The following is a 72,089-nucleotide window of genomic DNA, read 5'->3' on the forward strand; positions in this document are numbered from 1 at the left end:
AAAAGATGTATATATCCTCCTTAACGTAAAATTTTCTAGATTAGTACTTAATAATTTTCATTGAAAAAGAGTACATGGTCATCTTTGATTTTTAAGTTATTTGTTTGAAGCAGAATCTAGTCTAAAGTTATGCTAACAAATGAAAAATGAAATTTCTCACCCTATTTGCATATCCTCTGTTAAATCCTTTCCAATATGCCATCTAAAACATTTGGGGCCCTGATTTTGTGTTTTCATGTTAAATTGATCCTACTTATAACAAATAATAAGAAACTCGGTTATAGAATACTGTTACCTGGAGCAGTGTAGCCAATAGATCCTTCTATTCCTACTGTGCTGGTTTGACTTTGCCTAGAACGTCCTTCTGTATTTGAGAGCAGTCTTGCTAAACCAAAATCACTTAAATGTGCAACCAATTCTTTGTCAAGAAGAACATTGCTTGGCTTCAGATCACAATGAATGATTGGTTGTTCACATTGGTCATGAAGATAATGCAGTGCAGAAGCAAGATCTATTATGATGTTTAGTCTTTGAAGAAGGTTTAGATTCCACCTAGTTTCGTTCTCTTTGTTTCTGTGCAACCAGTCCTCCAAGCTCCCATTTTCCATGAATTCGAACACTAGAGCTTTGAAATCATTACCGTTGTAATCCACACTAGAGCACGCTGTGAGGATCTTAACAAGATTCCGATGCCTGATATTTTTTAATGCTTTGCATTCGGCCATAAAGCTCTTTGAAGCTCCTTTCTTTTCAAGTTTAAGGACCTTCACAGCAAAAATATTCTTCTCTTCCTCATCAACAGTTGCTTTATACACAGAGCCAAAACCACCAGATCCAATTAAATTATTTGGAGAGAATCCACAAGTTGCATCAAATAGATCCCTATATGACACCTTTGAAAGGAATTCTATGCTTGACAATTTTGAAGATGACTTTTTTCTTGGTTTTCTCCTCCGGTATTGTGCTAAAGAGAAGGAAAACAAAAGAACCAAAACTAGGACTGCGCAAATAACAATGATGGTTTTCAAAAGTCTGAACTTCCCTCTTTTTGATCCTTTCATTGAGCACGCTGGCAGTTTCAAAATTGGGGCAGCCCCACAGAGTTTACCATTGCCAGTCAAATGTACTGCACTAGCATTTTGAAAGACTCCTTTTGTGGGTACCTCACCCTCTAGATTATTACAAGAAACATTCAGATAGGGTAAGGCATGAAGGTTCTGTAACTCTCCTGGAATTTGACCTGACAAGTTATTTTGTGAAAGATCTAAGTGGACAAGACCTTTCACTGAAGAAATAGGTTGAGGAATCTTTCCATGAAAGAAATTCTTCTGCAAAGAAAGTATTTCCAAACTTGAGCATTCTCCAATGGTATTAGGAATTTCACCTGATAGATTGTTTGCAGATAAATCAAGTGCACTAAGCTTATTCAGATTACCCACTTCAACCGGTAGACTGCCAGTTAAACCGTTATGCGAAAGATTGAGTAGAATTGATAGGGAAGGAACACCAAAAACCTGAAAGGGAATTGTCCCACCGAGCTTATTGTTTGATATATCTAGCTCCAGCAAATTTTGGCAGTTTCCAATAATTGGAGGAATGCTTCCTTCTAATTTGTTGTCTGATAAGTAGAGACGAAACAACCGCGTAAGGTTACCCAAAGAGGATGGGATCTCTCCTGACAATCTGTTCTGATTCAAAGTCAATTTTTGCAACTTTGTTAACTTTCCTAAGCTTTTTGGAATACTACCTGTAAGAAGGTTTCCATCCATAAGCAAGAGATCTAAGTTCAAAAGATTTCCCAGGGATGCAGGTATGGTTCCTTGTACATTATTGGCTTCAAGATAAAGACCATTGAGCTGGGTTGACAAATTGCCTATAGTGTCAGGTAAAACCCCTCCAAAATTGTTTAAAGAGAGGATCAGAGTTCGTAGTGTGCTGCAGTTTGTTAAAGATGTCAAGAAACCCCAATCATCAGATGAGTTGCTTCCAAAATAATTTCCACCGAAATTTAGCCACCGGATATCTTGTAGATTTCCTAGATTGGTAGGAATTTGCCCCACAAAGTTGTTCAAAGCTAGATCAACAAATTGCAGCCTAGAAGCATTAAATAATGAAGCTGGAATTGTTCCCCGAAAATTGATTACCACCAATTGCTAACAGTTGGAGATTTGGGAAACTGAAGCCTATGTTTTCAGGAAGACTTCCATTAAGCAGGCGATTATCTGTAAGTGAGATGATGCTGATAGATGACAGGTTGTAAAAGGAAGGAGGGATCAAACCAGAGAGACTATTTTCTTGAGCTGCAAAAGCGTGTAAATTTGTCAAACGGCCTATCTCATCTGGAATATTTCCCACCAAATGATTGTATGCAGCAAAGAAAAATTTGAAGGACGTTGATGAAAGATTTCCAAATGAAGTTGGGATGCCTCCTGTCAAATTGTTCTTACTAACCTGAAAGACTTCAAGGTTTATCAAAGAGCCAAGCTCGGGTGGAATATTGCCAATGAATCTGTTGTTGGTGAGATCGATCATTCTCAGTTCAGAGCAATTAATCAAGCTGACTGGAATTTTGCCTCCCAACATGTTATTGGTGAGATTTAGATGCTGAAGTCGATGTAAATGGCCAACTTCTTGTGGGAGTTCGCCAAAGAAGCTGTTGTTTCGAAAGTTGATGAACCTTAGAAAGGTGAGGTTGGCAATGAAAGGTGATATTAATCCCTTCAAATCATAGCCAAGTAGATTCAAGGTCGTGACTCTTTCATGACGGTGGCTGCATGTAACTCCAGGCCAGTTGCAGAAGTGAATAGAGTCGTTCCAGGAGCTCAAGACTCCATGTGGGTCATGTGTAATAGATTCTTTAAACTTGAGCAAAGCCGTTCGATCAGTGTCGTTGCCTAATGCAGTGGTGGTGGTAGTAAGTTGCAGAAAGATGGAAGTGATGACAAAAATCTGGACAGAAATCTGGTAAAGGTTTCTATGAAGCTCCATTGATTTGTAATGAAGAGTTAATGCAAAAAGCTTTGCAAATTTTATAGCATTCAATATTTTGTTTATCATTATACAATATATAGGACAGGTTCGAGGCTGTCATAGTCATTTCACAAATTTAGAAAGACGACAAAATGATTGAGACTTGAAGGGGAGGAAATTCGATTGGAAACTATAATAAATTTATGGTACATCCCAGATTTGCCGCACAACTTTTAGCTGGGTTCTGATCACCATGCACTACGGGATGTGATTGACATGAATTATGGACTTTACTCATAATTTATTTGATTTACTTTTTAAGAGGGGATGATGATGTTTATCTAATGCCATACATATATATATATATATATATATATGTATGTATGTATATGTAATATTATAATTCAGTTGAATTTAATTTATTCGATTAGGATCTGAATCAGTGGGATTACAGTATTTAAACATTTGGAACAATAATAATTAAATGAATATAATATTATTAAGTTTGATTCCAGATTCAAATACATCTAATTGAGTTGTTCAAAGAAGATCTGTATTACAAAAAACGTGGAAAGACTAATTTTTGAACTTCATGGGATACAAAAGTATGATAACATTTTGCCAATAAAGACTAAACAACAAGCAGGCATCAGAAAACATATAATGCTTCATGCCCCATTAATAGGGCATTAAAATGTAGCCACATACCCTCAGAGTATCTATAGTGCTTCTTTGGATTGTAGTATATGTGGTATAGGGTCTAGAAGGCTTCATACTTATTTGACAATGGTCTGCTTGATATAACATGAAGTCAAAAATTAGTTTTCAATGGTTCTATGAATTGCTATATTAATTGATAATATGTAATTTATTTTAATTTTTTTAAAAATTATATAGGATAAAATTAAACTTATTTACAAGAAGGAAAAATAAAAAAGAAAAAGGAAGGATCAAAAGACATTGTCGTTCTATAAAATTATCTCTGGTTTCGTCTTCCTCTTTCTCTGCTCATGTTACCTACTTAAATATAGTTCAAAAACCAGCAAAAGATTTTTTTTTTTTTTTTTAAAAAAAGCTCTTTTTATCGGCCATGTTCCTACTACTTTGTCCTCTCATTAATTGCTTCTCTTCTGTCAATTTCCACAAGCATATTATAACGTTTTATTCAGCATTTTAGTTCTTTTGTGGCTTCGGAACATTTGGAATATTCATTAAGCAGAACATCAAAGACTGATGTCATTAGTATTTCAGAAACTCATCATTTTTTCTTGGAGTAAAAGGTAAAATTGGACTTCATTTATTTATTTATTTTGTTTATCACAAATTCACAATTTTAATTTATTCCTCACACAAATGGCTTCTCTTCTTTCAATTCCTTAAACCTATTATAATTTTGTATCGTATTTTATCTAGCGTGCTTTTTTTTTTTTTCTTTTTTTCAAACGCAAACAAGAAGAAAGAAATAGAAAAAAAGAAAAAATCTCCCACAACTCTATTTTTATTGAAGACTAATTTTCTCAAATAAAAACCCAAAAATTAAAAAAATTAAAAAACACGTAAATTGCTAAGTCATACTGTCAATTTGAGAAATAGACAATTTTAAATGTCTATTTTATTTTTTACCTATCAGCTTAATAGCTTAAATAGAAAGAGTTGTTCATTAGCTTACCAGAATGAAAAGAAAGAGCCATTTGGAGGTTTTTCTTCTTCTTTTTTTAAACTACGTCTATATTTCTAATATGGAAAAAATAATGTAGCAATTTATAGAACCATTAGAGATGCTCTTATTATTGTAATTGTCCACATGAAGTTTGTATGATTCTTATAATGTACAATGATCAAGAATTGTTAATGTTTTTGTTCAATTAAAAACAAACTATTTAAAATGATGAGAAAAGGGAGAAAAATAAATTGAAAAAAAAAAAAGGAGAAAAATTCAAGGACCGATTTATGTAACTACTATTGGCTGCATAGTACATAATTAAGAACCCAAAATTTAGTACTAGGTTTTGTAGAACAGAGTCAAAAGTAACAATTAATGGGTTATAGTTGACCTTGGTCCATTTCTGTGATGGATCCTTTTATTACCAACAAAAATATTTTTGATGAAATGTAATTTTCTATTAACAACATTAATCTTTATTCTCATTTTGGGTGATTCCACCGAGCAGGCAAGTCCTATATTCACAGTGAAACTAAACACTTCTCCTTATTTGCAACCACCCAGTTCCATCAAGCTGTAATTCCTTCTATTGATTCGGTCTTGTGGTAGTGCCTCATTTGTCTCTTTCTTCTCCCATTTCTCTTGAAAGAAGTGTTTGGTCAACAATCTGCATGAGTCTTCTTGGTAATGCAGTCTTCACAAAATTATGGAGATTGAAACTGTCTTTGAACACTTCGTCAGTGGGTCTCCTTCCTGTCAGTATCTCCATCACAAAAATTCCAAAGCTGTACAAATCACCTTCTATTGATGCCTCACCCGCCATTCAATACTCTGAAATTCACTTATTTTCATATGGTTAATGTTTAAAAGCTCAAAAATGTAAGACAAAATAAAGTAGACAAAGGTAAAATGACTATATACAATAATACAACTTAAACCCAATCCAAAAACTTTTTAGTGCTACTTGGTTTTCTTAATTTAGAATTGGAGAAAAGTTAAACAATCTAGTACCTAGAGTAGCGTAGCCAATAGATCTCTTTATTCCAATTGAGCTGGTCTGACTTTGTCTAAAACGTCCTTCGGTGTTTGAGAGCAGCCTGGTTAAACCAAAGTCATTTAATGTGTAACCATATCTTTGTCAAGATGAACATTACTTGGTTTCACATCGCAATGTATGATTGGTTGTTCACATTGTTCGCGAAGATAATCCAATGCATAAGCAACATCCTTTATGATGTTTACCCTTGGGAGAAGGTTTAAATTCCCTTTGTTTGTTAAGCTGTTGTCAATTCCAAAACCTTAAGTTACTAAGAAATGAGCCTAATAATGTACATCAAAGTTATTTTTAGTGTAAATCCATTAAGAGAGAGAAGAAATTGGGCATTATATGTGCTAGAAATTAAACTAATCTAAAAAATAATTCAACACAAATACAAACGCAAATAGGGACACTAAGGATCGAACACAAAATCTTTCGGTCATTAAGGCTCTAAAACCATGTTAAAACATCATCTATCCTTAAAGCTTAATCTACTAGGAAGTGGGCCCAACATTATATATCAAGCTTATTTTCAATGCTGATTTCATCCTCTCTATTCCTGTGCAACCATTCCTCCACGGCAACAATCTATACCAAAATACACCTGTTGAACAAGTTTGATCAGGTTTGACCAAATGGGCTGTATGTGGTTTCGAGGGTGACTTTTTCTATGGTTAAAATTTTGGTTTGACTGATGTACCATTGTGTAGAGCTTGTCGATACGATTTCATAGGATAAAAAGTTATGATTCTATAAAGTTTCAAATATCAATTTTATATCAATTTCCAAACCAGTTCAAAGTTTTTGTCTGTTAGTGACCCAAGTTTCTATATAAATGTTGGCAAGTGTGCCCAATAAGGAACAAGTCCTAAAATACCCATTTTGTCTCCCAAATCCGAGAAAATTCTCTCCAGACCCACGGATATGAACTGGATCGTTTCAAATCCGTTTTACGCTCAACCAGGTTATCACTGTTTGGTCCAAATCTAGCCACCATCTTGATGCACGCGCCAACCACCTATATTACCCACCTTTGGATGACCTCGTCGGCCAAATTTCAGGCCAAACTGCCAGTTGACACACTGAGATTGGCCGTTTGAATCTAGTGGTGGCCGTTTGGCATTTTTTGACATTTTGGCCATTTTTTGCCCATTCCAGGCGTCAGGACCCGTCCAAAATTTCTCACCGGAACCCTAGACAAGCCCTAATCCTAGGGAAACCCTACCGGACCCTCCAAAGAAAAATCCGGCAGAACCTTCCCTAAGGGTTGGACTTACCACAAAATTATCCTGTACAAAAAAACACTTCTAGATACATCCCCTTATTCCTCCCACCTTACTACAATATATTTCCACAGATTTATAGCACTCCAAAATAACAACAGGGAATCAATATATGATTCAATAAATATGTGTCCAATCAGTATACAAAGCATTATACAAATAATTATGAAATTAATACAATGACAGATGAAGCAATACAAGATGGAGAGGAAAAAGGGAAGAAATGCTTCTTTGACTTTCGGCAATGAACTGAGACGTCGGGTTCGCCACGGACGATCAACGTCTCCCAACCTGGACCTAGGGGAACGAAATTTAAAAATATGATATGCTAATCATCTCAGTGAATAACCCAATCTACTATACAATAGTAATAATAATAAAAAGGTAAATAACTTAGTTAATTGATTAATAAGAAATAAATAAATAAATAATAGGTAGTTAAAAATAATATTTTCCCTCAAAACCCTCACGATTCACTCAGTTGGAAAAGTTCCATTTTTAAAACATTTTGGCAAAACCCGCTATTTGTATGCCCCGAAAACCAAGAAAAACAATTAGTCAATAGTTTTCTAATAAAATACGATAATTCAAGAATCCAAATTTATAATGATATAAATTGAAATAAAATATAACTTATAAAAATTACTAAATAATTAATGCATATTAGAACAATTGATACCGAAATATTAATAAAACTCACATTAAAACAATTCATGAAATAATTAAATAATTAAAATAAATCAATTTATTAAATAATTAAGCAAAGGAAAATTTAAATCAAATTAAAACCTCCATTTGAAATAAATAATAAAAACAATGTTAAATATATTTTTAATTTAAATACAATTTCAAAATATTTATTTTGAAATCCATGTTCTGAAAACCATTTGATGCACCCACTATATACCAGTGGCACCAACGGTACCCAGCGTCCCAAGCACCACCAGATAGGAGGTTAAAGAGAGAAACCGGCATATGGTCGCGTGGCATCCCACCACGCCGCTGCAAACAGGCGTCTCGGCCATGGAGGGTTGGCCTACCCTCATCCGATGGCAACTACAGGACAATCCCATAATCACCTGTGCGATACTCACACCCACCTGCGCACTCATCACATCCACCTGCACGCTAATCATATCCATGTATAAAGAACACCAATACATGTATGGTGCATCTAAAAATCATAAAATCAATATATTTATTTTCAAATCTCAAAATCTCATAAATACCACCGAGTTTATTCCATCCAATTAAATCCGTAAATTTTCCATAATTCCTTTATAAATCATCGTCATAAATTCATCGCATAAATTCCATCAATTTCAAATCTATCAACCTTCAAATGCATCAATTTTCCAATCCACAATATTGAAATGCGTAAGCATAATTTTTAAAATAATATCCTTAAATCCTTAAAATTCAAGATAGGCATAATTTCATTAAAATCCCATAAAATTTCCAAAATTCATAAATCCATATAAATGCATTTTTATTAATCAAAATAAACTCACAAATAAATTCCACAATAAATCAATTAATATTAAAATCACAATTTCTTTAAATGTCAAATTTTCATAAAATGAATTTCCATAATTTATCAAAATCGAAATATGCTTCGGTGCACACACATATGCACATTTCAAATTGTCCAAATATTAAAATATAATGAAATATAGTTAATTTGACACCCAAAATTAATTTTTGAAGGTGGGTCACTTAACTCAAGCACGCAATTAACCCAAGATCCTCCATGGGATCAATTCCACGACGCACATGTGCTCCTAGAACAACAATATTATACAACTCAAATAAATTAATATTTTATTCGGATAAATAATACCCGGTACCCGAGAGGTTTAACACAAACGTTAACCAAAATTTGTGAGTAATATACCGAAACGAAGCTTATGGAACGAGGATCGCATTACCGGCCTCCATTGACCCCAATTCCGCCGGTGGTAGTCGGAACTTGCCTGGGAAGTACCGGTCGAACTTCATATCCTCATAACTCGTGAACTACTTCGAATTTAAATAATTGGAGACCATATTTGAATTCAGAAGACCCAAAATAGGGGGAAACGGGTGGAAGATCGGACTGGATTGGCCGAAAATGGCGAGAACCGCTGGGTGAGTCCGACGGCATTTGGCAGGGAAAATTGGAGGTTGGCATCACCAGGGAATGGGCTCCTTCCCTGGCAGGTGTGTGTGGCCGTCCGATGACCAGAAATTGAGAAACGGCAAGGACCCGAGAAAAGGAAAAGGAAAGGAAAAGAAAGAAGAAGAAGAAAGAAAGGTTCTGGGGGGTGTTTTTCCCACGTGGGGAAGGAAAAAAAGGAAAAGAAAAATAAAGAAAAAGAAAATAAAAGAAAATAATTAAATAATATTAAAATAATTTTATTGTATAGAATAATAATAAAATAATATGGTATTTAATCATGGTTGACATGCGACATCTTACCGTCGTAACACATGGTACCCTTTATTAAGTCACACGTGGTACACTGTTCACATATTTAAAAATAATATTAAAATAATACTGTATTTGAAAAATTTTACAGGTCCATAATTTTCAAACCACATGTCCAAATCGGATGTACCACTAGTCTATGAACTCGTATCGATGAGTACTTCACAACCATGCATGAGTCAAAGCTTAACTTTGCATGAACAAAAAGTCAACTCGGGTACCCCTTGGACAGTTTGGACCTCAACTTGTTTTGCTCATAACTTTCAATCTATAGCTCTGTTTTCAACGTGCTACTAGTATGTGGACTCGTGACAATGTGTACTTTGTAACGGTACCTCGGTCAATGTGAAATTCCATCAGGAGCAAAAAGTCAACATTTGACCCCTTCTCGGTCAACGACGGTCAAACCCGGTCAACCTTGGTCAAATTTGAGAAATTTTCGGTGTACTTTGGGACGGGGTGTTACACCAGGCCAACCCATGCACCCTTCCCCCCATTTTTGGACCTATGAACTCATTTCCGTGCTCCGTTTGCCAAGATTCCTCACTGTTTGAGAGACACATCAATGTGGAGTTTGGCCGAATATTGCTACAAGTTTTTCGGCCATTGATGACACTTTTGGACCAAGGTGAGTACACCATCGCATTCCTTATCTCTTGGGCTTTCCATTAATATAAAGTTTGTGAATTTTGAAGTACGTTTGATAATTTTTTCTATTTTTGGATCAATTAGTTAAATACCAAGTAAATTCGGACTATTTTTGGACAAAATTGGTCAAATTTGATGAAATTGAAGTTAGATTAATGCAATTATATATTATTAGGACCCATTAGAAGGTTCAATTTCGAAAGATTAGCCTTTGGGCGAAAAGCTCTAATTTTTTGTACCAGATCCTAAGGGTAAGGAGTATAATTGGACCGTTCGATATCCAAGTTATATAATTTTATGGTGGTATAAATCATTTTAAGACATTTGGTATACATACCAATATGTTTGGTTTAGTTATTGAAGCGTGAGAAATATGTTATTATATTACAGGCACTCGAGTTGAGCTTGGAGGCGATCCTGTAGAGGAGCAGAAGTAAGCATCTGCAGTACTGTGAGTGATTATAATTTTAAAATGTTTTGGGCATGTAGTATAATATATATTTGGTTTGAGTATTTTACATATACATATCGTTTGATTTAAATGTTCATTTTATGCATATATGAGGATCTGCTTTTACTTATATGTGTTATTATTTTATATATTTTTGACAATATTTTAAATGGTTTTCGATTCTATTGAGTTCATAAATGGACTTGTGGTATTTAATATCTTGGTATTTGAATTAAGGTTTTAAATTATTTTGAAAAATAATTGATTTGAGAAAGCAAATTAAAAATTATATGATTTTAAGTATGTTCAAATATTTTATAATTTTATGTGCTTAAAATTGGTTTATGTTGATATATAATTCATTGTGGCATTTCTGGTTTTAGCATGAAATGATGGTTTGAAAATTTTGAAATATTTAAATAAGCGGTTGAGTTTGAATATTAAATCATTATTTATGATACAGTATTGTTTGTAAAAGTATGATTTCATAAGATTGTTTTACGGATACTGTATTGTTTATTTTTAATTGATGTACCATATAGTATTATAGCGTCCGGGTTTGCCACGGTACCGTGAGGTTGGATTCATCCCACAGGTTTATTGTTACTACAGGCTGTGAGGTTGGGTTCATCTTACAAATTTATTATTACCACGGTGTCATGCGGTTGGATTCATCCCATAAGTTTATTATTGCCATGAGCCGTGAGGCTGGGTACATCCAAGCGGTTTACTATTTCCACGATACCTTTCGTATATTAAGTTTCTTGAGGTGGGTATATCCCACAATTTACGGTTTTGTATATCACATGGTACAGTGTATATGTTCTAAGTATATTATTAGCTTTCCAATATTGTCATTATTACTACACTTTTATAATTATTTTGTGAAATTGTGTTTATAATATTTTATGCTCAATATTTACATTTTGATTAAGATATTTTATATTATTATAATGATCATTCACTTTATACATTTTTTAGCATCATTTTTATAATATTGAATTGATGTATAAGTTTGGATTTTGTGAATTGATTTTAAAAAAGATGAACCTTTTAAAAGAGTGGAACGAGAGGTCTTCAAATAAAGTTTTACGGAAATAAATTTTTACTTTCCTATTTATACTATATCACTCATTGAGATTTCTTTATCTTACATTTTATTTTTTTTAAATTCATTCGTTTAGATACAGTGTCAGGACCCGTCCAAAATTCCTCACCAGAACCCTAGACAAGCCCTGATCCCAGGAAAACCCTACCGGACCCTCCAATGGAAAATCCGGCAGAACCTCCCCTAAGGGTTGGACTTACCACAAATTACCTGCACTGAAAACACACTTCTATTTTCATCCCCTTATTCCTCCCACAATACTACAAATTGATTCCACAATTTTACAGCACTTCACAGGAATAACAGTAATCCAGTGCATAAATAAAACATAAGTGTCCAGAATAGTATACAGAGCTTCATGAAGTGCTATTCAATAGAAAATACAACAAAGATGAAAGAAATATTAGAACTGAATTGAACGAGTACAAAGGTACTTCTTGAACTACGATAGCGGCGGAGATTTGGTTCGCTCCGGAAGAACGTCTACAACCCCTTGCACCTAAGGGAACGGAATTTAAAAACGTGAGATGCTAATCATCTTAGTGAGCGACCCTAGCTACTGAACACTTTTAATAATAATACTATAACGAATAAGGGAATTTAATTAATACCGGCAATTAAATAGGTAAATAAATAATAACAGTTGAAAATAATAGTTTCTCTCAAAACTTTCACTATTCACTCCGTTGGAAATGTTCCCTTTTTAAAACATTTTTCACAAAATCCGATATTCGTATTTCCCGAAAACCAAGGGATCAAACAACTTAATAACCAATAAATAAATAAATACCCCAAATGTAATTAAAATGTAAATAAATATAATAAATAATTTTTGAACACTTTGGGGTTTGAAATTTTATCTGAAAATTTATACTTGACGCACCACACCATATACCAGTGATGCCCTCCGATACCCAACGTCCCGAGCACCGACTGGCGGGGGGTTAAAGAGAGAAACTTGCAAACGGCACTTCGGCGTCCCGACAGTACCGATGCTGAAACCGTCATCCCGGCCAAGGAGGGGGGCGGCCGTGGCCAATATCAAACTTGTCTGCCCACGGTCCAATGGCAACTTACGGGAGACATAATACTTGCGCACTAACCACATATACACCGGAACACCAATACTGTTTGAGTGCGTCTAAAATAATTATTAAATTAATTATGACCGTATCAATTTTTCAAAATCACCGTGGGAAATATACCAATTTTCACATTTACCATCCCATATATTTTTCTTTAACAAACCCGGTACGAAAACATCGATAACAATAAAACAATAATTTTTCTCGTAACATGAGGTTCAATAAATAATATACCATGGGCATAATTATAAAAATTAAACCACCAATTTAAACAAATATTTTCACAAAATATTTAAATCAATTATGCCCAAAAATAATATTAAAACCACATACGATTTATTACTGAAAATACCTTACTCATGCATAATAAATAAAATTAAATCACAATAATAATAATTAAATTGCACCACATGAGCATAATTTCAAATATCAATTAACACCAATTAAATATAATTAATTTCTCCAAAATAGGTTTAAAGATGGGTCACTCACCTTAAGCGCGTATATCAGCTAAGATCCTCCGTAGGATCAACTCTACTATTCACACGCGCACCTAAAACATTCACAGTACACCAACCAAATATACTAATATTTTAATCGGGTAACTCCCAAATGGGTACCCGGGGAGCGAACACAAACGACAACTAAAAATTGCAAGTAATATACCGAATCGAAGCTTGAGTGATGAGGATCACGGATTCGGTCTTACTTCCCGAGATCGGACCCGAGGTGGCCGGAATCTCGCCGGAAAGCTTTCGGTATTCAACTCCTCGATTCTCCCAAACCATCCCGAATTGGAGAAAAAGGACGCCGGATTTGGATTCAGGAGGTCGGAATTAGTGGACAGGGACCGGCGGTGCAACTGGGTACTCGTTGGAACAGTGACTTCTGGCGAGCCACTGCGATCACCGGCAACCGTCGTCGGCGGCGGCGCGTGCGGTGGCTGATGGCTGAGATTTTTGGGGGTTTTGTAGATCGAGGGGAGATGATTCCAACGGGACCGGCGGTGAGGCAAACGGAGGCCGGACGGCGAAGAATCGAGGTTTGAAGGTTTTCGGCGCTTCGTCGGAAAATGCTCCGATCCCGGTGTGTCGGAGGTCCGGTGGCCGTGAATTTTGGTGGGTAGGCCGGAATTGCCAAGGGTGAGAGACCGGTCAGGCACGTGTGGCTTGAAAGTGGCCGGAAACAGGTTAACGGCGGTGGCCGGCGGTGGAGGGGAAAAATCGCCGCCGAGCTTCGCCGGCTCGATCTGGGCCTGTCTGGCGACTGGCGGTCGTGAAATTTCAGGGTTCGGCCGGAAATGGGGAGGCGCTCCCGTCTGGACGGCGCGTGTAGAAAGGATAGGCCAGAAAATTTGTCGAGTCCGGCGGCCGGTCGTTTCTCTCTCTCCCTCTCTCTCTCCTCTCTCTCTTTCTCTCTCCTCCCCGACGTTTTTGCCAAATAAAAGCCACCGTGGGTGACACTGTTTACCCATGTGGACCAATCAAGTGACGACACGTGGCGTTACTGTGCATTTAAGCTAGATATAATAAAATATTACGGTATCCGGCGAACTTCACACATCCATAACTTTTAACTAGACGTCCAATTTAAGCGTACCGCTAGTCTATGAACTCGTATGGACGAGTACTTTACAACCATATAAAAGTCAAAACAAAATTATACAACAATAAAAAGTCAACTCCCGTCACCTTTTGGACAGTTTGCACCTCGACTTGTTTTGCCCATAACATTCAAACCGTAGCTCCGTTTTTGACGTGCTACTAGTCTACGAACTCGGGGCATCATGCACTTCGCCACAGTACCATGGTCAACTAAGAAATTTCAACTGGAACAAAAAGTCAACTTTTGACCCACTCGGTCAACGGTCAACATGCACGAATTCCGATGTGGTTTGGGTCGGGGTGTTACATACAGGTAGTTAGTGGCAGTCTATCTCGCACATTGCTTGTGACTTTGTTCTTTCCACAGCAGCAGTAGTATCTATCTTTCTTTATTTATCTTTATCTTTTTGAACTTATTTATTATTTATTTGTTTTTCTAAACTTTACAAATACTCTTAGAATGCTCTGATTTAAATATTAGACACAATAGAGTCCATATTATATATATATATATATATATATATGTGTGTGTGTGTGTGTGTGTGTGTGGGTAGTTATGGCTAGTAGTACGATAGGCTGATTGTGAACCATAGTTGTAGACTTTTACGTTGTTGTGGTTTTATATATAAATATTGGGGTATTATTGCTATTGCATGTGTTCATTTGTTCATATTTTAAGTGAGGTTTCATTGAATATCCTCTAAGTATTATCCAGTGGCATTTCACCAGGCGAGACCATCCGGAAAATCTTAAGAGAGTTTTCGAGGCGAGTCCTATCATCCATGCTCCTGTTTTCCATGAATTTGAAGACAAAAGCTTTGAAATCATTACCATCATAATTTGAACTTAAGCATGCTTTTACGATTTTAACAAGTTTGCAATCCCAAATGGGGCTTAATACTTCATATTCAATTGTGGAGCCTCTGGAAGCTCCTTTGTTTTTGAGGTTAAGAACCTTTACAGCAACAATCTTGTCTTCTTTATCATTGGAGGTTAAGAACCTTCACAGCAACAATCTTGACTTCCTTATCAAAAATTGCTTTATATACAATGTCAAAGCTACCATATTTAATTAAATTTTTTGGAAATATAAAAAATTGGTTTACATACAGAGCCAAAACTACCAAATTTAATTAAATTTTCTAGAGAAGATCCTCCACTCACTTCAAATAAAGCCCTATATGAAACCATTGGAAGTAACTCTTTTCTTGACAAGATAACATTGAAGATGGCTTTTCTCCTCTTTTTCTCTACCAAGGCAGAGCAAAAGAGAACAAAAATGAAAGAACTAAAGCTAGAATCACACAAGTAATCATGATGGTTAATTTAGAAACTTGGAACTTGGGTTTTCTTCCTCCTTTTATTAGGCATGATGTAGTTGCAAACTGGGAATACCTCCACAAAGTCTACTATTGCTATGAGAAAAATGGTGCTTGCATTCAAAAGACTACCCTTTTGGATACTTCACCTTTCAAATTATTAGAAGAAAAATTCAAATATGGTAAGAAAGGAAAGTTATGTATCTCTTATAGAATCTTTCCTAATGTATTTTAATTTGACACAAATCATATACTATTAGAGATGATATTTTTTTTTTTTTAAGAAAAACTATCCTTTAGTTTGAAGTGTTTGAACTTTTTTTAAATGGACAGATCCAATAAACAAATTATTAGAAATGTTCTAAATATAGTTTTAAAAAAAACTATTTCTTATAGAATCTTCCCTAATGCATTTTAATTTGACAGAAATTTTATACAATATTATTGGAGATGCTATTTTTTTTAAAAAGAAAAACTATTATTTACTTTGAAGTGTTAAAACTTGTTTTGAATGGACAAATCCAATAAACAAATTATTAGAAATGCTCTAAATATATTTATTGATGGTCACTAAAGACCTGTATAAAAAGTGATTAGAAATTTGAAAAATCTGAAAGGAAAAATTTGGAAAATTATTTTTATAAAATTTATTCTTTTATGTATTATTTTGAAAAAGAAATACTATAAGATTTGCAAATTTATATTTTTTATAAAAATTTTTAGTTTTTCAAAAACAATTTATGTTTTTTTTAAAGGATATTTATTATATAAAAAGATTTTTATTTTTATTTTTGAAAAAAATACATTTGCAATTTTTTTTAGTTAGTAATTTAAAAAAAATAAAAACAATAATCTTTCTCGATAATTTTTGTTTTTCTTTTTCATCAATTTTTTATTTGAAATTTTTTGCATTATTACCTCCAAACTGTACACCATTGTATTTTGGATCCTTACTTTTTTGCATCACTCACAGAAAGATTTAATGATGCAACCAAAAAAAAAAAAAAAAAAATTGGAGGGTATAATATAAATAAGAAAACGTTCAAAATACAATCTGCCAATCACCAAATCCAATCTGCCAATCACCAAATCATGTAAAAAAAATTTAAAAAAAGTGTAAAGTTTATCTTGGGAATAATAAGAATAAATAATTTACATACAAGTAATGATTTAAAAAAAAAAAAAAAAGCAATACATAAAACTAGTTTTCGAATACTAGACAATTTTTTTTTTGCCTTCAAGAAAATAAAAATAACAAAATAATAATCATAATACTAGACAACTTTTGTAAGCGAGTTTTGAACACCATCTGATCACAAATTCCAAATCCTAATTCCTAAAAGGCTCGCAGGTTTTGGAAACCTCCCATTGTAAGCGTATGCTATTTAGTCGTCTCTACCCAATTTCCTTTCTTTATTTCTTTCTTTCGGACTAATGCTGAAGAAGAAGAGCAACAACAACGACAACTATTACTCCACCATATATTCCCTCACCATCTGATTTCCTCCACATCACCATAACACCAATTCCCAAAATCCCATATCACAATTTTTCACCCAAAAACAAATAAAATAATAAGCCCCTTAATTTCACAATTTCGAAATTTCATATGTGAAATTGAAAACCCTAGCGACGTCCTCGTTCCTTCGCGGTCTTCTGAACCACCACCACCAACGACGCCACACCAGTCGCGTCTCCAGAACCAGTCCGTAACCCACCACGAACGACGAACGCCAACGTCACCCAAGCCTCTGCACGAACGACGAACGACACCCGAGCTCCAGAACCACCACGAACGACACCACAGCGAGCCACAGGCTGCTGAGTTCTCAGTTTTGGGTAAGTAAATTTTATAGCTCTGAAGATCTCTGATTATTTGACGAATTTGCAGTCTAGATACCTTTTTGTTATGGTTTGCTTTGATTTTATCTGCTTTTATGTTGTTAGTAAATTTAAGGAAATGTAAATTTTTCTTTTTTTTTTTTTTTTTTTTTTTTGGGGGGGGGGGGGGGGGAATTGGGTGATTTCTTTTTGAATGATTGCTACTTCAGTTCAACAATGTTTTTTTTAAATAAAATTTTTAGCTTTTTTTGATGGAAACTGCTTGTCAAAATGCTTGATATAGTTCGATGTTTGTAAGCACTTTTGGTTTTGTTTCTGGATTTTCTTTGAATCAATATATATGGTTTTGAAAACTCTATTGGAAGCTGAGATTGTTTGAGTTGGTTTTTTGGTATCAGTTCTGGAATCTCAGCTGCCATCTTCGGTCAGTTTATCTCTCGGCCTTTGCTGGTTCAAGCTTCCCTCTTGGCCTCGAGCTAATTTTTTCTCTCTCTGTCTCGGAGGTACTGTCGCAGCCTCAGCTGGTGAGCCATTTGGCACTATCACAATTTTTTTTTTTCTTGTTTATTGTTTTTGGGAGCCAGAGACCCTCCTTATGAAAATTGCAGTGTATTGAAGAGGTTAAATATGCTTCTCGTGAAGTATTGAAGTGTAGTGAAGTCTAGGCTGTGAAATCTGATTGCAATAGAGTTTGGAGTTTGAGAAGTGAAACTATGTGAAATTTGACTGTGGAGTTTGCGTAATTTGTTTTCTGAGGTGAAATTTGTGATTGTTGTGGAAATGTGGATGACATTTTTTTATTTTTCATTGTGAAATTTGAGTTTAGTTGTTTATACTTTTAAATTTTATATTTGGAATTCTAGTTATGCAAGAAATCTAGTTATGCTTTTTGTTTTTGTTTTTTGTTTTGTTTTAATATGAGTTTTTGTCATTATTAACTTTTTTTGGGTAGGTGTTGTGCATATTGTGAATAATTATAATGGTGAAGGGGGAAGTGGAAGAGGGAAAACATAAGTCAAGGAGAGAAGAATCCGATGATTCAAGGAGTCGTCGTCGGGATAAGGACAGGAATGGAGAGCGGCACAGGGATAGGGATAAGAGGGACCGTGATAGTCGGCGTTCTGAGAGAGAAAGGAGTTCTGATTCTGATGAGAGGCATGAAAGAGATAGGGAGAAGGAGAGGCATAAAGATAGGACACACAGTCGGGATGATGAAAGAGAAAGAAGTAGAGGCAAGAAAAGGGATAGAGATAGGGATAGAGATAGAGAAGATAGGGAAAGGGACAAGGAGAAGAGGGAACGGACAAGGGAGAAAGAAAGGGAGAGGGAAAAAGAAAGAGAAAGAGACAAAGAGAAAAGGGAAGATCGAGAAAGAGAGCGGAAGGAGCGGGAGAGAGAAAGAGAGAGGAGGATTCGTGAAAGAGAGAAGCGGCGGGAAGTTGATAGTGATGATAGCAATGATGGTATCAGGGAACGGGAGAAGAAGCGACGTAGGAGAGATGATGATGACTACAAGGAGAGAGAGCGTGAACACAGCAGCAGCAGGCCCAGCAGGCATAAGGATGACAGTGACGATAGTCCCAGGAAGAGGAGTATTGAGGATGGTTTGGATAACAAAGAGAAGCAGCCAAACCATGAGGAGGAGTTAGAGGATGAACAGCGTAGGTTGGACGAAGAAATGGAAAAGCGGAGGAGGAGAGTACAGGAGTGGCAAGAGTTGAGGAGAAAGAAAGAAGAAGCTGAAAGACAGAAGCATGGGGAACCGGATGCTAATGAACTCAAGTCTGGTAAAACGTGGACCCTTGAAGGTGAATCTGATGATGAAGAAGTACCCTTGACTACTGACAAACCAGAGACAGGAATGGAAATTGATGTGGAAGCCAATAATAATGATAAAGAAGTAAGAGATGCAATGGCCGTAGATTCAGAGAATAGAAGTGCTCCATCTTCACTGCAGAATGGAGACGCTTCTGCTGATGGGGATGAGGAAATTGATCCATTAGATGCTTTTATGAATTCTATGGTTTTACCTGAAGTTGAGAAACTTAATAATGCTGTGGACCCTTTGATTATTGTTGATGGTACTTCAGGGTCAAAGGACAAGGATAATATGGTTGATAAAAGTCATACTGGACAACCAAGGAAAGTTTCAAATAAATCTATGGGACGAATAATTCCTGGGGAGGATTCTGATTCAGATTATGGGGACCACGAGAATGAAGATGATGCTGTAGAAGATGAAGATGATGATGAATTCATGAAAAGAGTTAAGAAGACAAAAGCTGAGAAGCTTTCAATAGTTGATCACTCAAAGATTGATTATAAACCATTTAGGAAAAATTTCTATATCGAAGTAAGGGAGATATCAAGAATGACTTCAGAAGAGGTTGCTGCATACCGTAAACAATTGGAATTGAAGATACATGGTAAGGATGTGCCAAAGCCAGTTAAATCCTGGCACCAAACTGGACTTACGAGCAAAATTTTGGAGACAATAAAGAAGCTTAACTATGAAAAGCCAATGCCAATTCAAGCCCAAGCAGTACCCATAATTATGAGCGGTCGAGATTGCATTGGTGTTGCAAAAACTGGCTCAGGCAAAACCCTTGCATTTGTGCTGCCAATGCTGAGGCATATCAAGGACCAGCCACCTGTAGTTGCTGGAGATGGACCTATTGGGCTTATAATGGCACCTACAAGGGAGCTTGTCCAGCAGATTCACAGTGATATAAAGAAGTTTTCCAAGGTCTTGGGTCTTAGGTGTGTGCCTGTATATGGTGGTTCCGGTGTTGCCCAACAGATTAGTGAACTGAAGCGGGGTGCTGAAATTGTTGTCTGTACTCCAGGCAGGATGATTGATATACTTTGCACAAGTGGTGGGAAAATTACTAATCTACGACGGGTCACTTACTTGGTCATGGATGAAGCTGATCGGATGTTTGACATGGGTTTTGAACCGCAAATCACCAGAATTGTTCAAAATATTCGCCCTGATCGACAAACTGTTCTCTTTTCTGCCACTTTCCCTCGTCAAGTTGAAATCTTGGCTCGTAAGGTGTTAAACAAACCTGTGGAAATACAGGTTGGTGGGAGGAGTGTTGTGAATAAGGACATAGCACAGCTGGTTGAAGTGAGGCCAGAAAATGAAAGGTTCTTAAGATTGTTAGAACTGCTTGGGGAATGGTACGAGAAAGGGAAAATTTTGATATTTGTCCATTCACAGGAAAAATGCGATGCTTTGTTCAGGGATCTACTCAGGCATGGTTACCCATGCCTTTCACTTCATGGTGCTAAGGATCAAACAGATCGTGAGTCGACTATTTCTGATTTTAAAAGTAATGTCTGTAATTTGTTAATTGCAACAAGTATTGCTGCCAGAGGTTTAGATGTCAAGGAGCTTGAACTGGTGATCAATTTCGATGTTCCAAATCACTATGAGGATTATGTTCACCGTGTTGGTCGGACAGGCCGAGCTGGCCGTAAAGGGTATGCTATAACATTTATCTCTGAAGAAGATGCTAGATATGCTCCAGATCTAGTGAAAGCATTAGAACTCTCTGACCAAGTTGTTCCTGATGACCTAAAAGCTCTTGCTGATAGTTTCATGGCAAAAGTGAACCAAGGACTTGAGCAAGCTCATGGGACTGGTTATGGTGGAAGTGGTTTTAAGTTTAATGAAGAGGAAGATGAAGTGAGGAGAGCAGCTAAGAAAGCACAGGCCAAAGAATATGGATTTGAGGAAGACAAGTCAGATTCTGAAGATGAAGATGAAGGTATCCGGAAAGCGGGGGGTGACATCTCACAGCAAGCTGCCCTTGCTCAGATAGCTGCCATTGCTGCTGCCTCCAAATCAAGTACACCATCACTGCCAACTCCTATATCTGCTGCCCAACTGCTTCCAAATGGCGGACTACCTGCATCACTGCCAGGTGTCCTTGGTCTAACAATACCAGGAACTGCTGCTGTTGTGCCTGGAAGTGGGCTGCCTGTTCTTCCCAACGATGGGGCAGCCCGGGCAGCAGCAATTGCAGCTGCCATGAACTTGCAGCATAATCTGGCAAAGATTCAAGCTGATGCAATGCCTGAACACTATGAAGCAGAGCTTGAGATAAACGATTTTCCCCAAAATGCTCGATGGAAAGTCACCCACAAGGAAACTTTGGGTCCTATATCAGAGTGGACTGGGGCTGCCATTACTACCAGGGGGCAGTATTTCCCACCAGGCAAAATCACTGGACCAGGAGAACGCAAACTCTACTTGTTCATTGAGGGCCCTACGGAACAGTCGGTGAAGAGAGCAAAAGCAGAATTAAAACGTGTATTGGAAGACATCACAAACCAGGCCTTGTCACTTCCTGGTGGAACGCAGCCAGGGAAATACTCAGTTTTTTAAATGTAAGAGCTTTATTCAACTTATTGTAGATATATATGCCATTGCCTACTTTTGCTGGAGATAGGCTGATTTCTCCGGTAGTTTCTTGTGTGTTTTTTAGGTTCTTTATGCCCACTTGTCTCCTTGTTGGGTAATACAAGTTTTCTACATGGTTTATGCTTGTCTACCTGGTCTACTTTATTCGAGTGTTCAGATTTACTTTTCTATATCTAGAAATGCAAACTCATTTATCTTCTTCCCTAGTCTGGTTAAAGCTTGAGTAATTTATTTTTAAAAATCTTTTTATTTTTTTCCTTGAGTTAATAGTTCTGATTTGTTGGTGCTTGTTGGGGCTTGGGACACCTAGAGAATAAAACAAAGCTTTGTGATCATATGTAAAGAACATGTTATCTGCTTGTCTTTTCCTTTTTCTAGCGTGATTTAGAATTTACGGATTATCAGTCCTTAATTTTTTCTCGAATAGTGGGGAAAGCCTTTTATTTTCTTGAGACATACCTTTTTCCTGTACCTTTCCCTTCTTTTTTTAACATCTTGGAGTAGCAGTAAATATTGTAAAGTTTGTGTCCATTTTACACAAATTTTAGGCCCTTTTTGATTTTTTGTTTCTTTTTGTTTATTGCTTTCAATGGCATGAGGGATGTTTTAAGCAACATGCTCGCATGTTCAAATTTGTCTCTGCCCATCGCTTTGCTGTCATGGTCTCCCTAGAGATGCAGTCATGGTGCGACACTTTTTCCTTGCATTTTTGTTTTACTCAAATGGATGTAGTAGGAGTCAATTCCATGCCTCTTGTGTTCACGTTGATTGGTTCCTGGGTTTCTATCATCTTTTTGTTGATTTTTTAATTACATGGTTTTGAGATTAAGAACCAACAGGTTGCTACATAAATACAGACTTTTAAGAGGTCAAGGAGACTACAGGAATATTAAATTGAAGAGTATGGCTACAAGGGTAAGGTTTGCCATCTCTGCACTACTTTAAAGGTGATTTTTGTGAGACTTCGATGGTATATACATATGTTATAGACACGGCTGTGTCCATTAAATTGGATTGGTCTAACATAAAGAAAGAAAAAAATTCCTAGTTGACTGTTGAATTTTTTTCATTAGTTTTTGAAACTAATTTAATCATCTGTATTGTTATCTATTTATGACTACTGCAGAGAAGAGGAGCAATGCCAACTCTGACTAATAATAGGAGGAAATCTTCTTGAAGGTAATTTATCTGAGGTCTCTCAAATTGTATCACGTTTGACAATAGAAGACTTGTAAGTTGCATTTTGTCTTTCAGGTTTGAAAGGGTCGGTTATGCGGAAATCTATTATTTTGGCGTCATTGTTGCTCAATATGTTGCCCTGCCACTTACAAGTATGTTGATTATTAAGGGGGCAATTAGATTAGGAATGGTGTAGTCGGATCTATTGTACCAGTTTTTACTTATGCAATATGCACTTCCACCAGCTATGAAGTATGACCATAAGGTATGTTTGTTCCTATGTTCCTCAAATCCAATGTTATTTTATTTTATTTTATTTTTTCCGTTTCCTGTGGTGGTAGTTTCTAGGGTTGGTTTCAGGTTCTCATTTGCTAATTTGTATACCAGGAAACATTACTCAATTGTTTGGAGCTGGAGAGAGTGAATGTTCAGTTATCATGCTCTGGTCGTATGCCTTGGCTTCAATTTCGCTTACTTTGTGGTACACCTTCTTCATGTGGCTTATGGTCTGAAGAATTTTTGTAACTCCGCCACTAATGTTTATTTTTTCTATTGAAAAAATCTTTTAGTCTGATTTTTCCTATCAGAGAATTACCAATTAATTATAACATATTTAACACAACTGCTAGATTTATGCAATGTGGAATGAGCAGAACAATTTTTTTCTTGTTTATTTGAACAAATGCAACATTAACAATTTCAGTGTGCAACTGACGTATATGAAAACTCCTGTTAGCTTGGTCGTCTAAATGAACAAACTCGATCCACATATAGGTGATTCAATCATTAGCAATTTGCTGTATTTGCTCAGTCAGAGACCAGCCTTGTTCAGATCATCAAAGTGATGGTACTCCATAGCTTTCTCTGCATACATATGCTTTGAGGGCTTATACCGCAACATTTGCTGGAAACAAATTGACATAAAGTGGTGTTCGTTAGCTTACTACACTATTTTGACCTTTGCAGTATTTTCAACAAAATCATAACAAGAAACGCTTAAATTTAAGCAATCTGTATATCTAACTTACCTTCAACCTGTCCAACCCATCATCATCCAAATAAGGAAGAGAATTAAACAAGCTGAGGGTCCATGAGGGTGTTCATTCCAGTTCATTAGTTTTCCCACACCCGGCCATATTTCTCTGTCTCTAATAACCTGCATCAAGGGGTCACAGTTAATAACGTGTAAGGAAAAGGAAGGCACAACCATGCCTTCAGGATTAGAATTGGAACCTGAGTATAGCAGCTGTTGCAGCTCAGAATATCCACTTGCTTTGCGACCAGCTCACCTACAATTCAGGCAAATACTAAACCAATAAGGATTGTCAAATGAGTTTGACTTTGATCTTAAAAGGTCCAAAACATAGAGAAGGGATGAAGATCTCTACCGAATGTGCAGGCAACAGACCACATATCTACCGTGGTTGAATAATGAGTAGCTCCAAGAACTTAAGGAGCTTGATCTATACCTGATCCAGTATCTGCAACACAGCAATAACCATAACAACCAAGTTTTTATTATTTATGGATGAAGAAGCTTGTGTGTTACGAATCAAAAGCTCTCTATCAAAATGCTTAAAAAAACTAGCAAGTACCTCGAGAATTACTTCTTGATTGGGACAATAAATGCTCGAGCTAAAAAAAACTAGTCCAAGATCAGCAATTTTAAGTTGCATTGTCGATGGTCAATTAGAAGATTGTGAGCCTTAAGATCCTAGCTGCATAATAACAGCCTAGCTGCATAAAAGACACACTGAATCAACTGGAAAACTTGTAATTACACGAGAAAATTGGCACTTTCTCAAGGACCAACTGAAGAGCCATGCCTTGTGAATGTATTTATTTAGAAATTCATTGAATATTATAATTTCAATGTCGGTTTTGGTTGCTAGTACTGGAGTTCTGATTTTTTTTTTTTTAGTATTGCAAGTTCAATTTACTTGCTCTACGATTTATTGCCGTTGAACAATTTGTACTTGTGCTCTTTCTGTTGTTTGATTCTCAATGAGCATATGAAGAAGCAATAAATGATTTTATTTATTTATTTATTTATTTTATTTTATTTTAAGTCATAAATGAAACTTTTTTGATTCTTCATAATGATATGGAAGATTGTGTTATGTATAACAAACAAACTCAGATAATTCATGTTCTGTAAGAGGGTATTTATTTCCATATTTTTAAATCGACGACCAAAATGTTTTTGAGTAAGGATGATGACTCAAGTTGAATGAAAGTTTCTCAAGTTTACCATTAAAAAAGAAGAAAATGTAAAATGGCCATGAACTACTGTTAATGGGAGTGACCAAACCGGCTAATAGTTCAGGGCAGTGCTCAATGGCCATGCGGGGGTATTCAATCTGGCAGGCACTCTGAGGGTCATGCTTAGTACAAGCTCGGATGACGAGGTCAAGATCCCATGAATGGTAATTTGTTTAATATGATATTCATTGACTTATACAAGCCAAAAACGCTAGTATGAAAGACAATACATTAATTTGCTTTAAGTGAGAACATATAGAATTTCAACAAGAAGCCTTGTATACACTTGAAATTTGAAACATCATTTTCCAAGGTGCAATCTGCAAACTATTGAAGCAACGTAAGCTTTCAGAAAATGCTTTTACAATTAGCAAATGAACAGACACGGTGGGCAATAGAAACTGCCACAGCTTACATAAGAAGATAGGATTCTGACCAGCCACTCAATTTTACAATATGGTAATAGAGATCAGACAAGCAACCGAGTACAAATACAAAATTAAATAATTTTTAAGCTCAATGCTCCCATCTGTTGACCTTCAGCGTTCTGATTTCTGTATGATGTTTGTGCTCCTGCATTGCAGATAAATTAAATGTACTCTGTTACATATTGTGTGTCATTTACACATACATTTTTCCCTTTTTTTTTTTTTTTTGCTTTACATCTTTGTTAATGTATTTTTCTTTTGAATATTTGATATCTCTTCAAACACAGATATTTTATTTTAAACTTGACTTGGAAGTTGAAAATTTTATAGATGAAGCAACATAGCATTAATTATCTTTTAGATTTCAATATACCATTTAGATTAAAAAATGGTGCAAATACGGGTCTGATAATGATAATTGTGATTGGCTACATTATATGGCTAATAATATAAAAGTCAGAACCTAGAAGTACTTTTCAATCCATACCTCAAAGTTAGGTTGTAGTCATTCTTGGTTCACCTCTCTGATTTACCCCATTCCCAATAAAATCATTTTTAATGGAATGTAATTCCCTGGTGACATCCTTCATCATCATTCTCTCATTTGGCGATTCCATTGAACAGGCAAGTCCTATCTTCATGAGTGAAATTAAACACTTCTCCACATTTGCATCTGTCTCATTCAAGCTTTCACTTTTATCCGCTTTATCTTGTGCTTTTATCACAGTGCCATTATTAATATGCGATCTTCCTCTTACTTCTCTTGAGAGAAGGATTGGGTCAACAATCTGGGTCAGCTGTAACGGTAATGCAGTCTTCACAAAGTTATGGAGATTGAGACCATCTTTAAACATTTCATCTGTTGGTCTTCTTGCTGTGAGTATCTCCAAAACAAGAATTCCATAGCTATATATATCCCCCTGCTTTGAGGCCTCTCCACCCATTCCATACTCTGAAAATTCATATATTCTGACTTGGTTAATATCTACGCAGTGGTCAATAAGTTTTGCAAAGTACATTCTGAAACTAAACGACAAATAAAATTTGGTTTTGCTAATTTGTTGGAAATTATTTTTTAAGTTGGAAAGAGACTGCTGACCAGAAACTCTTTATGTTCTAGAGGTGGATCTGTAATCCAATTTTAAAAGGTGGTTGTCTAGTCCATTCACATGAATGATCCATATTTTAATGCTTAAGCGTAGTCCATGGAAACATGGGATCCATATTTTAATGCTTAAGCGTAGCCCATGGAAACATGGCAAGTGTGGTTCCATATAAACACAAAGAAAAAATTGTATATATTCTCCTTAAAGACCAATTGATATTTTCCATTTATAAAATGTCTTTGACTTAAATGAAATACTTGCAGTAGAATATTGTCTTGAAGTTGAAAGTGAAAAATACCTTATCTTAATTGCATCTCCCCTGTTAATCCATTTCCTATATGCTATCTATTACTTTTAGTTCCCTGATTTTATATATTGGTTACTATGATCTTAAATACGACAATATAAGAGCAAAGTTAAAAAAGATGTTACCTGGAGCAGCATAGCCAATAGATCCCTTTATTCCTACTGTGCTTGTCTGACTTTGTCTAAAACCTTTGGTGTTTGAGAGCAGTCTTGCTAAACCAAAATCACTTAAGTGTGCAACCATATCTTTGTCAAGAAGAACATTGCTTGGCTTTACATCACAATGGATGATTGGTTGTTCACATTCTTCATGAAGATAGTCCAATGCTGAAGCAACATCCATTAAGATGTTTATTCTCTGAAGAAGGTTTAAATTTCTTCTGTTTTCATCCTCTTTATTCCAGTGCATCCATTCCTCCAAGGTTCCATTTTCCATGAATTCAAACACAAGAGCTTTGAAATCATTACCATTGTAATCAACACTTGAGCACACTGTCAGGATCTTAACAAGATTTCTGTGCCGGATATTTTTTAGAGCTTTGCATTCGGCTATGAACCCCTTGGAAGCTCCTTTCTTTTCAAGTTTCAGGACCTTCACTGCAAATATATCCTTCTCTTCCTCGTCAATAATCGCTTTATATACAGAGCCAAAACTACCATACCCAAGTAAATTATTTGGAGAGAATCCGCTGGTTGCTTCAAAGAGAGCCCTGTATGAAACCTTTGAAAGGAATTCTATTGCTGAAATTTTTGGTGAAGATGATTTTTCTCCAGATTTTCTCCTCCGATACAGAGCGTAAGAGAAGGAAAATGAAAGTATCAAAACTAGGATGACACAAATAATTATGATGGTTAGTTTCAAAACTTGAGACTTCCCACTTTTTGATCCTTTGGTGGGGCATGCTGGCAGCTGCAAAGTGGGAACACCTCCACAGAGCTTACTATTGCCAGTAAAAGATACAGCACTTACGTTTCTGAAGACTCCTCCTCTGGGTACTTCACCCTCCAAATCATTAGCAGAAATATTCAGATATCCTAAGAAAGTTAGGTTCTGTAATTCTTTTGGAATTTCCCCTGACAAGTTATTTTGTGAAAGATCTAAATGGACAAGACCTTTAATAGAAGACAAAGATGAAGTTATGTTTCCCTGAAAAAAATTGCTTCTCAGGGAAAGGAAATCCAGATTTGAGCAGTCCCCAATGGTATTAGGAATTTCACCAGAAAGGTTGTTTGCAGAGAGATCAAGCGTGTAAAGTCTGTTCAGTTTACCCACTTGGACAGGTAGACTGCCATTTAAGGTGTTATGTGATAAGTTGAGAAGAAGAGATAGGGAAGGAAGACTGAAAACCTCCAGGGGAATATTCCCAGTAAGGTTATTATTTGAAAAGTCCAGCTGCTGCAATTGTTGGTAGTTTCCAATGGTTGAGGGAATGTTACCTTCTAATCTGTTGTCGAATAAGGAAATTCGAATCAACCGAGTGAGGTTGCACAAAGAGGAAGGTATCTCCCCTGACAATCTGTTATGATAGGCAGTAAATACCCGCAACGTCTGTAACTTGCCTAGGCTTTCTGGAATTGCACCTGTTAGAAGGTTATATTCCATGTTCAACACATTTAATTTGACAAGATTTGCTAAGGATGATGGTATATTTCCATGTATATAATTTCCTCCCAGGTAAAGACTATCAAGCTGGGTTGACAAATTGCCTATCAAACCAGGTAGGACCCCTCCAAAATTGCTTTCATGGATGGAGAATTTTTCTAGTTTGCTACAATTTGTTAAAGATTTTAAGAAACCCCAGTCACTAGTTGAATTGCTTCCAAGATAATTTTCACCTAAATTTAGCCAAAAGAGATCTTGTAGATTTCCCAGATTCGTTGGTATTGGCCCTACAAAGTTATTCAGAGCGAGGTCGACCATTTGAAGCTGAGAAGCATTAGACAATGAAACTGGAATTGATCCAGAAAACTTGTTACCACCTATTGCTAAAATTTGGAGATCAGGAAGACTAAGGCCTATGTTGACTGGAAGAGTTCCGCTAAGTTTGTTACTTGCAACTGAGATGGTACGAATAGATGATAGGTTGTAAAAGAAAAAAGGGAGCATACCAGAGAGATCGTTTGCTGGAGCTGCGAAAAAAGACAGACTTCTCAAACGACCTATCTCATTTGGAATACTCCCTGCCAGATTATTGTACCCCACAGAGAAAAATTTGAAGGACGACGAAAGATTTCCTAAAGAAGGTGGGATGCCTCCAGTCAGGTTGTTTGAATTAACCAGAAAAGCTTCAAGCTTCATCAAAGAGCCAAGCTCGGAAGGAATATGACCAATGAATCTGTTGTTGTTAAGGTCAATGGTTACGAGTTCAGAGCAGTTGATCAAGCTGATTGGAAATTTGCCTCCCAACATGTTATGGGAGAGATTGAGATGTTGTAGTCGGTACAAATGGCCAACTTCTGGTGGAATTTTGCCGAAGAAGCTGTTGCTTGCGAGGTTGACAAACCTTAGAAAGGTAAGATTTCCAATTGACGGTGATATTGATCCGCTTAGGTCATGGTCTTGTAGAGCTAAGACCGTGACTCTACCATGACGTTGGCTGCATGTAATTCCAGTCCAGTTGCAGAAGTGGATGGAATCGTTCCACGAGCTCATGATTCCTTGCGGGTCGTTGGCTATGGATTCTTTCATGTTGAGCAGAGCAACTCGATCAGTGTCGTTTCCTAATGCATTAGTGGGAATGGTAAGTTGCAGCAAGCTGAAACATAAGAGAAAAATCACATGGAGGTATATATGAAGCTTCATTGTTGTTTTGCGAAGAGTTTGAAGATGGAAGCTAGTACGGGAATTATATATGTATCAAGGAAGAGAGATAGAGATAGATGGAGATATATATCAAAATGGAGTGATTGAATTTGTGAAGAAAGTTTGTATATATAGCTCTTTGCTCTCATTGATCACGAGAGCCATGCGTGTGAACAGAAACCATATTTGATTATACTTTTCTTTCAATTAATAATCGCAATCATCTGCTATAAACTTCAAACTTCTACATTGTTTATTTTCATTTTGGTTGGAAGTTTAATATTTTTTTTTTGTTATTATAATAACCGGAACCCTTTTGTACACTCAAGCAAGCAAAATATTTGGTTTTTGTTGTAGATTTTTTTGGGGCAATTGAATAAAAATGGGAAAATTGCTATTGACATCTCCACTGCCTCTCAGGGACAGGTTTTTTTTAAGGATTTGAAAGCTGTTTCTTTAACCAAAAAGTTTTATAGTGGAAAAGAGTTTGTTCCGTAGTAAGATTTAGGACAATTTATTCTTGATATTATAAAAGCTTTTGAAGGAAATAGTTACAAAAAGTAATTGTCGTTTTTAAAAAAAAAAAATAGTCCTTTTTTTCAATTGAGTGTCGTTTTGTCGTTTCAAATGATCAAGTATCTATGTAACAATTACAATGGCACATGGTGTCATAAAACATTTTTTTTTTCCACAAAGAAGCTTATGAGAAAGTTAATATTTATATCTTTTATTTAATATGCAAAACTCCTCAATTTAAAATTAGTCTAAAAGAAAAAAACAGAGTCAAACAATAATGCATAAATTTTTTTTTTGTTTTTTTTTGTCTTTTTCTGATTGTGAAGCATACCTCCCAAAGAAATTATAAGTTTCTATCACTCATTTTATATGTTTATATATTCCCTGAATATAAATTTTATTTCAACAATTGTTTAATAATAATTTTTTAAAAAAATATAAATAAAAATTGAAATGTTTCACAAAAACATTTGCCTCTAAGTATCTAATATAAATAATTCAACTGAGGGTCGCTACTACACTGCGTATCATTTTAGTTTCCCCTAGGGGATATTGGGCATGCATATAGATAACCATTAACTTTTATTTATTTATTTATTAATTTTTCGTAAATATATAAGCCTGCAGAAACCTCTCAAGGAGAAAGGGAAAAATATTTATTTATTTCTTTTTACATAATCATTAATTTATTTGCTTATAAAGATGGATGACCAAGAGGTCCGCTTGGGTCCATGCTCTTCTTTTAGTTGATGATGCCATTCTTTAACCTAAAATAAGAATGGTTCTATTCATACTATAAATTTTGATACCCATATTATATTTTTAATTACTTTTCAATATATTTTAAAAATATCATTTATTAAAAAGTTACAGAAAAAATTTTAGAAAAAAAAACTTTATAAATGGAAACATTGGAGTTTAGTGACCAAGAGGGAAAAAAAAAAAAGGAAAAATATAATTGGTAAATCATTCATTTTAATCATAAAAATGTGAGTATTTTAGCTTTTTTTATTATTTATTTGCTTTGTTAGTAATTTTTATCTTTTTTTTTTATTTAATTTTCTCTTTGTATACAATATGAAATTGTCCATTATACGTAATTCGAATAATTTAATCACGTCTGGGCTGGGCTTTGTATAAAAATAAAAAATAAAAAAAAATTGTTTGACTGATTTGTAAAATTGCCCAATATTCATAGCCATGATGAATTGAATACGTCTAGGACTACTTCAATCATATCTGGATTATAATAATCCAAAAAAAAACCTAAGATACATGAAGATGTCCGTATACATAACACGTATGAATTGTAACCTTTCAACTTACATGTACCAAACTATACAATTATTTATGGGTTATGTAATCCATATGGTATGAAGCAGCCGGGTATAATATCACCAAAGAATTATATCTAGGTTGCATATACTAGATTACATCCTTATATCCAAATTATATAATCCAGATAGAAACACATCCATTTGGTTGTATGTATTGAAGTAAAATAAGAAAGGAAAAAATTAAAAGAAAAAAAAAAATCTTTTGTAGATAAACTAATTTGATAAGGATTATTGAAGATAAAGAACATAGAACCCCATCAAACATATTTCTTCCATCTTAATTTATTGTTATTTTGTAGAAGAATGGAAAAAAAAAATAGATAAGAAAGTTGAAGAATTCAAGAATTTGACCCATGTGGAATAAAGAATCAAGCTAATTGTATATGTGATTGTAAGTTCAGACATTCTTAGCTGTTAAATATAAGAAGAAATATCAATATTGTTGAAGATGAAGGAGATTTGGGAATTAACGTCATAGTATAATTTATGAATTTAATTTAAACGGAAACTAGAGGTAATAAAATGTTATATATGTATTTAATTATATTTTAAGTTAAATTAGGTATAAATAATTGGTGTAAATAGTTAAAAAAAAAATTAGCATGTATAGAATGTAGTGTGAATATTCATTCATTAAATAATTGTTCTGGATTGAAAACACTAAAATGATCACCAAATAAAAGGAAAAAAATATACTAATGAGTTGAATTTGGCTCAAATATATAAATAATAATAAAATGAATTGTGATGAATGGATCATGTATTAAAAGTAGGAATTATAATATATTCTAAAAATGAAATTTTTATTTATATTTATTCAGTTTTGTTCTAATTACAATTAAATTTCATATTTTTAAAAATTATTATTAATTCCAAAAGCTAGTTTTAGTAGTTAATTTTAACAATTAAAGATTATAATTGTATTTTTACAGTACTGTTAAATCATAAAATTGCTGATTTTAATTTTTCTGTGGTTTTTAACTTTAAAAATTAATTAAAAATTGATAAATAAATATATTTTGATAAATATATATAATTAAAGGGATATTAATGAAAATTTTTTAATAGTACAACATTTAAATATAATTATAACAAAACTGAAAATTTTAAATAAAATTTATCCTATTTAAATTTAAAACAAAAATAGTCTAACCCAAACTTAGTTGAGCTTAGGATTAGAAAGTATGTTTCTAATAGTTTCACCAGGGCGTATCGATAGGAACTTAGGTGGTTGAGGAACCTAAATGCCTGGCTTTAAATTGATTAAGCATGAGTTGACAGAAATAGCTAAATATCTGGCCTAACAATTTTCTTTTCTGGGATTTGTTTTGTCTTATATGAGAGTTAATGATAAGGGCAAGTTATTCTCTACACCTATTGACCTTTTTAATTAATGCCTACATATACAATGTAGTACACGTCATCTTTACTATCATTTTAGGTTTAGGATTAGTTATAATAATAGTCCAGAAAAAAAAGAAGTTGAAGTTAATTAAATAATAATCAGATTCCTCTTCTCTTATGCAAAAATCAATCACTAAAGAAAAAAAATCTACAAAAATGAATTAGAATCTTAATTAAATACATTTTTTAATTAATAGTCAATATTATCTGCTTTAAAATACAAACTTCTACATTTTTTATTTTCATTTTGATTGGAGCTTAATATTTTTTTGTTATCATAATAACCGAAACCCTTTTAGATACTAAAGCAAGTAAAATATTTGATTTTTCTTTTGTAGATTTTTTAGGAACAATTAAATTGAATAATATTATTTGTTACCAGTGATAACTATTACCATTCTAAGTGGATTTATGCATATATATGGATAAATAAAATTTACATAATAATGAATTACATGTATATATAAAAACTATTTTAACATTGAATCCACCACTGTATAGAATAATGATAATTACTACTAATAATATATAGTAATACCCGTTGAATTGGCATCTCCACGACGTGCCAGGGACAAGATTTTTTTAAGGATTGGAAAGCCATTTCTTTAACCAAAAAGTTTTACAGTGGAAAAGAGTTTGTACTGTAGTCAGATTTGGGACAATTTATTCTTGATACTTTTGAAGTTTTTGAAGCAAAGAGTTACAAAAAGTAATTGTCCTTTTTCAAATTTTTTTTTTTTTGGTAATAAATTTTGTCATTTAAAATATTCAAGTATCTATGTAACAATTAAATTGGCAAATCGTGTCATCAATTTTTTTGTTTTTTTTTTTTTTTTAAAGAAAAGAGTTTATGAAAGTTAATTTGATGTATCGGAGAAGTTAATGTGTCTACATATCTGTAAATTATATCTTTCATTTAATATGCAAAACACTTCAATTTAAAATTTGTCTAAAAGAAAAAAAAATAGTCAATATATATATATATATATATATTTGTCTTTTTGTGATTGTGAAGCATACCTTCCAAGAAAATATAAGTTTTTATCACTTGTTTTGTATGTTTATATATTCCCTAACCATAAATTTAATTTTAACAACTGTTCAATAATAATTTCTTTAAAATATAAATAAATATTGAAATGTTTTACAAAGAAATTGCCTCAAGTATCTAATATAAATAATTCAATTGAGGGTCGCTACTACCCTGTGTATCATTTTAGTTGCCTCTAGGAGATATTGGGCAAGCATATACATAACCATTATTAATTTTATATTTTTGGTAAATAAAAGCTTGCATAGCATAAAAAATCTCTCAAGGAGAAAAGGAAAACTACTTATTTATAATCATTTTATTTGCTTATAAAGATGGATGACCAAGAGTTCCATTTGAGTCAATGCTCATCTTTAATTGATGATGCCATTCTTTTAGTAAAATAATCCTTTCAGATTGAAAATACTAAAATGGTCACCAAAATAGTGATAAAATAAATCTTAATGAATGCCTCGCCCATTAAAGGTGGAAATTATAATATATTTTGAAATAAAAATTTTATTTGTACTTATATAATTTTATCTTACCTATAGTTAAATTTCACATTTTTCTTTTCTAAAAGTCATTATTAATTTCATATGTCAGTTTTAATAGTTAATTTTAAAAAATAATGATCATAATTACTTTTTATAATATTATTTAATCATAAAATATTATTTTTTATATTTTTATGTTCTTTTATTGTAAAAATTAATTAAAAGAAACTGATAAATAAATTTATTTTAATAAATATAGATAACTAAAGAAAGATTAATAAAAAAAATATAAAATATAAAATATAAATATAATTGTGATAAAATTAAAAAAATTAAATAAAATTTATCTTATTTTAAATTAAAAAAGAAAAAAGAAAAAGAAGAAGATATTTCACCTGGACTTTTTTTTGATGAAAAGATATTTCACCCGGACTTAGTTGAACTTTAGGATCAGAATGCTACTTCTAATGGTTTTACCATGGCGTATAAATACGGGCTTTTTTTTTCTTTTTGTTTTTTATTTTTTGGTGGTAAATGTATGAATACGAATTTAGTCGATCGAGGAATGAAAATGCCTGCCTTCAAATTGGTCGAGGATGCGTTGACCAAATGGGCTAATATCTGGCCAAATAATTTTCCTTTTTATCTTATATGAGAGTCCATGAGAAGGACAAGTTATTCTTTACACCTACTGACCTTTTTAATTAATGCCTCCATATCTAATGCTAGTACACGTAATCTAAACTATCATTTTAGGTTTAAAATTGATTATAATATTCCAGAAAAAAAATTGAAATAATTGCATAACGGATCAGGCTCTCTTCTCTTATATTATATGTTTTCCTGCAAAGATCATGATCCTTTTCTTAAATAAGCTTTATCTAAATTTTCAAGAATTGAGTAGCATTAGCAAAAACAAACGTAAAGGAAATGGAACCACAAGATGGAAATCTCAAATGTGGCTTTTGAGAAAAGTAGTGAGTGGACAAGATGGATAAAAACTAGAACCAAAAGAAATTGTTAGTTCAAAGTTACCTACTACCCATCAGTACTGGGAATTGGCTTGCTGCCTGTTGATATACTTGCTTTCCTGCCTGATAGGGATTTTTCTTTTTTTTGAAGTACTTCTCGTCAGGCGCTTTCTTCTATGAAGATTACTTGATTTCCGGTCTGATGACAAATTACAACTTAATATTTCAATTTTCAATTATTTCTCCATTTTGGTTTTTTTTTTTTTTTTTTTTTTTTTTTTTTCCTAATTCATGATATTTGGCAATCAACAAATAAAAAGTAAAAATTTGTCCTAGTTCCCTCATCAACATTATCTTTCCTCACATAGTTCAATTCTCTATAACCTAACTCACATTTTATCATTCTCTTGATTCGTCGTCAATATTTTTAAAAATTTTATAATTTAATGTAAAGCTCAGATGAAGACAGAATTCTGATGTGATTTTTTATATATATAATATATAATAAAATTTTGTTATAATAACACCTCATTCCATTTAGTCATAAAAAATGTTGATCTCAATTTGGATCAGTAATAAATAAAACTAATTTCTGCATTATAATAATTAAGATATTTTAAGTTCTATATTAGGAAACATTGGCTCTATATAATAATAATTATCTATATATTGCAAAAAAAAATATGGTAACTTACATTTAAGGTTCAATATGACATGAAATATTCATGTAATGATATTTGGGATAATTATTTATTCTTTGAAGTTATTATAATATTTATAAACTTACTAGTATATAATAGGTTGATAGCATGGACATCTTTTTATTGAACCTAAAACTAGTATTTATCCTTGTACGATGGATGACATGTATAATCATAATAGATGATTTTAAAAAAAATCTATAATAATTAATTATATTTGAAAACTTATTTAAAAGTTTTATTGTTAATAAGTATATTTGTATTTTTTTTTTCAATCTATACTATAAAAGTTTGTTAAGAACTATAAATTTGGTCTTTATATATAATACTATTGAATTATGGAATTCAAATTAAAAAATGTTTACATATATAATTTTTTTCATCTATGACATCAACTTCCTTAACCAAATACATTGGTTTGCACAAGATGAGCAAGTAATGTATTCGGTTTCCGTGCTACTTTGAGCTGTTGTGTATTGTTTCTTTGCATTTCGTGAGAATGGACCACTTGCAAGTAAAAATAAGTAGCCCAAAGTACTCCTCATATCATCAATGCAACCTGCCCAATCACTATCCAAATAACCAACAAGTTTCAACTCATCCTTTGATTCATACCAAACTCCATATTTACTAGTACTATTAAGACACCTAAGAACTCTTTTGGCACCTCTAAGATGAGTTTGGTTGGGTGCTTGCATGTATCTTACATAAATAATATCCGACCTTGATGAGCACACGTAAAGCAAACTACCAATCAAAGATCGATAAAGAGTAGGATTTACCTTCGATGTGCCATCCTCCTTTGATACGTCTCTCCTTGGATCATTGGAGTGCTCATTAGATTGCATCCTTCAAGATTAAATTTCTTCAAGAGATCATTGATGTACTTTTCTTGTGATATAAATATTCCTCTTTGGCATCACATTACTTCCACACCAAGGAAGTAATTCATTAAACCCAAGCTAGACATCTCAAACTCCTCAATTTTATGCTTTAGCCTATCCATATTCCTTAGGTCCTCACCGGTGACCAACAAGTCATCCACATACCAAGAAACCACTACTATGCTTCCTTCAATCCTCATATACAAGGTAGATTCATTTTGACTCCTCCTAAAGCCATGTCCAAGCAAGTAGCCATCAATCCTTCCATACCAAACCGTAGATGCTTGCTTAAGACCATATAGGACTTTGTGAAGCTTATAAACCTTATCTTTATGCCCTTGAGCCACGTAGCACTTGGGTTGCCTCACATACACTTCTTCTTGCAACACATTGTTCAAAAATGCCTATTTATCATCTAAGTGAAACACACTCCATTGTTTGGTAGTCGAAAGAGCAAGTGATGAGGATTATCATGGGAGCATTCAAAGATGGAGTCCTGAGCCATTGGAGTTGCCAACTAGACCAATTACTAGAGCTCATGCAAAAAGGTTTAAAGAAGCATTGAATGGTTTTATCTGAGAGGTGCATATCAATCAAGAATAAAAGAGTTTTGCTAAGGAAGAATCAAAATTGGCAACAATATTGAGTATTGAAGGCTGCGGATATGAAAGCTTGAAGGAAAACAATGTTAAGGGCAATTTGATAATTTTCCAATAGCATGATGATGTGGCACTTTGATGACAAGGCATCTTTGGACATGTAGCATGACATGTGGAGCTAAGTGATTGTCCAACATAGCTTGAAAAGAAAGAAATAAGCTTGTTTCCTTTTTAGGCCAATTAGGTGTCTTACTTGATTACCAAGTTACTTAATCACCAAGTTTTACTATTTTAGTCTTATTTTGATTTTAGGAAACCTTTAATTTTATTATGTTTTTAATTATTTTTTGTTGGAAAATTGACCAGTTTCCTAATCTTAAGTTGCTATGTAATTAGTCATTTTCCTAAACTATAAAGGAGTTGACTAGTCAAGTTTAAATTAGGAAATAAGTTAGAATTTATGGTTTTGAGTTTAGAAAAGTATTTTGGATGAATTTTTTATTATTTTTGCATGTATTTTTGCCTATAAAAAGGCTTCAATTTCATTAATACAATAACTTTAATTTTTAGCAAAATTTAATACTTGTGAGACTTAAACCTTTTGGCTCTCTAACAACTATCCTTTAAAATTTTCTAACTTGAGAATTAAAGTTCAATCCTTGACTTATCAACAAGGTAATTCTGCAACACTTTTGTAGCGTCATTCATTCCACTAGAACCTTAATCAATTAGACGATCGCGATTAGTTTGTATGAATCTAGGTTGGATTGCTTAGGATTGTATCAATTTGGTATCAGAGCAAAGTTTCTAATTTTCAGGTTTGATTGCTTATATTGCATTCAGTATATTTGTTATAGTTCTTCATTATCATCAACATCGAAAAAAAAATCTGAGAAAAATTAAAAAAAAAAAAAAACTTCTTGCATTAGATTTTTTTTTTAGTCCAAATCTTGATTAGGGTTTCTTGAGTATCAAGCTTTGTTTGGGTCTAAAACTTTTTGGTGTCTTTATTGTTTTCTAGTCTTGAATTTTGACCAAAATTGCATCAATTGTTCTCTTTGAAGAATTTGGTATTTGTGTGATCTTTTCTCACTAAATTCTAGTCATAAATTTTGCATTATCATCATATTATCTTGATAAAAAAAAAAATTATATCAGATTGCATCTTTACCGAAATACATCATTGGATTCGAATTGAATCAAACTTTATCCATTGGTGTAGTTTGTGAGTTGGGTTGAAATTCTTGGATTGTGATAGATATTTGGTGATATTTTTAATGATGAATTACTTGATATTTGGTAATATTCGGTGATGCATAAAAATTATAAAAAAAGTTAAAAAAAAATAATGTGAGAGTCAAAGTTTATTGTGAAGATTATTGAGATCTTGTTACTGATTTTGGTTAAGATATATATATATATATATATATATATATTGCAAATTAAGTGATTTAGGTTTGGCTAGAAAAAGGAGCACTAAGCCTTAAGATTCAAATAAACAATTAAGGCTGATTCAAGGTATTATTTTCTTCCTCTTTGATTCTTTGGTTTAATTGATTCTTTGTCATCTCGAATTGTCTTTTTGCTATCTAAATCACTTATTATTTCCAGATTTGTTATTGTGGTTAATTTGTTTTAATTCTTTGGTCAATTTCTTTCATTGGCCGAAACTAGTTGCTCTATTATTTGTTTTTACTTGTTTCTTGTTTTTCTAAGTTAGTTAATTCTATTGATAAGTTAATTGGATCTAAATTTTAGATTAGTATTGTTTGGGATTTAGTTTGCAAAGAACCAATAGATTTAACTGAGACAGAAAAAGGCAAGAGAATGTGAGCTCATTAGAGGGTAAAGCCAAATTAGTGTGCAAACACGAGTATTGAGATCTTAATTGAGTAAAACACATGAGCAAGTAAATTGTGAGGATCTGTTATATTATTGTGCTTTTATTACTAATCTTTTTCTAAAATAAATAGCACCAAAAATAGATTTTAATCCAAGACTTTTACAAGCTCTAATTGGTGACATGACGGAGAAGCTTAAGGCGGAATTCAAGGTTGAATTGAAGGCTGAAATAAAAGAGCTTAGGGATAAAGTTAATGACATCAAATCAAGGATGAATGCTTCCGTACAGCAAACCGCTCCACAAGTTGGAAGAAATAGAGAAAAAAGTGTGCAAAGAGATGAACATATTAGTAGAACCGATGGAGATGGATCGGAAGATGAAGAGGTTGATTCAACTAGTACAAGAAGGAGGAACTGTGGGGAAGACAATGGAGGTATCAAGATTAAAATACCTTCATTCCATGGTAAGATGGATTGTGAAGCTTACCTTGAGTGGGAGCAAAGAGTTTGAAATGGGTTCTGACTGTTATGATTACTCGGAATCTAAGAAGGTCAAGCTAGCAAATGTGGAGTTTCTTGATTATGCTCTAAAGTGGTAGGATAAAGAATGCACAACTAGGAGGAGAGCTGGCCAAGCACCAATTTCTACATGGGGAGAGATGAAAACTTTAATAAGAAAGATGTTTGTACCTAGCTATTTTTATCGTAATACTTATCAAAAGTTACAAACTTGTTCTCAGGGTTCAAGGAGTGCAGAGGAGTACCACCAAGAGATGGAGTCTCTAATGCTTAGAGTTAAGATGGTGGAGGATGAGGAATCCACAATGGCTTGTTTTCTTTTGGGTTTAAACAAGAACATTGCTGACCAAATGGATTTGCACCAATATATGGATCCTGAGGAGATGTTGCATATAACGATCAAAATAGAGCAACAACTCAAGAGGAGGGGTACCACACGTGTATCTAGTGCACCAAACCCTTGGAAATTAACAATCAATCTGTGGAGCACCAATAAAGCCAAACAAGATTTCAAAACAACTTCAAGGCCAAGAATAGAAGCTAAGGTCAAAAGTTCTAAGCCACTCAAATCACGTAAGTCCAATCCAATCGCTTCTCGTAATCGTGATATAATGTGTTTCAGGTGTCAAGGAAAAGGACATATAGCTAGCCAATATCCAAATTGAAGGACAATGATCATACAAGAAAGTGGAGAAGTAGAGTCCGAGAATAAGGATTCAAGTGATACTGAGATGCCACCGTTGGAAGATTACATTGATTACGGAGATGAGGAAGAGCTACCATATCATGAAGGATTGAATTTGGTGGTGAGACAAGCATTGGCATTGTACAAAGATGAGGAGGATATATAACGTGAGAACATCTTTCACACTGGATGTAAAATCCAATATAATGTATGTTGTGTGATAATTGATGGTGGTAGTTGTGCAAATATTGCTAGTACTTTGCTTGTTGAAAAACTAGGTTTACCTATATTTAAACATCCAGATCCCTATAAGTTACAATGGTTGAATGATAGTGGTGATGTAAAGGTGACTAAACAAGTTAAGGTTCCTTTTACTATAAAGAAATACATTGATGAAGTTTTGTGTGATGTAGTTTCTATGGAGGCTGGACACTTGTTATTAGGCCATCCTTGGCAATATGATAAGGATGCTTTGCATCATGGTCGAATTAAGAAGTATCAGTTTAATTTTAAAGGTAAAAGAGTTGTACTTACACCATTATCTCCTAGACAGTTATTAGAAGATCAAATAGCCATACAAAAGTCAATGGGGAAGCAAATAACAAAAGAGGCTGAGTTGCCTTCCAAGAAAGAGAGTGTTAAACCCATACGAGAAAGTAAGAGGAAAGAAAAAGAAAAACAAGAGGGAAAGAGGGAAAAGAAAATAGAGGCATTTTATACAAAACAGAGTGAAATAAAAAAAGCTTTCTTGAGTAAGAAGCCAATATTTGTAATGATGTATAAAGAATGTTATTTGAATTATTTAGCTAACCTTGATGATCCTGTTTTGCCTAGTTCTATTATATCTCTTTTACAGGAATATGAAAATGTATTTCTAGAGGAGATTCCTAAAGGATTACCTTCATTAAAAGGAATTGAATATCAAAAAGATTTCATCCCTAAAGTTTTAATTTCCAATAAACCTGCATATAAAACCAATTGGGAGGAAACAAAGGAAGGTAAGTGAATTTATTGATAAAGAGTATGTTAAAGAAAGTACGTTTCTTTATGCAAGTGATTGAGACTTTGCTAAAATTTATTTGCAATGTGAAAGGCATGCTAAAGATAAGTTTTATCTTTTCGATAGTTTCATCTTTAGGGAAGATAAATTATGCATTTCTAGTTGTAGTCTGTGTGAATTATTGATTAGAGAATCTCATTGTGGTTGTTTAATAGGACATTTTGGTGTATTTAAGATATTAGCTATATTGCATGAACATTTTTATTGGCCGTACATGAGAAAAGATGTAGAGAGAATTTGTGGAAGGAGCATTAAATGTAAACAAGCTAAATTGAAGTTGAACCCTCATGTATTATGCACATCATTACCTATTCCTAGTCATTGTTGGATTGATATTTCTATAAAATTTGTGTTACGATTACATACAACAAAGAGTGGTAGGGATTCTGTTTTTATTGTGGTTGATAGGTTTTCTACAATAGCGCACTTTATTAATTGTCATAAAACAGATGATGCATCCTATGCTGCTAACATGTTATTCAGAGAAATTTTTAGATTGCATGGTAAGCGTAGGACAATAGTTTTTGATAGAGATGCAAAATTCCTAAGTCATTTTCGGAAAACTTTATGGGCTAAACTTTGTACTAAGTTGTTGTTTTCTACTACTTGTCATCCTTAAATTGATGGTCAAACAGAAGTAGAAAATATGACTTTGTCTACCTTGTTAAGAGCTTTAATTAATAAAAACATTAAAACTAGGGAAGAGTGCTTACAACATATAGAGTTTGCATACAATAGGACTATTCATTCAACTACTAATGTTTTACCTTTTGAACTTATTTATGGTTTTAATTCTTTAACTCCATTAGATTTATCACCATTACCTTTAATTGAAAAAGCTAGTGGAGATGGGAAGAAGAAAGCTGAAGTGGTCAAGCTTCTACATGAGAAGGCAAGTACTAACGTAAAGAGGAAGACAGAGCAAAATGTAAAACAAGCCAACAAAGGAAGAAAGAAGGTTGTCTTTGAGCCTGGAGATTGGGTATGGTTGCACCTTAAAAATGAGACGTTTCCTGAGCAAAGGAAATCAAAACTTGTGCCAAGAGGAGATGGACCATTCCAAGTATTGCAGACGATTGGAGACAATGCTTATGCTAGATCTTTCAGATGAGTATAACATTAGTGTTACTTTTAATGTATCTGACTTAACCCGTTTTGATGCAAGAGATGATTTGAGGACAAATCATCTTCAAGAGAAGGGAAATGATGAGGATCATCATGGGAGCAATCAAAGATGGAGTTCTAAGCCATTGGAGTTACCAACTGGACTAATTACTAGAGCTCATGTAAAGAGGTTTAAAGAAGCATTGAATTGTCTTATCTCGGAGGTGCTTATCAATCAAGAATGCAAGAATTTTGCTAAGGAAGAATCAAAATTAGTAACAATATTGAGTATTGAAGGCTACGAATATGAAAGCTTGAAGGAAAACAATATTAGAGGCAATTTGGTAATTTTTCAATAGCATGATGATGTGGCACTTTAATGACATGGCATCTTTGGACATGTGGCATGATATGTGACATCAAAGTGGCTGTCCAATATGGCTTGAAAAGAAAGAAATAAGATTGTTTCCTTTTTAGGCCAATTAGGTGTCTTACTTAATCACCAAGTTTTATTATTTTAGTCTTATTTTGATTTTGGAAAACCTTTAATTTTATTATGTTTTTAATTATTTTTGGTTGGAAAATTAATTAGTTTCCTAATCTTAAATTGTTATGTAATTAGTCACTTTCTTAAGCTATACAGGAGTTGACTAGTCAAGTTTAAATTAGAAAATAAGTTAGAATTTAAGGTTTTAGGTTTAGGAAGGTATTTTGGATGAATTTTTTTTTATTATTTTTGCATGTATTTTTGCCTATAAAAAGGCTTCAATTTTATTAATACAATAACTTTTGATCTTTAGCAAAATTTAATACTTGTGAGAGTTATCAATTTCATTAATACAATAATTTTTGATCTTTACCAAAATTTAATACTTGTGAGAGTTAAACATTTTGGTTCTCTAACAACTATCCTTTGAACTTTTCTAATTTGAGAATTAAAGTTCAATTCTTGAGTTATCAATTGGGTAAATCTGCAGCCCTTTTGTGGCATCATTCATTCTACTAGAACTTGAATCAATTAGATGATCGCACATTAGTTTGTACGAATCTAGGTTGGATTGCTTAGGATCATATCAGTAAAGATGATTCTAATGGTTTCCATCTTTGCTGTGGGTGCAAATGTCTTCCCATAGTCAACTTCAGCTTATTGTGCATAACCCTTGACCACTGACCTTGCCTTGTATTTACAAATGGTGCCATCCCAATTGTAGTTAGTTTTAAAGATCTATTTGACACTAATTGCTTTCTTGCTTTTTGATTTAGTGATCAAGGACCAAGTCTCATTATTCTCAATCATCTCTATTTTCATATCCATTGCTTTTTTCCACTCTTTTTTCATTAAGGCTTGTTGCACACATGTAGGGTCACTAAGTGCAACAATACATCTCCATATATCTCGAACAAAGATCTCTCACTTCAACATTATCACCAACTTCCAAATTGGCTCTAATGATTTTTTGGAGTAGATCATCATCCTCCTCATTGTCTTCATCATTATTGTTTTCAACGTTTCTTTCTTCATTTTCTTCTTCAATCGTGGTTCATCCTCATTCACTAATAGCACTTCCTTACTCCAATCCCATTTAGCATTCTCATCAATCTTTACATCTCTAGTTATCTCAAGCTTTTTGGCCTCTAAATTAGAGACACTAAAATCTTTAGTATCCTCACTATATCCCATAAAAACACCAACATTGGCTTTTTTGTCAAATTTATTTCTTATGTGTGAGTGAACATGGAGAAAACACACACTACCAAATACTTTAACATTCTCCAAAGATGGTTTCTCTCCAAATCATAACTCATAGGGTGTCTTGTCTTTAATGGATTTGGTGAAGCATCAGTTTTGAATGTAGATACTAGTATAGATAACCTTGGCCCAAAATTTTTTTGGCATGTTCTTTTCATGTATCATACACCTAGCCATCTACATCAATGTCATATTCTTCCTCTCACATACATCATTTTGTTGTGGTGTGTATAGTACGGTAAATTGATGAATTATACCACTTTCTTTACAAAATTCCTCTAGAGATAGGCTAGTGTACTCACCACCATTATCGATTCTCAAACGCTTCAAAATGGACTTTGATTTTCAATCAACTTCTTGAATTCCATAAATTTTTCTAGAACTTGTGACTTGTGTGTGAGAAAATAAACCCAACACATCCTAGAATAGTCATCAATAAAGGTGAGAAAGTATCTACAACCACTCAAGAAAGACATACTCATAGGATCACACACATCTAAATGAACAAGTTTTAACTTCTCCTTGGCTCTCCATGCACCGATTTTAAGAAATGGCAACCTAGTGGATTTTCCAACTTGACAAACTTCACACACATTTTTAACATCATCAATCAAAGGCATATCATTCACCAAAGCATTTGTATTCTTCATTGTACCATAACTAGAATGACCAAGCCTTTTATACCAAAGTTGAGAAATGGATTCGACTTTCCCTTTCAAAGCCTGTTCACTATCTAGTAAATTCAATCTATAGCTTTTATCTTTCAAAGCAACTTTAAACACCTTATTTCCAAAAGTATCCAAAATCAAACAACCAACATAACCAAAGTTCAAAACATATCCCTTTTCAACCAATTGTGCAACACTCAACAAGTTTTCACACAATGAAGGCATATATAGAACATTTTGGATAAGTTTTATACCTTTATTGATATTCAATGAGATGTCTCTTCTTCCCTCTACATTAATGAAGCTTTCATTCCCAATCTTCACTTTTATATTGTAGGATCAATCAACCTCAACAAAGTTGGATTCTTCAAAAGACATGTGGTCTGAGCAACCACTATCTACCAACCAACCAAGATCACTGCTTGTAGCTTTAAGACATGTAGCCATAAATAAGATCTAGACCTCGTCATTCATAACATTTACTTGTTGCCGTCATTGCTTGCATACTATGCCAACATGTCCTCTTTGACCATATTTGTTACAAGTTGTATCCGGTCTCTAAAAGCAGTTGTTTGGTGCATGTTTATGCTTCTTACAATGGGATCATGACAGATAACCCCTACAATTTTATTGTTGTACTCCTTGTTGTTGCTGGAAATGTTGTTATTGTTGTTGTAATCTCCATAACCGATTCATCCTTTGTTCTTGTTCTAGTTCTTTTTATTCTTCTTTTTGTTTTGACTGAACATAAAAGTACTTTCCAATGACTTCTCATTTCTTATGGTTTTTCTTTGTTCGGTTGCTTGGAGAGCATTGATAGGCTCACTCAAAGCAATCTCTCTAAGATTTCTTGATTCCTTAAAGGAAGAAATCTTAGCTTCAAACTTTTTGAGTAAGCGCATCAATACTTTCTCTACAACCTTTTGGTCGGTCAATGGCTCTCTAAGGACTCTAATTTAGTTCACAACCTTTAGTAGTCTATCTGTGAAGTCCTTAACCTACTCATGTTCTTGCATTATCATTTTTTAAAACTCTCTTCTTAAGTTTAAAACTTGCATTTGTCTAGTCCTAGTGTTTCTTTGAAATTCTTCTTGCAACTTTAACCAAACTGCTCTAGCACTTGTACAAGACATGATTTTAGTGAAGATAGGGCCACAAAAAATGAAAGGCTATCAAGGCCTTAAATCCTTTAGCTATCTTGGCCTCATGTGCAAGTCTTTGTGCTTGTGTGGCATTTGCTATCAACTCTTCAACTTCATAACCTTCTTCCATCACATCCCAAAGTCCAAAGGCTTGTAGGTATGCTTTCATATTTATGCTCCAAATGGAGTATTTTTGACCCTCAAATTTTGGTGAAGTGGGTGGTGCAAAACTCTAAGAAGCCATGATACAAAATCGGATTTTGAAGATAGTGACTCTCGGGTTGGATTTTTAGTGAGTTTTCTAGCTAGATTTTTGTACCACTTCAAACCAAAAATGAAAGGAATAAAATGGGGGGTTTCTCTCACTAGAAAATAGGCTAGATAGAAAGCTCACAAAGTTTCTCAATGGTTCAAACAAAGCTCTGATACTATTTTGGAGTTTGGTGTGGTTTCGGGTTCACTTGGCTGTATACAAGGTATTAGTCTTGTGCACAACCTTTAATCCAATTTTCGATTTGGTATTTAGGTGATTTTTGTGTTTGTTTGTGGTATGGTGATATTGAGGTTTATTAGGGTTTTTACTTGGAAGTAAGAAGAAGAAGATGGAGAAGAAGAGAAGATGCTAAAGTAGACCATACATACTAGATAGCTCAATAATTATATTTTTCATTTCATTGTTGTATTATATTGGTACAAAACTTAGTTCACATATATGAAGTATGTGTGAGACCAAATAAAATCTTTAAAGCTCAAAATATACAAATTTCCCACCCAATAACTTGATAACAAAATATTCAAATACCAGTTGCACATGTAAAGGTATAAAGATGGTGAAAGTTGGTGAGATTTTGAATTTCAAAAATTATCTCCTTCCAAATCGGGTAAAGCTCATTTGACAAGGTGGAAAGCTGTGATATCTTCATCCAAATTGCTTGAATTTTGACATGTGACTTGTTGAAATATTGAAGGTGAAATTTAGAAAAGAGGAAGTCCAAAAGAATTGGGTAGGGCCTTCAGTTCATCTCAAACCCATAGGCCATAACTGTTGAAAATCTCAGTAGTTATGTCAATTTACAACTTGCATATCTTGGGCTTTCCAAGTCATTCTTGAGTCATTCTTTTTACTATATTTTTCTTTACAAGTTCGTTACAATATTTCAAAAATTCATAACGTGGTTCAAATAACACAATACGCTAGGCCCCACAATGGACCTATATTGCTGGAAATACAATTTCCAGCACATAGCCATTTTACAAGTAAATAGCAATACTCAACAAAAAAGGACAATTCCTAATATAGATACAACAATACTTAGGCAATCAAAAGACATTAAAAAGAGGATAAAATATAGATATAAATATCACTTTAAGACATTCAACAAAACATTTCTTGTGAAAAAAGAAAGAGGGTATAAACCTTGATAAACTTTGGCTTGCACAAGATGACAAAATTACCACATTTTCAACACATTTAACGTACAAGTAAGTCTTCTAAAGTCCCCCCCCCCCCCCCCCCCCCCTCCTTTTTTTTTTCAAATCCGTTTCTAGAGGATTAATTTTTTAGTGTTTGGCTAGAAGTGAAAATTTTGGGCTATATAAACAATTAAATTTATTGGTGTTGGGTAAAAAAAAAATTGTTTGTAATAAAATATATAAAACCAAAAAAATCTCCAAATAATATATTTTTTAAAATGAGCCACTTTCCACTCTACTTTTTCAAAATTATTGGGATCCAACCTCTAAAATTAGCCGAATTTTTGGAAATTTCACATTTCAAAGGAATTATTAAGTTTGATATTTCAAATGGGACCTCAGATTTTTTTTTTTTTTTTTTTTTTGTTGTATGATTCTTGGAAAAATTATTTTTCTATTATTTGAATAGTGTTTATTTTGAGGGAATGAGGCCACAGTAAAAAATAATTATAATTTTTGGAAAATTAGTGGCAAACTAAATTTTTTAAGATAGGTTTTAAACTGAAGAAATATATTTATATAATCTCATATTATCTTTATGTTTAAAAGGTGCAACTGTATGCGTTTTTCCATAACACATTCTAAACATTAAGCAAACTTCTACAGTAAAAACTAATTTGTGAGAAACTGGATTCAAAGATAATAAATCCGTGAAACCAATTCCTACCAAAGGTTACCACAAACCAAACTTCCCAAATCTTAATAGAAACTATATTTTTATTTGAGAGATGAGATTAAGCTCTCTAGCTAGGCAACTTTGTTTCCAAGAAGTAAGTCTCTCAACAAGCATAACTCTGTGACAACATTTTTAATCTCCATCCTCTCTCTTGGATTCTCTGCAGAACATGCAACTCCAATCCCAGCAATGGAAATCAAACACTCCTGAACTCGTTTTGTATTTGCGGTTCCACATTCTTCTGCTTGAAGAAGAGCAGGATCCAAAACTTGTTCTACTCTTGTAGGCAATGCCATCAAAAACAAGTTGTGAAGATTCAATCCATTTTTAAACATGTCATCGGTGGGTCTCTTTCCTGCAAGCATCTCTAGCAATAGAATTCCATAGCTGTACACATCTCCATATGTTGACACCTCACTTCCCATACCATACTCTGTACATTACGCATAAAGTATTTACGAACTTTGAACAGTGCTAAATACTTAAATTTTTAAATCAATCAATATATAGGAGCTTTGAAAATTTTGTGGTTATGATCCTCCTCTTTTAATAGTATGTAAACTGGAAAACAATATAACAGTTCAGGAACAACACAAGGGATTTTGCAACTGGGAAAACAATGCATAAAATAATACTATTTAGGGGAAAGATATTGTTATCCTAAGTGTTTTTTTCTTCTTTTTTGTATTGTTGTTTTATTTTAATTATTTTTTTCCTTTCGGTTCCAAATTATTTTAGATCAAATTTGACTTCTTCAATATCAAAAAAATTAATTAAACTTCTAATAACTCCTATTCCAATGGGAAATTTATCTTCTATTAAGTCCCCATTCTTGTCTCAAGATCTAATTTATTTAAAACACAATTACTTTTCATGTGCTAATTTTTTTATTATATCTCCTCGCTACAAGTATTTGAATTAGGTAACATTATATTGACGGTAGTCAGTAGAACCTGAATGAGACAGCATAAAAAAATGGAACTTATATATATATATATATATATTCCTTTTTTATCTACCGTACGTGATTGCTCAAGCGACTAAAATGAAAAAATAAAAAATAAAAAATGTAAAACTTTAGTGCAGTTCACATGAGCTAGTTGACGAAAAAACAAAAACAAAAAAAATAAATAAATAAATGTGTACACCTTATCTATATGCAATTAATGCTCTAGATTATTAACCCCAAAAAAAAAAAATTAATGCTTTAGATTATTTAATTCCACCTACTATTATGAACGAGTGTTTTTTTTTTTTTTTTTTAATCTTTATATACGAAGAAAATAGACTTTATTGCCAAAATAAATAAATAAATAAATAAATAAACATTGAAGTAAACAATAGGTTATAGATTACCCGGCGCAACGTAGCCGATAGATCCGTTTATTCCAACAGACTTGCTCTGAAACGAAGAAAACACACGGGAAGGGTCTGAAAGAAACCGTGCTAGTCCAAAATCTCCAACACAAGCAACCATTTCATTGTCCAAAAGAATGTTACTCGGCTTCAAATCACAATGGACGATCGAAAAATGACACTGATTATGCAAATAATCTAAAGCACTAGCCACATCTATGGCAATATTTATCCTCTGAATAATATTCAAGTGCCTCTGCTCTTGTCCCAACTCTGTATGTAGCCACTCATCTAGACTTCCATTAGGCATAAATTCATAAACCAAAGCTTTGAAATCATTTCCATGATAATCTATACTTGAACATGCAGTTACAAGTTTCACAAGATTTCGATGCCTAATGCCTCTTAGAGCTTCACATTCCGCTATAAAGCTTTTGCAAGCTTTAGAACTTTCCAGGTTGAGTACCTTTATTGCAACTGTTCTTTCTTCCATATCTAGTACTCCTCTGTACACTGACCCGAAACTTCCAGCTCCAATCACATTTGTAGAAGAAAACCCATTCGTTGCTTTAAGGAGATCACCATATGAAACTTTCAACGTTGAAATCGTCATTGGTGATCCAAAAGTTGAGTTATTATTTGTTTCTGATTTTGACCGCCGTCGTCCATGAAGCAAAAGGTAGAGAATTAAACTTACTAAAAGTAGTCCAGAAGAAATTGAGAAGGATATAATTAACTTCAACTTGAGAGATAGCACTTTCTTTTTGTTAGACTGATCAGATTTGCATCTGGGCAAGTTCAATTCCGGTATACCTCCACAGAGCTTTGTGTTTCCAATGATGGAAAGTGCACTTTCGTTGTTGAAAACTCCTTCAACTGGTATTTCACCTTCAAAGTCATTGAATGATAAATTTAACTTGGTCAAGAAGCGAAAACCTTCCAAAAATTTTGGTACTTCTCCAGATAAGTTGTTTCCGGCAAGGTTTATTTCTGCAATTCCTCTCAATGAACTTAAAGTTTGTGGGATGTTTCCTTGCAATGAATTTCCCTGCAAGTACAAATATACCAAAATTGTGCAACTACCAAGTTCTTGAGGAATTTCACCAGATAACTTATTTTCAGAAATGTTCAGATGGCCTAGATTTACCAATTTACCCACATCCCCGTGAATTGAACCCGTCAAATTGTTTGTAGATAAATCCAAAATCAAGGATAAAGATGACAAACCAATCACTTCTTTGGGTATGGAACCGCTAAGATTGTTGCTTGAAAGATTCATTGCCACCAAATCTCTGCATCTTCCAAGGCTTGATGGTATGCTTCCATGTAAGTTGTTTGAGGATAGAGATAATAGAATCAAAGAAGTTAAATTTCCCAGAGAAGATGGAATAGTACCTGAAAGTTTATTGGCATGAAGTAAAAGTTCTTTCAGCTTTTGGAGTTTACCTATGGAGCTGGGAATAAGACCAGTCAGTTGGTTTGTCCCCAACACTAACTGCTCCAAGTTGATAAGATTTCCAATCCCACTTGGAATGCTTCCACTTATCTGATTCTCGTCAAACATGATCACCCACATATTTGTTGACAAGTTGCTAACAGATTCGGGAAAGGCTCCGCCAAAATTGTTGTGATTGATCTCTAACATTTCTAAACTTGTGCAGTTGACAAGAGAAGAAACAAATTCCAAGTCACCAGCCTCACCATATCCCAGATTATTTCCTTGAATTCCCAGAAAATACAAATTGGACAAATCTGCAAAACTAGGCACTTTTCCGACGAAGTTGTTTAGTGAGATTTCAAAATATGTAAGTTTCGAAGCATTGGAGATGGAAACAGGAATTTGTCCATTGAACTGGTTGGTATGGAACAGAAGATTTTCGAGATTTGGAAGAGTATGACCCATATTAGGAGGAAGAGTTCCATGAAGGTTGTTCATATGTACATAAAAGTTTGTAATAGAAGAGAGATTGTATATGGAAGGAGGCAGAGTACCGCTCAGATTACATGAACCAAGCCCAAGATGTGCTAAACTCTTCAACTGACCAAAGCTATCCGGAATACTACCAAGAAAATAATTATGTCCTGCAGACAATACCTCTAGAGAAGAAAGGTTTCCATAAGAAGATGGTATTTTTCCAATCAAACTGTTTGAGCTTAAATAAAGTACCTCAAGCTTGGATAATAAGGATAAATCTTCTGGAAGTTTACCAGTAAGCTTGTTATGTCCAAGACTGAGATCTTGAAGACTAGAACAACGTGATATGTTGACCGGAATTTCCCCACTCAAGGAATTGTTTTGGAGGTGAAGAATTTGCAGCCGGGAAAGACGGCCAATCTCTGGAGGGATGTAGTTGAAAATGCTATTGTTTTCGAGGTGTAATTCCCTAAGGAAGCTCAAATTTCCAATGTGGGGAGAGAGATGACCTTTCAGCTTGAATGATTGGAGGTCCAACTTGGTAACTCTCTGGTGCTTTGGACTACAAGTAATGCCAGCCCACTCACAGAAATGCAGAGAACCATTCCAGGAGCTTAGAATTCCAAGAGGGTCGTCAATTATTTGAGCCTTAAAGACAAGCAATGACATCCTATCCGTTTCATTATTTCCTCCAAGTACTAGGAAGAGCCAAGTCATGAAGATAAGGATTTGCACAGAAAATGACCTAAGTTTGCTTATATTTTTCATGCTAGGCAGCTTTATAATTCGAAATTTTGTGAAAAATTTTGATTCATTGGCTATGAATCTGTGATGGGTGTGTTAAGCAAAAGAATGAGTGATTTATGACGTTATATACAGAAAAATACAACGTTATGTATGGAAACGTGAATGGTGAGTGCGTACATTCAGCGGAAGGCATTGAATATAGCTGTCATTATAGAAGGTTGAACATCAGGTTGCTTTATTAAATCTTTAAGGTATCTTTCTAGAAAGGCTAGCAATTAATTCAAGTATTGACTTTGTTTGGAATTGAAAGAGTGTTCAGACCAAAAACCGTATGGTATAATTATTTTATTATATGATGCGGAATAAAATATAATCGAACTACCCAAAGCAAAATTATAATTCAGTAGGAAAGCAACCAAAAGGAAAAAAAGAAAAAAAAAGAAAAAAAAAAAAAGGAAGAATCCACATATTTAAAAAGTCAAACAAGAACATGCCTTTCCTTAAATAGGACCCTTTATATGCTAGAAGATAAGAATTATATATACATATATTGGTGGAAAAGAAGATAAGAACTTATTGGTTAATAGTTTTTCGGTTTTTATCTTTATTTCTTTGTTATTCCTAAATGTCGTCTCATTTTGGACGACGTTAATACAAGTTGCTTGATTTAGGTTTATATATGGAATAATATTACAAGCACCATTTAGTCTAGATATGTTAATTAAAAGTATACATATTATTATTTGATTGAGTTATATTTATTAACACTTATTCTTTTAAAGATTTACTTATCAATTTTTAGGTTACATTAATATATTAATCAATCAAATTGTAATATGTATACTATTAGTAAGTATATTGATATACTAGGTGGTACCTATAGTATTATTTTTACATACCTATGTATATTTATTAACATTATGATCTTATGTTGTTGGGACTATATACAAATTTTATTTTTATACTAGCTGGTTTTGGCTATTATTGATTTTCGTTACTCTTGGACATGATTTTATTTTCAACAAGGTGTGTATTTATTAGTGGTCGAGGTCGCAGCCGAGCTGGCAAGTGCCATGCTCCCTTACTTAACCCTACCTAGGTTTGAACTTGTGGTAGAGTGACAATGCCGATAATTACCCAAAAAAAATTAAAAAAAAAGTGTGTATTTATTCATTTATTTATTTAATTTCTTTTTTTTTTCTTTGTTTGCTTTGTATTGGAATGGTTTTACTTTTAATAATACTACTTTAAACTATCCTATTTTTTGAACTTTAATATCAATAACAAACAAGAACAAAGTCTGTATTCATTAAAGAAATATATAAGAGATAAATCTCTAGAATATATGATAATCTAGACTTAAAATTGCCCATAAAAAACTCTACCTTTCTTTCTCTCACTGACAAAACAAAATATTAATTTTAATTTTAAAAAAGATCTAATTTTGTATTTAGAATATTTTAAAATAAAATGGGTATTTATAAGTTTTTAAGTATCCATAAACGTACAGAGAGAGTTAAAAAAAAAAAAACTTAATTTTTTTTTCAATAAAGAATGTCAATCAATTAACAACAAAACTTTAAGGAAAAAAAAATTAGGAAATTAAACATTGAAAAAAAAAATACATGTATAAATAAATAAAAAATTGAATTTTATGGCAATAAATGGTTTTATGTTAGGAAATCCTAATAATCACTTAATTATTAGATAACATACACAACAAACTGCAATTATAAACTAATGCTCTCAATTACTCACACAATTAAAGTAATACCAATGTGTGTGTGTGTGTGTATATATATATATATATTTGATACCAACTGCTAGAAGTATTGAATATCTTGTTAATGGGCAGATACTATATGAAAAACCTAAGACAAAGGTTGTGAGAAAACTTTAACAAATATTAATCAAAATGTTTCATGACTTGTAGGGCAAATGTAAAAGGTTGAAAAATAGACAAAGAAATAAAAGATACAATTTGATATGCCTTTGCTGTTTTATTTTTAAATTATTATTTAGAATTTGTTTTTATATTCATTTTCTTATTTTTGAACAATAGATTTTATTGTTCAGCACTTTGAATGAAAAAAACAGGGCTATGGTTTTATCTTACAGGTATTATTGCAACAAATTATAAATAAAGCTTGTAAGTAAATCAATATTATTGTGTGTTGGTGGCTTTTTGTTTTTAATGAAGAAACAACTGTTGGAATAGTAGATGTTGTAGTATCCTTGCAAATCCAACTGTTGGACCTATCTGTACTGACCAAATAATCTGTGTACATATATGTATATAATTTCATAGTTATGACTGATCCTCAAATCCATTACGATAGAATTTAATTTATCCCTTCTGGGCATATATGGTCTTGATATCTAAATTGAATTATTTTCATAAAAAAATAAAATGAGATTCATACATAATTATATTTTACAATCATTAATCGTACCCATTTTTGTAATAACTTAAATTTGAAAATTAATGATTTTTTTTTTCAATAACAAAAGTATACATAATTTAATTAAGCAAATTTAGATGCAATAATAGGTGAAACTATTTGTCTTCTAGAGGTGCGCTGTTTGGAGGTTAACGGTAATAGGGACAGGAAGAGTGAAGAGCCCTTGATTATCTGCACTATGGTTTTGTCAATTCAAGCAGCTAGGCAAAAAAGAACACACTGTAAGTTCAGTGACAAAATGTTTCTTCGATATATTCAATATGTTGTATAAGAAAAACTTGCATAAAATGGCAGCACCACATCATCTATATCATTCTCATTAATCAATTGCCATATAAATTTAAAGATCTATAATCTCTGGTTCTTTATTTAATTTTTTTTTATTTTTTTTTTCAGTGACTTATAAGCTCACGGTGTATCATGCAATAATTAAATAAAGCACATGAACCCTAAAAAATATTTATTGAATGTTCATTTATGAGTGATCCATTACATTAGATCACCCATACAATGCTTACGTATAAGTTTTTGGTTGTTTTAAAGGGCTTTAGAAAATGTTTCATGGACACTAGGCAAAAATAGAATATAGAAACACCAATTACGCAATGCTTTGGGAAAAAATAAATAATAAAAAGGTCTCTGAAAAGAAAGATGTGATGCAGCATATAAAGATTCAGTTAAAATGTCAAAAATATACGAAGCTTTCAAAAAACTATTGAAGATAAAGCATCACTTAATAGCAAAAAAAAGTGAAGCTTTTCTTCGGCACTGCTAGATAGATGACTAAAAACATTAACCGATACTTTTACATACAAGGCGTTGGTAAAAATTGTCAATATTGGGCAAGAAGGATAACTATATTAAAGAAGTATTATAAAACATTTTTCGATTTTATTTATAAATAAAAAGCTTAGGCAATACTTTTGTAAGCAAAAGCATCTACTTGTGTATGTAATTTTAAAATTATCTTGCGTTTTATATTTTATATAAATATATCTAAATATTGAATTTATTAATTAGCAACACATAGTTTAAAATTAATGTACTCACAATTTAATTTATTTAATTTTAAATTTTAAATTTTTTATTTTCAATTTATCAAAGTAAGATAATATAATTATTTTAAACTTAATACATAATAGGCAACGCTTCTGATGAGAAAAACATCGCCTAATGCTTTGATATTACCCAAAAAAAAATAAAGTTGAAGCTTTTTAATTTAACAAGTTAATTATTTGAAACGCAGCCGACCATTGAATCAACATAAAATTTTTTGTTCTGCAACACAGATAACAAAGTGACAGCGTCATAACTGCCAAAATAACATGATGCTTTACTCAAAGCCTTAATTCTTGTATCTTTGTACTGTAATTAATTTACAAACCATTTATTTCCCAGTTTACCTATATATATGTATATATTTACATGATTATATGCATATTAATAAAACTGAAAAAAAAAAACAAAAGAAAAATGCGACGCTTTTAAGTAAAGCCGTAGGCTATTATAACTTTAGCCAATACTTTTAGTTAAAAGCGACCGCTTTTATTATTATTACTATTATTTAACAATTGTTTTTATTTTTCTTAAATTTGGATTGTTTAATAAATAGCTATAAATTTGAAAAAAAATAAAAGCAAAACCTAAAAAAAAAGAAAAAAAAAAAAGAAAGAATCAAAGCCAACGCTTTTAATTAAAAGCGTTGGCTATTACACCTTTGGTTGATGCTTTTAGTTAAACACATCTTAACTTTTTCTTGAATTTTATTTATTTTCTTTTTGGTTTAAATGATGTTTTAATTTTGACAAAATTGGATTGTTTAAAAGATAGTTTCATGCAAAATAATTGAAAAACAACAAAATTAAAATAAATATTTGCATAATATAATAATATTTCAAATAAGTTACATAACTCATGTAATATTTGGAAAATTAATTTACTTTTATTTTTTCCAAATTCAGACTGTTTAATAGGTAACTAAGAATTTGAAAAAAAAAAAAAGAGCAAAAAAAAAAAGATAGCCAACGCTTTTAACTTAACAAGCATCGGCTTTTCTTATTTTATAATTTTTTTTTGGGTTTAATGGTGATTGATTTTGTCAAAATTAAATTTTTAAAAGCTAGCTTCATACAAAATAATTAAAAGGAAACAAAATTAAATTAATTATTTGCATAACAATATAATTTTTCAAATAAATTAAGTATTAACTCATATAATATTTTTACAATTTGGTGAACTATTTTTAAAATTTTACTTTTATTCATTTTTTTCAATTTTGGATTGTTTAATAGATAGATCCGAATGTCAAAAAAATAAAGAAAAAATTTTAAAAAAATTTGAGGAATCAATGCTGACTCTTTTCACTTTAAAAACGTCAACTTATCAATAAGTTTTTTTTTTGTTTTTTGTTTTAATGGTGTTTAACTTTGTCAAAATTGGATTGTTTAAAAGTATTTAAAATAAATTAAGCTTTAACTCATGTAATATTTTTATAATTTTGTCAACTATTTTTAAAATTTTGCTTTTATTTATTTTTCTAGATTTTGGATTCATTAACAGATAGCTCCGAATTTGAAAAAAAATAAAGGCAAAATTTAAAAAAAAAATTAAGGAGTCAAAGCTGACGCTTTAAACCTTAAAAGCATCGACTTATGCATAAATCTATATATATATATATATATATATATATATATTGATTTTAATGATGTTTAATTTTGTTAAAATTGGATTGTTTAAAAGTATGATAAATAAATTAAATATTAACCCATGTAATATTTTTACAATTTTGTCAACTATTTTCAAAGTTTTACTTTTATTTTTCTCAAATTCACATCGTTTCATAGCTAGCTTCAAATTTGAAATAAATAAATATAAAATAAAAAAAATTGAGGAATCAAAGTTGATGCATTGAACCCTAAAAGTGCAGGGTTATCTAATTTTTTTTTTTTTTGGTTTTAATAGTGTTTAATTTTATTTAAATTGGATTGTATAAAAGCTAGTTTTATGCAAAATAATTAAAAGAAAATAAAACTGAAATAAATATTTGCATAGCAATAGAATATTTCAAATAATTTAAATATTAACTCATGTAATATTTTTGCAATTGGGTCAACTATTTTTAAAGTTTTGCTTTTATTTTTCTTAAATTTGGAGAATTTGGATTGTTTATTAGATAGCTCCAAATTTGAAAAAAAAATAAAAAAAAAATTATCAAGGAAGAAAAGCCGATGCTTTCGACTAAAAGCGTTGGCTATTATCACTTTGGCCCATGCTTTTTCTTGAAAGCGTTGGTTTTCATTTATCACTTTTTGTTATTTAAAAGCTACCTTAATGAAAAACATTAAAAGGAAACAAGATTAAAATAAATATTTGCACAACAATAAAATATTTCAAATAAATTATATATTAACTCACGTAATATTTTTACAATTTGGTCAATTATTTTTAAATCTTTGCTTTTAGTCTTCTCAAATTCGAATTTTTTACTAGATAGGTAAGAACTTGGGCAACAGAAAAAAAAAATTAAAAAAAAATTAAGAAAAGCTGACGTGCTAATCTAAAACCGTTGGTTATTATTACTTTGGCCGACACTTTTATCTAAAAGTGTTGGTTTTTTTTTTTTTTTTGGGTTTAATGGTGATTGATTTTGTCAAAATTAAATTGTTTAAAAGCTAGCTTTATATAAAATAATTAGAAGGAAACAAAATTAAATTAAATATTTGTATAACAATATAATATTTCAAATAAATTAAGTATTAACTCGTGTAATATTTTTATAATTTGGTTAACTATTTTTAAAATTTTACTTTTAGTTTTTTTCCTCAATTTTGGATTGTTTAATAGATAGCTCCAAATGTAAAAAAAAAAAAAAAAAAACAAAAAATTTTAAAAAAATTTGAGGAATGAATGCCGACTCTTTTCATTTTAACAACGTCAACTTATTAATAAATGTTTTTTTTTTTTTGGTTTTAATGGTGTTTAATTTTTTCAAAATTGAATTGTTTGAAAGCATTTAAAATAAATTAATTTTTAACTCATGTAATATTTTTACAATTTGATCAACTATTTTTAAAATTTTACTTTTATTTATTTTTCTTGATTTCGGATTCTTTAATAGATAGCTCCGAATTTGAAAAAAATAAAAGAAAAATTAAAAAACAATTATAAAGGAAGAAAAGCCAATGCTTTCGACTAAAAGCGTTAGCTATTATCACTTTGGCCGATGCTTTTTTTTGAAGGTGTTGGTTTTTATTTATTACTTTTGTTATTTAAAAGCTACCTTAATGGAAAACATTAAAAGGAAACAAAATTAAAATAAATATTTGCACAACAATATAATATTTCAAATAAATTATATATTAACTCACGTACTATTTTTACAATTTGGTCAATTATTTTTAAATCTTTGCTTTTAATCTTCTCAAATTCGAATTGTTTACTAGATAGGTAAGAACTTGGGAAACAGAAAAATTTTATAATTTGGTTAACTATTTTTAAAATTTTACTTTTAGTTTTTTTCCTCAATTTTGGATTGTTTAATAGATAGCTCCAAATGTAAAAAAAATAAACAAAAAATTTTAAAAAAAAATTGAGGAATGAATGCCGACTCTTTTCATTTTAAAAACGTCAACTTATCAATAAATCTTTTTTTTTTTTTGGGTTTTAATGGTGTTTAACTTTTTCAAAATTGAATTGTTTGAAAGCATTTAAAATAAATGAATTTTTAACTCATGTAATATTTTTACAATTTGATAAACTATTTTTAAAATTTTACTTTTATTTATTTTTCTTGATTTCGGTTTCTTTGATAGATAGCTCCGAATTTGAAAAAAATAAAAGAAAAATTAAAAAAAAGGTTATAAAGGAAGAAAAGCCAATGCTTTCGACTAAAAGCGTTGGCTATTATCACTTTGGCCCATGCTTGTTTTTGAAGGTGTTGGTTTTTATTTATTACTTTTTGTTATTTAAAAGCTACCTTAATGGAAAACATTAAAAGGAAACAAAATTAAAATAAATATTTGCACAACAATATAATATTTCAAATAAATTATATATTAACTCACGTAATATTTTTACAATTTGGTCAATTATTTTTAAATCTTTGCTTTTAGTCTTCTCAAATTCGAATTATTTAATAGATAGGTAAGAACTTGGGAAACAGAAAAACAAAATAAAAAAAAAAAAAAAAAAAAGATGAAGAAAAGCTAACGCTTTAATCTAAAACTGTTGATTATTATTACTTTGGCCGATGCTTTTACCTAAAAGTGTTTTATATATATATATATATATATATTATTTGAATGGTGTTTTAGCTTTGTCAAAATTGAATTGCTTCAAAGCTAGCTTCCATGCAAAATAATTAAAAGGCAAAAAAATTACAATAAATATTTGCAAAACACAAATAATACTTCAAATAACATAGAAATTAATTCATGTAATATTTATACAATTTGGTCAACTATTTTATATATGTACAAATAAAAGCAATTAAACCATCATGCATACAAAGTCATTGTGATACAAGGTTTGAGATCATAGCAGATGCTCATTCAGCTCTATGTTGGTTGACATCTTCTTGTAACCAAGTGACACCCTCATACTGCAAATGAAATATTATGTTAAAAAATTATTAACATATATAGAAAAAAAAATATTAATTATTATTAAGTAATTAAGTATATGAAAATAAAAAAAAGTTACCGTTGTTCTTAAGTTTTTGAGAGGTGCATTTCTCCTAATGATGTGTAGTAAACACATTCCATATTCCCATGCTGCAAAGGAGTCTAAATTTAGAAAAATTATTTTAAATGTAATATTTGATCAGAAGTAATACATGTGTAAGATAACACGTATGTAAAATAACAACAATAATGCTCACTTTAAATTTAATAATTATATTATTTTTCCATCAAAGTTTTTTTTTCATGTCTCCCTTTGGTTTCATTCAACGAATGCACTATAGTTATATAAATATTGTATAATTATTTTTAATACTATGAAAATTATATTAAATTTAAATACAATTAATTAAATTCCGGATTGATTTGATTGTTATGACTCTTCAATAAATCATAAAGCCATACTGCTGCTCGGTATGGATCAACAACACCTAACATCCAATGATTACTAAAAACACCCATAAAGTATTAGTTGATATGTGATTTGATGATATTAATTATGCAACAAAATGTATTATAACATAACACAACATATCTTGCACGGTATGGAAAGAACCATACTTGATCTCATATTACCGTTTGCCATCTACTCACTATATTTATCATTCGTTCATGAAGGTTTAGATGATCAACCGGTCCAATGAGAGCTAGATGAACAAAGCAATGATTCCTCTCAGTTGTATGCCTATCAATCCATAAATAAGTGCCTGCAACATCCAATGTACATGTACAAGTAAATATAAATTTTTATAATGATATTTATACTTAATTGAATTGAAAATTTAGATATAAACACATTTAAATTTAAGTTACTTTATGTAGAATAAGATGCACTTAGAAGATAATTCATGCATGTAATAAAAATCGATTATATTGTTCTTCAACATGCACAACTCTTGTTCATACCCTACAGTTCCTTCGACCATATGAAACATCCATAAAGATCGCTCTCTACATCCTGTTAAGGCATCACCATTAGCACCTTGATCATCCTCAACATGTGCTTTCTTCGAACTTCTCTACAAATAAAATTTGAAGTATAACAAAAACAAAATTATTTTAAACATATATATATATATATATATTAATTATTATATACAGTTGCATCAATTGGTGCTTCATCTGATAGCAAGATAACAAGATCTTGAGCCCATGTAATAAATGCACCTTCTGCATCATCGACATATCTAATATTGAATGACAAAACAGGCAAAAGTGCATACCCATCAATCACCTCATCGACAATGATTTTCAAATATTGAGCACCTAGCGTAACAGCATGACACACATCTGTTGGGATAGAAAGAACCAAAGTGCCACATGGCAACAATAATAATAGATTTTAAGCATACATAATAAATTTTAAACAAAGATATCATAAATAAAATACTTACAATTTTGTCCACTAAACTTTCAATTTCATCATTTGCAAATTTTCCATTTTTCCCCATATGTGCCCTTGTCCATAGGTCTTCTTGTTATATGTAATCTTGGGTGCCTCTTTCAATTTGTTATAAAAGTTACAAATAAATATAAATAATATATGTCATTAAAATAAAAAATGCATATAGTTAAATGCAAGTAAAAATAAAATAGATACCATGGTTTTTTTCCAATCTCACATATCCCAATACACTAATTCTATGTGGATACTTGCATAATTTTCATCTTTGGGATTGTTGGTCACTTAATCCCTACAAAATTATAAACACATGTACATATTAGGAAAACCAATAATTGATATCTAATAAAAACAATTAATGACATCACAATTATATAAGTAACTTTAAATAAATAAAATTATACCTTGAATTTTCCCATCAACCCCTATTTTATAAATTCATCCCACACATCTTGGGTTATAAATGTATATTGTTGGGGTGCATGCTTAAACAGCTTGGGTGTGTCCAAAAATGGTTTAACATAATTTATAAACAAGTAACTCTTGAATCACCTCCATTTCATGCCACAATCGTTGAGAGTTCCCTTCTTAAACCTCTCATCTTTATTGGAATATTACTGCAAAGTTAAAATAGACAGTAATTCAATTTTGTTAACAAATGTTATATGACCAATTATATCCCCAAAAAAAATTGCATACAAACAATATCAATATAAATTACTAATAAATGAATATGCAATAAACAAGAGCCAATTTAGTACCTTTATTGAATCCCATATGTTATTTTTTAATTCTTCTGACACGACTTTCCAATTAGGTAAACTAATTGATATGGTGCTTATAAACAATGAGCCCTCCGAATTGTTCATTTGTACGGTCGCACGGTTAGGAGCAACTCCAACCTCATTATATTGAGGTTCTAAGTTTTTTCTTCCCCCCGTATCCTTCCTAAGACTTTGCATCATTGTTGGTCCTCTTCTTTTATATTCTTTGAATGAAATACTTGGACCGGCCATATCACTTGATGATTGTCTGTCATCATCACTATCCGGGAGGGCATGTTCATCATATGGATCCCTAAATCTACATAAAAAAAGTAATTTCTCAAACTATTGATTAAAACAAATATCACAAATTTAATAAATTAATAAATTCAATAAGCATAACTCAATTAAGCACAACATAATTCGATAAGCAGAAATTAATTAGGAAAAACTTATCATTTTCAACTACAATTGGCAACTATATCACAAATGGAGTGTGAGTCGTGTTATACAAATAAAAGGTCATCGTTTCTACTCAAATTTAAATATGTCCTCTTCTTTTATATTAATGTCATTGTTACAATTCAAATTTTCCACACATATTATAACAGCTATAGCTTTAGCTTAAACTTATAAACATATGAGAAAACAAACATAATACATATTTTTATCCAATTCAAACTCATTTCAATGTCAACCCAGCAACAAACAAAATACCAACCTAGCAATGAACACACCCAAACAGCAAACAACAACCCGTGAAATATAGTGAACAGCAAACATCAACTAAATAGCAAATTAGTAACACAGCAAACAAGCAAACGGTAATTCAGCAAACAAAAACAGCAACCCAGGAACATACACACCCAAAAGACAGTAATGAAACAAAATTGAAACCTAGCTAACCGGTGTTTAAAATGAACAAAAACTTAAACCAGCCACATGACCCAAAATTCCATCAATGACAGCAACCGATGAACCCACCATGGCCAACATTGAAAATAGAAGAACAGACCCAAATCCGCCATAATCCCCTGATGATGAGAAAAAGTAGAAACCCATCTAACCGAATGAAATAAAAATCCAATCCCACCACAACCTAAAAAAGTGAGCAAAGACAGCAACCGACAAACCCACCACGGTAAACGTTCAAAATAGATGAAAAACCCAAATCCACCATAACCCACGATGGTGAAAAAAACTAGAAACCTAGCAACACGGCATTGAAAATTAAATAAAAATCCAAACCCACCACAAAACACCGAGGCAACAAAGAAAAAAGATAAACACCTAAACGACAACAACAAGGGAAAAAGAAATGTATGGCGACAAAGGTAGAAGACAACTAATGGCGATGACAAGAAAGATAAATCCACCACATATCACCGACGATGATGTTTTTTTTAAAGCATCGGAAGAACAAACAAGCTAGTTGCAATGCTAACCCTTGAAAAACCTAGCTTCCCAATGACGATAATGGCAATGGCAAAAAAAAGGTTATAACCAAGAAAACTGACTCTTTAGTTTCTTCTTAGATTGCTTTCAATGATGACATCTAGTTAGGCTTGTACTTGGTGTAGCTGTTGAAAAGAAAGAGGATTGAAAAAAGTGCCTAAAATTTTTTGGTTTTTTTTGTTTGAATAGTAAAGATAATTTTGGGATACCAAATGATTATGAATGAAAAATGTTAGAGGCCAAACAAATAATTTAAATTTGTAAAGACATTTTGATTTGATTGATATTTTATTGCGAAAACTAAAAACACGGAAAGCGTTAGCCAAAAATAACATTAAGTAATATTGTCAAAATTAAAACACCATTCAAAGGAAAAGAGAAAAAAAAGAATCAAAGCCGAACACTTTCAAACAAAAAGCTTTGGCCAAAGTCTTAATAGTCAATGCTTTAAGCTAAAAGCATAAGTTTTTTTCCTCTTAGTTATTTTATTAATTTTTTTTACCAGAAAAATGAAAGTAAAACATGAAAAATGTAGTTGAAGAAATTACAAAAAACTTTACATGAGATAATATTTATTTTAAATGAAGTATTATTTTGTTATCCAAATATTTATTTTAATTTTGTTGTCTTTTAATTATTTTGCATAAAGATAGATTTTAATAAATAATCCAATTTTGACGAAATTAAAATACCATTCAAAAGAAGAAAAAAAAAGATGCAAAGCCAATGCTTTTAAACGAAAAGCATCGGCCAAAGCCTGGACAGCCAACACTTTTACCTATAAGCATCAGCTTTTCATGTTAATTATTTTATTAATTTTTTAAGAGAAAAATGAAAGCAAAATACAAAAAGTAGTTGAAGAAATTGTTAACTAGTTACATGAGATAATATTTATTTTAAATGAAATATTATTTTATTATCCAAACATTTATTTTAATTTTGTGGTCTTTCTATTATTTTGCATGAATCTAGCTTTTAATAATAATCCAATTCTGATAAAATTAAAACACCATTCAAAAGATGGAAAAAAAAAATGCCGCAAAGCCAATGTTTTATAGCTAAAAGTATCAGCCAAAGTTGCAAATAGCCAACACTTTTATCTGAAAGCGTTGACTTTTCATTTTTGTTTTTTTGAATTTTGCTATTATTTTCTCAAATTAGGACTACTTTTCAAACAATCCAAGTTAGAGAAAAAATGAAAGCAATATTGAATCAACATTGGATCTTTTAAAGAACTTATGATGTTTGTTCGTTATATTTTAGCTTTTAAATACAACATCGAATCAATATACCTTACAACATTAAATATATATGGAACTAGATTTTAATAAATAATGTGATTTTGGCAAAATTAAAACACCATTCAAAAGAAAAAAGAAAAAAAAAAAAGGCAGCAAAGACGATGCTTTTTAGCCAAAAACATCGGCCAAAGTTGCCAATAGCCAATGCTTTTATCTGAAAGTCCGGCTTTTCATTTTTTTTTTTAAATTTTGCTTTTATTTTCACAAATTTGGATTACATTTTAACCAATCAAAATTTAAAAAAAAAAAAAAGAAGCAACATTGAATCAACATTGGATCTATTAAACAACTTACGATTTTTGCTTGTTATATTTAATCTTTTAAATGGAACATTGAATCAATATACCGTACAACATTCAATATACATGGAATCAATAATAGCTAGCTTTTTATAAACAATCCCATTTCGACGAACTTAAAACACCATTCACGAGAAGAAAAAAAGGCAAATAAAGGCAGCACAGCTGACGCTTTTTAGCTAATAACATCTGTCAAAGTTGCAAATAGCCAACGCTTTTATTTGAAGGCATCGGCTTTTCATATTTTTGTTTTTTTCTTTTAAATTTTGCTTTTATTTTCTCAAATTTGGACTACATTTTAAACAATTTGAATTTAAGAAAAATAAAAGCAACATTGAATCAACATTGGATCCATTAAATAACTTACAATGTTTATTTGTGATATTGAACCTTTTTAAATGCAACATTGAATCAATATACCTTACAACATTAAATATAAATGGAATCGATAATAGCCAACTTTTAATAAACAATCCAATTCTAACTAAATTAAAACACCATTCAAAAGAAAAAACAAAACAAAGGCAGCACAACCAACGCTTTTTAGCTAAAAGCATCGGTCAAAGTTGCAAATAGCCAATGCTTTTCTTTGAACGCATTGGCTTTTCATATTTTTAATTTTTTTGAATTTTGTTTTTATTTTCTCAAAGTCAGACTAGGTTTTAAACAGTCCAAATCTAAGAAAAATAAAAGCAACATTGAATCAACATTGGATCGATTAAATAACTTACGATGTTTGTTTGTTATATTTAGCCTTTTAAATGCAACATTGAATCAATATACTTTACAAGATTAAATATACATGGAATCAATAATAGCTAGATTTTAATGAACAATCCAATTCTGAGAAAATTAAAACACCATTTAAAAGAAAAGAAAACAAAGGAAGCAAAGCTGGTGCTTTTTAGCTAAAAGCGTCAGCCAAAGTTGCAAATAGCCAATGCTTTTATTTGAAAGTGTCAGATTTTCATATTTTTTCTTTTTAATTTTGCTTTTATTTTCTCAAATTTGGACTACATTTTAAACAATCCAAATTAAAAAATAAAAATAAAAATAAAAGCAGCATTGAATCAACATTGGATCTATTAAACAACTTACGATGTTTGATTGTTATATTTAACCTTTTAAATGCAACATTAAATCAATGTACCTTGCAACCTTAGATATATATGGAATTGATAATAGTTAGATTTCAATAACCAATCCAAGTTTGAAAAAAATTAGACACAATTCAAAAGAAATAAAAACAAAACAAAGGCAGCAAAGCCGAAGCTTTTTAACTAAAAGCGTTGACTAAAGTTGCAAATAGCCAACACGTTTATCTGAAAGCATTGGCTTTTCATATTTTTGTTTTTTTTTTTTGAAATTTTCTTTTATTTTCTCAAATTCGGACTACATTTTAAATGATCCAAATTTGAGAAAAATAAAACCAACATTCAATCAATATTGAATCAACATTGGATCTATTATATAAGTTACGATGTTTGTTTGTTATATTTCACATTTTAAATGTGACGCTCAATATACTTTGCAACATTAAATATGCATGGAATCAATAATAACTATCTTTTAATAGACCACCCAATTTTGACAAAATTACAACACCATTCAAAAAGGGAAGGAAAAAAAAAAAAAGGTAGCAAAGCCGATTCTTTTTAGCTAAAAGCATCGGCCAAAGTTGCAAATAGCCAGCATCGGCTTTTCATATTTTTTTTTATTTTTCAATTTTGCTTTTATTTTCTCCAATTTAGACTAGATTTTAACCAATCCAAATTTGAGAAAAATAAAAGCAACATTGAATCAACATTGGATGTATTAACCAACTTACAATGTTTGTTTGTTATATCTAACCTTTTAAATGCAATATTGAATTAATATATCTTGCAACATTAAATATATATGGAATCAATAATAGCTAGCTTTTAATAAACAATCCAATATTTCTGACAAAATTAAAAATTAAAACACAATTCAAAAGGAAAAAGGCAAAACAAAACAAAGGCATCAAAGTCGACACTTTTTAGCTAATGACATCGGCCAAAATTTTAAATAGTTGACGCATTTATCTAAAAGCATCGGCTTTTCATATTTTTCATGTTTGTTTTTTGAATTTTGTTTTTTGAATTTTTCTTTTGCATTTTGAGCAATCTGAATTTGAGAAAATAGTTAAGGCCAAATATGATAGCCAATGTTTTAATTTAACAAAATTAAAAATCTAAGCAGACATATTTTAACAAAAAGTGTCGGCAAAGTCATAGTAGCGATTGTTTTTAGCTGAAAGCGTCAGCTTGTCTCTTTATTTTTTTTATTTTTTTTTTTTTGGAATTTTGCTTCTTTTTTTTCCCCTGTCAAATTTAGACCATAGATTAAACAATACGAATTTGAGAAAAATAAAAGCAAATCTTAAAAAAAATATATATATTTAGAAGAAATGCTAATGCTTTTGGATAAACACATAAGCAAAAGTTATATTAAGCGATGTTTTTAACATCAAAGGCATTGGCTATTATTTGTTGCTTTATAGCCATGTTTTTCAATTCCCTCCCAATTTAGCCCCCTTTTTTCAATAAACTTCCTTTTAAAAAATTATATCAAGTCAAGCATTAATAGATGTTAGCTTTGAGAGCAGTCTAAGAAAGAGTTGAAGAGTTCGGTTTTTGGGTTTTAACCTTTCCTTTGTCATTGTCGCTGTCAGAAAGCTGGGTTTCTCTTCCTTTGTCACTGTCAGTTAGGTGGGTTTCTTCTTCCTTTGTTGCAGTTGGTGATGTGTGTCTTGTTGTTTGCTGTATTGCATGGACTATAGGTGGAAATAGCTTGGGTCATGGCTTGTTCTTCAAATTTAACTTGTGGGTTTTCTTTAACTTTGCTTTGGTTGATATTTTGTTTGTGATTTTGCTTGAAATTGAATTTTCCTAGATTGATAGGGAAATGATAAGTCATGGATAAAAAAGATAGAACATCAAACGGATTTGCTAAAGGTGTGAAGGAATTTTTGGAATTTAGTATGAAGAATGTAAATGATTGTAATGTCATACGGTGTCCTTACATGAAATGTGGGAATGTGGAAATCCAAACTATAAAGGATATTAAAGGTCATATATACTGGAATGGGTTTGATATCAATTATCAGCGATGGGTTTGGCATGGTGAGTCATGTGATGATGGTATTGGGACATCTTTTCAATTTAAGAATATGAATGTACATTTGATGAAGATGATAATGGTAGTGAGGAAGATGTGGCTTTCAATAACATAAAATGATCCATGCTACCTTTGATAATGATCCTAATGAATTGGCTAAATTGTTGGAGGATGCGCAGAAACCTTTTTATCCAGGTTGTACTAAATTTTCCAAGTTATCAGCTTTGGTTAAATTGTACAACTTAAAGGCAAGATATAGATATTTTGATAAGAGCTTTGATGTACTGTTGGAGTTGTTATTGAAGATGTTACTAAATGACAACATGTTGCCAACATCCATGTACAATGTTAAGAAGACTTTGGGTGCTTTGGGAATGAATTACAAAAAGATTTATGCATGTCCTAAAAGTTGTATTTTGTTTAGGAAGGAATATGTGAAGCTTAATGAATATCGTAAATGTGGATCTTCTAGATGGAAAATTGGTAAGAATGGAGTTGTTAGCTATATTCTAAATAAGGTTTTATGATACTTTCCCATCATTCCACATTTTAAAAGAATTTAACATGGCATGCTAATGGAAGGAAAGTCAAGAAAGGGAAAATGTAACACCCTATAGATTTTCTATCTTGGTAGTTGGTTTATCGTTTATGGCCAAACTTTGTAATGGAAGATAAGAATTTAAGACTTAGGATTGCAGCAGATGATGTAGTCGACATAGTATGTTGAGTAGTAAGTATAATTGTTGGCCTGTGATGACAGTTGTTCATAATCTTTCTCATTGGTTGTGTATGAAATGAAAATTTATGATGTTAAGTCTTCTAATTTCTGGACTAGAACAGCCTTGTATTCTTATTGATGTATACATGGAGCAATTAGTTGAAGACCTGTAGAAGTTGTGGAATGAGGGTGTTCCAGTGTTCGATGCTTTCCATTAAGAGAAATTCACTTTGAAGGTAATTTTGCTATGGACATAAATGATTTTCCAACTTATGGTAACTTATCCGGTTATGCAGTGAAGGGATATTATGCTTGTTGAATCTGCAGTGAAAACACCTTTGCTAGAAGGTTAAAGCATGGGAGTAAATTTTACTAGGTTAGGAGATTTCTTCCTCCAAATCATCTCTACAAAAGGCAAAAGAAGGCTTTCAATGGATTTCAAGAGTTTGGAGTACCTCTAATACCAATGACCAGAGAAGAAATCTTAAGTAAGCTTAATGCAATGAGTTTTGATGAATTAAACAAAAGGAAAAGAACTGGTGATTCCAAAGAATGTTGGAAGAAGAAGCCCATTTTTTTTTTAATTGGAATATTGGAAATTTCTCCATGTGTGACATAATTTAGATGTCATCCATATTGAAAAAAATGTTTGTGAGAGTAAATATGGTACATTACTTAATATTCCTGGTAAGATGAAAGACGAAGTTAATGCTTAGTTAGATTTAGAAAAAATGGGTTTGCTAAAAGACTTAGCTCATAAGCCACAAGGAAATTGAACTTTCCTACCACCTGTTTGCTATACATTATCAAAGCAAGAGAAGAAATTGTTTTGTAAGTGTCTAGTAGAGCTAAAGGTCCTGAATAGTTATTCTTCAAAGTTTATGAATCTAGTTTCAATGGAGGATTTGAAATTGGTAGGATTGAAATCTCATGATTATCATATATTGATGCAACGACTCTTGCCTCTTGCAATTTGTGCAATACTTCCTAAAATTGTGAGACAGCAATTGTAAGACTTTATTTTTTCTTCAATGCAATTTGTAATAAGTCTATCAGTGAATTGGACACAATTCAAAATGAGATTGTTACAATTTTGTGCCTTCTAGAGAAATTCTTCCACCATCATTTTTTGATGTAATGGTTCACTTAACTATGCATTTGCTACGAGAGGGTAGATTGTGTGAACCAATACATTTCAGGTGGATGTACCCATTTGAGAGGTACATAAAAGTGCTGAAAGGTTATGTTCGAAACAAAAATTGCCTAAAAGGTTGTATTGCCGAGAGCTATATTTATGAAGAAGTGATTGAGTTTTGTAGTGAATATCAAAGAGGGTTATATGCAATTGGAAACCCCATTGGTAGATACCAAAAGTAAAATGATAAGGATGATGTAGGTGCCCCCTTAAAGGTGGAAAAAGTCAATCAATTGATCTACAACTTTGGGAGCAAGTCTATAGATGCATACTTTTGAATGTACTATAAGTGGAACCATCCATGAGGTACATATATACATGTAAAAGTTTAGATCAGTTGATATTTTTAATATATTTATCAAAAAGGAAAACTTTTCTTTGTTTTAGAATTCATTTGGAAGCTTTGAAATCAAGCAAAAAACAAAAAGAAAAAAAAAATCAAGAAAAAAAAGCAAAATGTTTTCAAGATGAACATAAACATACATTTATGTATTGGTTATATGATAAGTTACGGAAAAAACATTTAATATCATTGTTTTAGCTTTAGGTTTAGTGAATAAATATTTTTTATATATTTTTCCATTGAGTATATTCAACAGGAGCAAAGTCAACTAAATCACATAGTTTTTGAAATATCATGATGGATAGCACATGGTTCGCAATGGGTGGTAATGAAGCATGAAAGATATACAATTAGAGGAGTTTGATTCAACACTTTGGATTGGATGATAAATGGGTCACCTAGAATAGCGATGTGAAAGTAATTTCCAAAAGTGAACATTTTGCTAGTGCTAAGGACAATAACC

General features: G+C 32.1%; 4 protein-coding genes across 29 annotated transcripts; 1 reads left to right on the forward strand and 3 right to left on the reverse strand.

Moving 5' to 3' along the window:
* Window positions 1-278: 278 nt before the first annotated feature.
* Window positions 279-2,988, reverse strand: LOC107413839 (putative receptor-like protein kinase At3g47110). The gene is made up of 2 exons (XM_060819847.1): window positions 2,145-2,988; window positions 279-2,074 (listed from the first exon to the last, which is right to left on the reverse strand). Exons 1-2 carry the CDS (start codon window positions 2,986-2,988, stop codon window positions 279-281), a joined length of 2,640 nt encoding a protein of 879 aa, XP_060675830.1.
* Window positions 2,989-16,918: 13,930 nt separating this feature from the next.
* Window positions 16,919-23,760, forward strand: LOC107413866 (DEAD-box ATP-dependent RNA helicase 42). 26 transcript variants are annotated; one of them, XM_048470608.2, is made up of 7 exons: window positions 16,919-17,476; window positions 17,878-18,003; window positions 18,432-22,593; window positions 22,733-22,855; window positions 23,035-23,087; window positions 23,163-23,352; window positions 23,475-23,760. In XM_048470608.2, exon 3 carries the CDS (start codon window positions 18,459-18,461, stop codon window positions 21,870-21,872), a length of 3,414 nt encoding a protein of 1,137 aa, XP_048326565.1. In that variant the 5' UTR covers window positions 16,919-17,476; window positions 17,878-18,003; window positions 18,432-18,458; the 3' UTR covers window positions 21,873-22,593; window positions 22,733-22,855; window positions 23,035-23,087; window positions 23,163-23,352; window positions 23,475-23,760. The 26 variants fall into 26 exon arrangements, with proteins under 26 accessions (XP_048326565.1, XP_048326563.1, XP_024927833.2 ...); XM_048470606.2 differs by having other exon boundaries at window positions 22,733-22,823; XM_025072065.3 differs by having other exon boundaries at window positions 22,739-22,855.
* A 2,511-nt stretch (window positions 23,761-26,271) lies between these two features.
* On the reverse strand, window positions 26,272-29,992 carry LOC107413841 (putative receptor-like protein kinase At3g47110). Its single transcript, XM_048470786.2, has 2 exons — window positions 27,316-29,992; window positions 26,272-26,729 (listed from the first exon to the last, which is right to left on the reverse strand). The coding sequence occupies exons 1-2, from the start codon at window positions 29,990-29,992 to the stop codon at window positions 26,272-26,274; spliced, it is 3,135 nt and encodes a 1,044-aa protein (XP_048326743.2).
* An 18,929-nt stretch (window positions 29,993-48,921) lies between these two features.
* LOC107413842 (putative receptor-like protein kinase At3g47110) lies at window positions 48,922-52,838 on the reverse strand. The gene is made up of 2 exons (XM_016021890.3): window positions 50,207-52,838; window positions 48,922-49,283 (listed from the first exon to the last, which is right to left on the reverse strand). Exons 1-2 carry the CDS (start codon window positions 52,836-52,838, stop codon window positions 48,922-48,924), a joined length of 2,994 nt encoding a protein of 997 aa, XP_015877376.3.
* Window positions 52,839-72,089: the final 19,251 nt, after the last annotated feature.

Source organism: Ziziphus jujuba, chromosome 8 (genome assembly GCF_031755915.1).
Source record: "Ziziphus jujuba cultivar Dongzao chromosome 8, ASM3175591v1".
In the NCBI taxonomy this organism is placed as follows: domain Eukaryota; kingdom Viridiplantae; phylum Streptophyta; class Magnoliopsida; order Rosales; family Rhamnaceae; genus Ziziphus; species Ziziphus jujuba.

Coding starts and splice junctions, on each gene's coding strand:
- LOC107413839 (XM_060819847.1), bottom strand. CDS start 2,988: ATGGAGCTTCATAGAAACCTTTACCAGATTTCTGTCCAGATTTTTGTC. Junction 2,075..2,144: donor CCAACTGTTAGCAATTGGTG/GTAATCAATTTT, acceptor TTGTTGATCTAG/CTTTGAACAACTTTGTGGGG.
- LOC107413866 (XM_048470608.2), top strand. CDS start 18,459: ATGGTGAAGGGGGAAGTGGAAGAGGGAAAACATAAGTCAAGGAGAGAA.
- LOC107413841 (XM_048470786.2), bottom strand. CDS start 29,992: ATGAAGCTTCATATATACCTCCATGTGATTTTTCTCTTATGTTTCAGC. Junction 26,730..27,315: donor TATTGGCTATGCTGCTCCAG/GTAACATCTTTT, acceptor ATGAATTTTCAG/AGTATGGAATGGGTGGAGAG.
- LOC107413842 (XM_016021890.3), bottom strand. CDS start 52,838: ATGACTTGGCTCTTCCTAGTACTTGGAGGAAATAATGAAACGGATAGG. Junction 49,284..50,206: donor TATCGGCTACGTTGCGCCGG/GTAATCTATAAC, acceptor CGTAATGTACAG/AGTATGGTATGGGAAGTGAG.